This window comes from Papaver somniferum, chromosome 5 (genome assembly GCF_003573695.1).
Source record: "Papaver somniferum cultivar HN1 chromosome 5, ASM357369v1, whole genome shotgun sequence".
Taxonomy (NCBI): Eukaryota; Viridiplantae; Streptophyta; class Magnoliopsida; order Ranunculales; family Papaveraceae; genus Papaver; species Papaver somniferum.
The window spans coordinates 115,275,954-115,348,042 of record NC_039362.1 but is presented as its reverse complement, the minus strand read 5'-3'; the positions used below and the strand labels follow the sequence as shown (position 1 = coordinate 115,348,042).

At 35.9% G+C, this 72,089-nt stretch overlaps 1 protein-coding gene and 1 long non-coding RNA gene across 2 annotated transcripts; both read right to left on the bottom strand.

Moving 5' to 3' along the window:
* Positions 1 to 31,064: 31,064 nt before the first annotated feature.
* On the bottom strand, positions 31,065 to 32,653 carry LOC113277722. Its single transcript, XR_003325098.1, has 2 exons — positions 32,095 to 32,653; positions 31,065 to 31,317 (listed from the first exon to the last, which is right to left on the bottom strand). It is a non-coding gene; the product is annotated as an uncharacterized LOC113277722 (long non-coding RNA).
* Positions 32,654 to 42,872: 10,219 nt separating this feature from the next.
* Positions 42,873 to 68,757, bottom strand: LOC113279485 (protein IAL1-like). The gene is made up of 2 exons (XM_026528179.1): positions 68,675 to 68,757; positions 42,873 to 43,290 (listed from the first exon to the last, which is right to left on the bottom strand). The coding sequence occupies exons 1-2, from the start codon at positions 68,755 to 68,757 to the stop codon at positions 42,873 to 42,875; spliced, it is 501 nt and encodes a 166-aa protein (XP_026383964.1).
* Between the last annotated feature and the right edge of the window lie 3,332 nt (positions 68,758 to 72,089).

The window sequence follows — 72,089 nt, the reverse complement described above, 5'->3', positions numbered from 1 at the left end:
TTACATAATGACCTGTAAAACACGTAAATCATATGTATTTGTAGTGTGAACAACATATTTATTCTCCCCCTTTTTGTCAATAAAATTGGCAAAGGTACGAAAACGAGATCCTAATGAAATTTCCACGAAGACGCTTCAAGATCAAAGAAAAGTACATATCAACTTATTTAGATGCAATCATAAAGCCGAAGATAAATGCATTCATCAAGGAGTTTATAAAGATACAAGATAACCCGTAAATAATTCCACAGCCGCACTCCCCACAAAGATATGGAATTTAAGCGCAAGTTCAAAAGAACTCTCCCCCATTTGATGTCATTCCCGAGATAACAACAAGAGCGACCTTACTTTTACAAGAAAAGAAGGATTTTATTGGACATCAAAAACCATAATGAAATGATTTTCTATATCCAAAATTCTCAATTAAACTAACCACACGTAAACCCATGATCAATTTAATCGGAATACACAATCAAATTAAACACAAAAGTGATCAATTTAATTGAACATGCTCAACATAAGAGAACTTACGGAGCTACGACTATGTTAACCATAAAAGAATAATTAACTCAATCGTTTTATGCTCAACAAAAGAAAACCTTATGGAGCATTGCAGTATACACATAAGATATGGATCAGGGAAAGATCAATACTGCGGCATATACAAAGATTCATTCTATTTTCATCATTATTTGCATAACGACATATAATAGACATAATCTTTGCAAACAAAAGATTTTAACCTATCTTCCATCAAAAAATTGACATAATAAGCTTAACTTTTGTTTGTCAAAAGTTCATCGATCTTGTATCAATACTTGCATATCGACATATAAAAGAGATAACTTTTGACATCGTATGGGACAATAATAGTTTACAGACGCAAACACACATATCCCATAACATATTACAATATATAAAACCATAAATATTAAAATTGCAATCATCACCTTCCAAAACAACTTTAGAATTTAAATAAATAAATCTAAAACATGAAGATGAAAACGTTGGACATAGCTATGTGTACTCACCATAATGGCTATTCCGAAATCTAATTATTTTTCTAGACAAAACAAGAAAATAGAAGATTTACTAGACATTAACATCTTTGAAAAATTCCTTGTCGTCCCCAAACTACTTATCGTCAACAACCATTGGAACATATGGTTCATGGAGGAAGGAGTCAATACCAATAAACCTTCTTGGCTGATGATGTTGAACCAGGGCCTTATGAATTTCCAATGATCTTAAAACACAAGCCTTTATTTGTTGAATCTCTTTCCTTGCCAACTTCAACTCTTCAAGAACATCAGAAAACTTCTGAGAGTTTGAAGGAACATCTCTTGGCTTCCTCATATTCCTTCTTTTTCTTTTTAAAGTTGGAGGCAATTGAGATTTCTCTTTTTCCTTAGTGATTGATGGATTAAAAATCATATTGACATCTTTTCCATCAAAATACATGATGCTTGAAGTTTCCGTGAAAGTACGATTTTGTGAGAGCAATTCACAATCAAAACTCAACAAGCAGTCTTAAGATATAAAGAGTGTCAGAGAAGAAAAAGGAATGTAGGGGTTCGAAACCTTTAAATAGGTTCGTACACGTTCAACTCACAACCCTATAAAGAGTAGAATTGTCGATAATAACCCTCTTCTTTTGACAAACAGGTCCTTTCCAATATCAACAATGATATGAAGGAATTCCAAAAACCAAACAACACAAAGCTAGAAAACAAAAAAAAAAATTTAAATCCTGAGGTGTGCAAGATATTGTCTCTTTTGAACATGCACATGAGACAAGATGCACATTACAACACAATCAAGTTATGCTGTGGTGAACAACAATTTGTCCACCATGACCCTTTTGGTTGGAATTCATGGAACCCTGCCTTTCCGTATGTTTAGACTATGTTTTCTTCTCTAATGGCCTCGTTCTATCTTTGGAAACTAATCTCTTCGAGGAAGATAAGATCTTACATACCTCAGATGTTTTCTCCGCGAGTTTAAGCTTGGTGGCTAGACGATCTGCTCTTCGTTGAATCTTATTGACATATCTCATCTTGTGTTTGTACTTAAAACATTTCGAAAACTCATATCCCTTGAGAGAACAATAGGAGCATGTCAACGAAAAAGATGATTTAGGCGCCTTTGAAACGCAAGCTGCTAGGGATAAGGTAGATCCTGAAACATTAAACGAAGGATTTCCAACAGAGGGTTCAATTGATTCTTCCATATTGATTGGGATCTCTTCTAAAAGATTATCAAGATTGATGTATGTAATGCTACAATTATCAAAATCAATATATTCACATAGAAGAGAAGCACTTGATTTTTTGTCTTCATCAGAATCATAGTTGTCAGACATCTTATCAAGTGTCGCAGCAAGACCTTTGTTCCCAATGTATTTTCTACGATTTGGGCACTCGTTTGGAAAATGACCAAATCCTTTACACTTAAAGCACTGAGGCATATCCTCGTCATCAGTTTCATATGTGTCCCTGTTTTTAGGAGGAATACGATTATGAGGTTTGACTGATGCTTTAAGCTTACTTCTCTTCAATAGAAGATCTCTACACTGTCTTGTGATCATCGAGACCGATTTGTCAAGATATTCATCGGATGAATCTGTCTCAAAGTGATCATCTTCAGAGATATACACATTTTTACTTTTATCAAGTAATTTTGTGTCTTTTAGTGCTTTGAACGGAACATCCTTAGATTTGGATGAATGTTCGTGATCAAAGTTCTTAAGCTTCCCAACCAGCGTATTTTTGGAGAGATTATCAAGGTTATTTCCCTCAACGATGGCATGCTTCTTAGAATCGTATCTAGATGGCAGCGATCTGAGAATTTTCATCACAATGTCCTTTTCAGGAATAGTCTTACCCAATGCAAAAGATGCGTTAACAATTTCAGACACTTTGTGATTAAACTCATCAAATGAATCTTCATTTTCCATACGAAGGTTTTCCCAATCGGAATTAAGGTTTTGAAACCTAGCTTCCTTTTCACTGGTATTTCCTTCGAATACGGTTTCTAAGATATCCCACACATATTTAGACCTAGTGAAATTTGACACATGGTGCTGAAGATTTGGGGTAATGGCATGTATGATGACATTCAAACCGTCGGAGTTTTGCTTCGCAGCAAGTATCTCAGCAGCATCATATTCACCAATATTTTTTGGAACATTAACGTTACCTACTGCAACAACGGGAGCATCATAGCCATTAACAACATATACCTATGATTGAAAATCACGCGCTTGAAGAAAATTTCGCATAACAATTTTCTACCATAAGTAATTAGTGCCATCGAAGACTGGTGGTACGTTAATAGAGATAGCACCTATGTCGATAGAGTCAGATCGCTACAAACACAAACTTGTAAGGTCTTGAACGTGTTTTCCTGCTCTGATACCAATTGAAAAAGCGGGGGTCTAACAACCACACCCAATATTTTCGATTATCAATCTGTATGGACTAACTCCAATATACTTTCTAGAGAATCAACTAGACAGTCAGACTCAATCTAGATAAAAGTATATCGAGGAGTTAATATCTCTCTCTTGATTTGATTTTTACTCAAGCAAATAGAAATCTGCGAGTCTTTATCAAATACAAGGATAATAAACTTGGATGGTATCAAAGACCAATCAATTTCCAATCAACAACCAAAGGTTGGATTTCACAATTGATCGATACAAACGCACAACCTGTGATATTTCAATTATATAACAAAATATAATGCGGAATAGAAATAACACAGACACCAGAAATTTTGTTAATGAGGAAACCGCAAATGCAGAAAACCCCCGGGACCTAATCCAGATTGAACACCATACTGTATTAAGCCGCTACAGACACTAGCCTACTGTAGTTGCAGGAAATCCTACAACACACCCCTTGTATTATCATGACTATAATTTCTAGATCTAAGCTTATTTGATATGAAAATAAAGATAAAGATAATGAAAATAGAAAATAAGACACAAGATTTACGTGGTTCGATCAATTTGATCTACATCCACGGGGTTATGTTTCACTATGATCATTGAATTACATATGAATTACATTGAGACTCCATTAATGAGTATTTGGAGCTCTCTCTCTGGTTTTTGGGAAAGAATAAAAAGATAATAATAATACCAGTTATAAACCTCTTCTCTCTCTATGATTTTCCCTTTATATAGGTGTTTACATAGTGGATGACAACTCATATGTAGTGGAGTACAGCTCTTATTATCTGGCGCCCAAACTACATTCTCGCAAGCTTCGCTACCTTCTCGCAAACTCTCTCTATAACTTCGCAGGCTCTATCTATAATATTGCAAACTCTTACCGTTGTGCGATATTTTGATCCTACATCTTGCCTCTTTTTCCTTGAATATTGCTTGAAGAGCGATCTTTAAGGAAAAATCCATTTTGTTGTAGTTGTTGGAGAGAGATACGTGTCGTTGGAGTAGTCTTTGATCATTGTTGATGAAGGAATGAGCGAAAGAATACTGGACTTTAAAAGTACGTACTTGCCTCTATTATTTTTTGAAGTTCCGGAGGGTTGCGAAGTAAATAAGAAGTATCATCTCTTGAAGTATGTGAAGTATGAAGTATCCTTGAAGAAGTATAAGAAGTACTCAATCCTCGAAATATATAAGTTATATGAAATATGAAGTATCATTTGAGAAGTATAAGAAGTACTTAATCCTCGAAATATAAAAAGTATCCATCCTTGACTGTAAATAATAAGTATTGCCTCTATTCATGCGAAATTATTACTCCATTTTTGGTGATTCTTGCCGAGAAGATAAAGAACATAAAATGTTTTCTTGGTAATCCATAGTTGCCTCTGTTCTTTATCTATGAGGGAAGAATCCTTGAGAAAGTACGTACTTGCCTCTGTCTCATGTTTTGTGCTCATGCGATAGTATAATCTCTTCAAGTTGCTTATAATTGTGCGAAATAATTGAGCGAAATGATCATATCGTTCGAAATAATCAAATTCTGCGAAATAATCACATTCTGTAAAATTCTGACACATTTTGCGAAATTCTGACACATTCTGAATAATCCTGCGAAACTCTGAATAATCCTACGAAATTCTGAAACATTCTGCGAAATTCTGAATAATCCTGCGAAATTCTGAATAATCCAGCGAAATTCTGAATAATTCTCCGAAATTCTGAATAATTCTGCGAAATTCTGAATAATCCTGCGAAATTCTGAATAATCCTGAATAATTCTGCTAAATTCTGCGATATTATTGTGAAATTCTGCAATATTATTCCGTACAGTTTTGTAAAGTATTTATGCGAACATAATGCTTATGTGATGATTATGTTATGAAATGTGTATGCGATGTTTATGCCATGAAATGCTTATGCAATGCTTTTATGATGCGAGCATGATGCTTGTATGATGAGAATGCTTATCTATTGCAATGTATAGTTAAGGTTTGTGTTACTTAGCTCATTTTTCCGTCTAAAATTGATGTAGCTTTAAATTACTTCCATTCTTCATTTCTCTGGCTTTTTCTTTAGTGTATGCATTCATCTTCGTGTAGTTATTGTTCTTCACAAGTTCTTACTTGTGTTTCATCTTTCCTTTTTCCTTTTTCACTGCCTCAGTTTCATTTCCATGTACATATTCGCAAGCTTATTTGCTTACTCATTTTCTTATGTGGTCTTATTTGCCTTCCTAGTTAAAGGTCTTATTTTGCCACCTCTTGTCATTGCGAAAAATCGCAGGACGTCTTTGCACTTTCATGCAAAAACCCATTGATCTTGCCTTAACTTTTTCTTTTGTATTATTGCCTCTTCAGGATTGTTGCGACAATATGATAGGCCTAAATATTCTTGCAAAAATAAAGCCCCATGACATTGCCGTCTTGCGACGAAATCGCAGGACGTCTTCACACTTTCACGTAATGACCCATTGATCTCGTCTTATCTTTTTCTCTAGTATTATTGCCTCTTCAGGATTATTGCACAAATATGACAAGTCTTAATACCCTTGCGAGTAAAAAGCATCATGACATTTGCGTCTTAAGACACTTATCAGCTCCCTAATGGAGGGTGCCGCCCTTATCTTCCCCCTGGCTTCCCCTTCAAGGAGGCGTACTTCTACCATACAAGGTTAGCTCCTCCCATCCAGTCTTAACAACAACCAGTTGTTTTCGCAGCCTCTTATCCCTTTTACCTATAGGGCTTATGGTTACGAGACTGCACCCTAAGTGGGGTTTTCTTCAGGCCGAGTGCAGTATAAGCCAAGACTTGTCAAGAATGGCAAGTTACGATCTAAACGCCCTTGGCACTCTTGACTCAACCGTGTACCTCGGCGCCTTGATCAGATTCCGCACTCCTTGGGAGAGTCCTTATTACCTTAGTCGCCCAACCTAAGTCATAAGATTAAGATGAGAATCCAAGGTGCCTCTCCCGGATGAGCTTTATTGACCCCAAATCTCCATGACTCAGGTTCCGGGGGCGATGTAACCTTTCCCTGAGCCATGCAACATGTACCCCCTTATATGACGTACTTTAGGTCTTACATTTGCCTCTTGCAAAATTGTATTCGTGAACTAGGGTGTACCCATAAAGGTTTGCCCCTATCTGCGAAATTTTATTCGCGTTTCTGCGAAATGTTCACGTTTCTTTATTCTCTCATTCATCTTTTCATTTCTGTCATCTCTTTCATTCATTCTTTCATTTCATAATATCATATCATTTGAATCAAAATAAATATTCAAGAGAAATTCTAATACATGGTAACTCTGAAATCTTTGTAGTTGTGAATTTTTTGTAATTCTGTGATTCTATCGCGTTTTGTAAACCAAATAAAAAATCTTTTTATTTTCTGCAAAAGAAATATTCTAGAGAAACATATAAATTGAATTTTCTCAGTTTTCTGTAATTTTGAAATCTCGAAATCTCTGTAATTTTGAAGTCTTTGTAATCTTGAAAACTTAGTAATCTTTATAAACTTTGAAATCTTTGTAATCGTGCGACTGAATCTCTTTTTGTAAATTAAATCAAAAATATTTTTATTTGTTCCTAGTATAAAGTAAAATGTTCAAGGAAAGTGGTACTTAACTTTTATGTGATTCGCTGTTGTTGTCAATCTCGCGCGAAAAATACGTTGCATGAAGTATAAGTGTTGCTTAGCAAAAATAGATGCGAGAGGCAAGAATTGAACCCACGACCTGCTACTTGCATATTCTCACACCATACCAACTGTGCTAAGCCTCTTTTGCAAAATAATCAAAGTTCTTGCTAAGTAATCAAATTCCAACTGTTGCTTGCATTCATGCCTCGTGACCAATTGTGCAAGCTTATTCTTTGTGAAATTCGCGTTAATGCATTCCTCTTCTATGCGTTAAATTCGGGTGAACTGTCCACCATTCTTTTTCTTCTATGCGTCTTTTTCTTTGCTGCTCTGTCATTTGGTGTTTCTTTCTGTTATGCTATCATTGCCTTTATGTTGTTGGTATTCACTTGCCTTGTTATTTTACATTGTGTCTTGCATGCGAATACTAACGCATCTTTACAAAATTTATTTCCAGGCGAAGTTTAACGCATCCTTATTAAAATGTATTCTTTCCTTCTCATTGTTAATGGTGCTATTGTAGACTTCTTTATTCTCCCATTGAACTTCTCATTATATCTTTGATTTGTAAAGTCTGTTAGGCTCGATGTTTCCCTTCTTAAGATACTTTGAAGCTTTCGGTCTTTCATAACCTGTGCGACTTTGAAGCTTTATATCTTTCACATCGTCTGCGTCTTTATGCGATGATAAGTTGGTACTCTGGTATCCTTCTCGATTTGATTCTATACTTTTCTGATTCCTATGAGATGGTTATGAATTTCTCTAGCTGAGGTTGTCAAGTTGATGTTGTTGGAGCTGTTGAGTTTGTATACTGCAGCCTTATAATATGTCGTGCTTGCCCTGTTGAGTTGAGATTTCCTGTGACATGGTCGACCTTTTTTTTTTTTTTTTTTTTTTTGCTTGATATCATCGTCTTTGGCACTGTTGTTTGAGTTTTTAAGTTTTCGTCTTTTCCTTCATCTTCTGTTTGAATCGCAAGCAACCTGCAATGATGATATTTAGTTTTGGTTTTCTCCACTGAGTGTTGTCCTAAGCGAATTTTTGTAAGACGTAATGCTTTCATTGTCGTCTGATCAATAAATTGCTAATCTGGGTACTGTATGCTTTTGCGTGATAAGTAGAATGTGATTCTTTCGCATGACTCTAATTGTCTTGAGTTGCACGAAGTCTCCTTGGTCTCCCTCTTTGATAATTGATCTTCCAACGTATTCTTCTCCTGATTTGCTGATGGAACGTAACTTCGCAAACTTTTTCTTCACATGGAACTGTTATTTTATCTCCTAATGTGCTTCTCCTCCATTCATCTCATCTCTGAAGCTTTTCTTCATTAATGTTTGTTCTTTTGCTGCTGGTGATAGTGAGTTGCACGAATCCTCCTAACTTCTGATGCTGTAACCTTAAGATTGATTTCTTTCCTGCTCTTCTTCTTTGTATTGTTGAGCTGTAATGATTTTTCCTTCGTTTCTGACTTCACACATGAGAAGTTTCTTGACATGCTAATTGACAATGATTCCTTCGCGCCTTTGTAGTTTGCTCTTCCTCCCTTAGCTGTATCTTTGTTTGGTCTTCACTTTTCCTTCAAGTTCTCCCTTAGTTCTTGTGCGCAGGATCTATTAATTTCGCATGAACTATAAACTTGAGTTAATTAGTGTTTGGGTCGTAGATTTTGGTACCTTTTAGTGTTTGGGTTCTAAGTTTGTCCGTTATAGTGTTTGGGTCGTAGACCCGTTAGTCAAAACGGTCAAATGGTCAAACTGTTAATGTCTGTTAACTTTTCTTAGTTAACCAATTTATAGGTTTTCCATTTCAAATTCTCGTTTTAAAATTTGATTTTACAATCTAAGTCAGAGGCTATAACTTAATCATACAGTATTAAACTCAATTTGACGACAGAGATGACTGCACGTGTTAGTCTAATATTAAATATCATCTTTTAATCCCTTGCATCCATCTCTCAAATCAACTGTAACAGCTTCAATTTCAGTCCTACATAGCCGCTCAATCTCTTTCGTTCATCACTGAAATACATGGGAGCAAGTAAGGTTCTTCCTGTTTTCTTGGCAACAAAACACACCAAATTTATAATGTATATTTTAACCTATTGATTCTCTTCTAACCTGTTGACGACACCCACTGAACCATGACTCATGGTTGTACAAAGCTAATGCAGACTGGATGGGGACTTCTGTCGAACACTTGCTGGACAGGACCTAGTAATGGTGTTGTTCATTACCGAATCATCTTGTGCAAATGCCAATGGAAAATCCCTGCAAATTCATATAAAAAAAACCCAGACATTTCTAATCATTTATAAGTCTTAAAGAGATATCAATCTCCCACAATACATTCCCCCAAGGCCCCAAACCATCAAAATCTGCTTTAATGGTAGCTAGCTTGTTTATAATGGCAGTAAAACTCCCCTCTTATCTACTGATTTCTTGTTGTAACTATGTAAAATACCAATCCAACACAAACCCATCCCATACTTCTTGTGAAACTCTGAAATACTCGTTTCAGTTCATTTAGAATTTCAATGGCAGAAACATGACTTTACTCGGCCAAACTCTGTCTGAAACTCAACAGAACTCGACTACTCTCTCTTTGTCTCATGAACCAAAATCAAACCCATCTTTCCTCTTCCTACACAACTCTAATCCTTCCTCCATTTTCCACATTCACTTCACTTTTCGCATCGACTCTGATCTTCCCTAATAGGCTAACCATCGGCTAATTCAAAATTTTAAACGAAATTCATATTTAACTAACGGAAGTTAACGGCTGTTAACAGTTTGACTGTTTGACTAACAGGTCTACGACCCAAACACTATAACGGACAAATTTGGGACCCAAACACTAAAGGATACCAAAATTTACGACCCAAATACTAATTAACTCTATAAACTTCGCAGGCATTGGAATTTTTTCGAACTGATATCACCTCGAACTGAGCTGCATCTGTAAGCCTTTTTTCCGTTCTTTCATCTTTTCTTCTTTCTTCTCCACGTTATTTACTTCCTTGTAGTTAATTGATTTCGCTCCAATATTGTTTATTGTTTCACAATAACTTCCTTTTACAAGCTGCAAACAACAAATAAACACGGTCGTTAGGTAAAATAGCTCTTCGCACAACAATTTTTGATTATTTTGCCATATCTGACTATGTTGCCTTTGACTGTTGATTTGATATACTCTACTACGTGAATTGGCGGGTCTATCCAAGAGCATCCCCTTCATATTTGTAGATGTCCAATTCGTTTTGCTTTACTTCATCTTTCACCTTTCACTGAATTGTTGGGAATATGTCAACCTTCCTTCATCTTTTTCCTGGAGTACACGTCATGTGTTGTTGCTGCTGTTTAAAGTGCGTCCTTTTCGCAGGAACTATTAGCTTCGCAGGTAACTCATGCTTTCTGTCTTTTCTGCGAAGTCATCGCACCCAGTTAGTTCATCAATGGATATATATTTCAAGTAATCATCTCAATCTGTTTCATAGATGGTTTTTCACCTTCACTCCTACTACTGTTCCTGTTAGAGTAATTCCCATCATTCTCCCTTTAAACCTGTACGTCTTTGTTTTTCTTTGTCTTGTGCGTCTTTCAAGTTAATTTTGTCTTGTGCATCCCATCGGGTTGTCTGACTTCGTCCTGTGGATTGTGGTCTTCTCGTTTCTCGCCTTATTGTGGATTTCTTCGCATAGTTGTGTTGGCCTTTATGCTTGTAAGATAATTGATTCTGTCGCGTGGCTATATCGTCTTCACCTAAGTTGTTGATATCCATAAATTTGTAATATCTCTTTTCTTCTTCGCGTGATGTGACTGCATCTTATTCCCTGATGTGACTACATCTTATACCTTATTTCTTCGCTTTCTTCTTCTCGCAGATTAACCAGGTTCTTATTTTCCTTCGTTCACTGCAATCTAACAAATCAAACGGGTGAAATATATACAAGTTTAAACTAACTTTTCTACTGAAATTTTTGATACTCTATGATTTTGAAAGTAATCAAATGGGTTTGTAAAGCAGGTTTCGTTAGTTTTAAATCTCTAAAGAAAACTTGTTTTAGGTTGTATATTTGGGAGAAAATCAATGTTTTGATGAAAACAGGTTATGGATTTTTGAAAATTTTCTCAAAAATTTTGTTAAAAAACTCCCAGATCTGGATTTCTGAACATAAAAATTAAAGAAAGGAAAAGAGATTTTGTCCTCTTAGGAATGATCGGTGATGTAGCTTCGTTTAATGTCATCTTGTTGTTCCCCTGTATGGCAGATGACGATTGTTGATTGCTTTCGCCTAATCTTCCATATTTGACCTTGAAGCTTGTAGATCTCGTGAATCCAATTCCAACAATAGCTAATTTCTTTGAATCTTCTGTAGCAGGTAGTGTTTCTAGCGCCAAAATGTAGTTGCAGGAAATCCTACAACACACCCCTTGTATTATCATGTCTATAATTTCTAGATCTAAGCTTATTTGATATGAAAATAAAGATAAAGATAATGAAAATAGAAAATAAGACACAAGATTTACGTGGTTCGATCAATTTGATCTACATCCACGGGGTTAGGTTTCACTATGATCATTGAATTACATATGAATTACATTGAGACTCCATTAATGAGTATTTGGAGCTCTCTCTCTGGTTTTTGGGAAAGAATAAAAAGATAATAATAATACCAGTTCTAAACCTCTTCTCTCTCTCTGACTTTCCTTTTATATAGGTGTTTACATAGTGGATGACAGCTCATATGTAGTGGAGTACAGCTCATATTATCTCGCGCCCAAACTACATTCTCGCAAGCTTCGCTACCTTCTCGCAAACTCTCTCTATAACTTCGCAGGCTCTATCTATAATATCGCAAGCTCTTACCGTTGTGCGGTATTTGGATCCTACACCTACTACAAACTAACTTCGGTCTGGACTGTAGTTGAACCCTAATCAATATCACATTGATTCAAGGTACATTTGCGCTCCTTACGTCTCCGATCCCAGCAGGATACTGCGCACTTGACTCCCTTAGCTTGTCTCACCCACAACCAAGAGTTGATACGACCCAAAGTCGAAGACTTTAATAACCAAATTTGTATCCCACAGAAAAGTCTATGATAATAGTTAAATTAGTCTCCCACAGATAAACCTACAAGTTTTGTTCCGTCTTTTGATAAAATCAAGGTGAACATGAACCAATCGATAACCCGAACTTATATTCCCGAAGAACAACCTAGAATTATCAATCACCTCACAATAATCTAAACCGTATGGAAACTAGATATTTCAGAATCACAAACGATGAGACGAAGATGTTTGTGATTACTTTTTATCTTGCCTTATCGGAGATATAATCTCAAGCCAATCTTACAATTGAACTCGTATGATAGAAAATGGCAAGATCAGATCGCTCAACTACAAGAGAAGTAGTTTCGTCTGGCTTCACAATCCCAATGAAGTCTTTAAGTCGTTAACCGACAGGGTCTCGAGAAGAAACCTACGATTAAAGGATAATCGACTCTAGCAAAACCAACTAGTATCACATAGGAGGTGTGGGGATTAGTTTTTCCAGTTTCTAGACGTCTCCCTTATATAGTTTTCAAATCAGGGTTTGTAATCCAAGTTGCCTTGGTAACAAAGCATTCAATATTCACCGTTAGATGAAAACCTGATTTACCCAAGCTAATATCTTTCAACCGTTAGATCGAAACTTAGCTTGTCATACACACAAATGAAATGTATTCATTTAAGTTTGAGTGACCGTACATAAACGTGTACACTTAGTTGGTTCACAAATAGTTAACCAATGGTTAGCCATATGAGCACTTTCATATTAACCGTATTCATCTTTCTCATAACTAGTTCAAATGACTCATAAGAACTAGTTCAAGAGTTGTTCAATTTCTTAGATATTTATACATAGACACAATTGAAACAAAATCAGTTTGATTCACTTGAATCAATTCACGAATAATATAGCCACGGTTTGCAAAAATTGCATTCCTTATTGATTTATTGTTTAAGTTCATGAAACTACCGATTTGAGAAATATAACCATCTTAGGTACGCGTACGGGTACGTGTACCATAGCAACCGGACTTAAGTTTGAAAACTCAGCAGAAATTTTCAGTTTGAAAACTTCCGTGGGTATGCGTACGGGTACACATACCTAGGTGACTGGTTTTCAGTTTGCAAACTTTACAAACTACAACAGAAATTTTCGGTATGAAAACTTCCGCCAGTACGAGTACCTAACCTGTCTCCTTCACCAATACTGCATGCACACATATGCACGCACTTGGTTTCCGGCACATGGATTTATACACTAATGTGCGAACACACTATATATGCTTATATCCGTAGTTGGTTATGTAATCTCAACTCTACATTTCAATCATTGAAACATTCTTCTATAATGTTACAATAGTCGTTAGACATAAAGAATCGACTATCGTCATCAAAACTATTTTCAAGATTGAAACGTCATCATGACTTTCGTCACGGGTAAAGATGAAAATGGTTAAAGCAAAAGCTTACCAACACATATTTCGAGAAAAAGATAGGCGAGTAAACTCGGCTCGAAATAGCAAATGTGTATGTATGAAAACTATCATACTTATACGACTTTTGTCTCAAGAGTAGGAGATAGAGTAGATAGACTTTTACGTGACAGATGAGTTCAAGTCTCCACATACCTTTTGGTCGGATGAAGTTTCACTGGTTCCTTGAGTAGTTCTTCGTCTTCGTAAGATAATCTCCATGGAGTCTAGAGCTCAACTATTCCTAACTATTTTAGACCGAGACTTAGTCATAAGTATACTAGAAATCAAAAATATAGTTTTGATCACTAACATTAACAAACATGCTTGAGATAACAACGCCTGCGAGTTCGGCCGAGCAATGCTCTAACAATCCCCCCCTTTGTCAATTTTAGTGACAAAACTATCAATACATATGGATTAAAAAATAGATAAAACTTTGTAGCTTCTCGTCCACATGCTTGATCTCCTTGGTTCTTCAACATTACTCGAAAACTTCGTCTTTTCCAAGTACTCCCATGATTCCATAGATGTTCAATTCAGCATCATAGTTGTTGAAGTTCCGTAGCCATAACAATGAGAAAACAAAAGCTCTCGATCATTGTTATACAGTGTCATAGTATTATTACACAACATCAAAGTTCTTATATCACAACTTCGACAATAATACTATGGTGATATGTATCACTCCCCCTTAGTCAATACTTTCGTCTCAACATGAAAATCACTCCCCCTTACATAATGATCCGTAAAACACGTAAATCATATGTATTTGTAGTGTGAACTACATATTAATTCTCCCCCTTTTAGTCAATAAAATTGGCAAAGGTACGAAAACGGGATCCTAATGAATTTCCACGAAGACGCTTCAAGACCAAAGAAAAATACATATCAACTTATTTAGATGCAATCATAAAGCCGAAGCTAAATGCATTCATCAAGGAGTTTATAAAGATACAAGATAACCCCTAAATAATTCCACAGCTGCACTCCCCACAAAGATATGGAATTTAAGCGCAATTTCAAAAGAACTCTCCTCCATTTGATGTCATTCCCGAGAGAACAACAAGTGCGACCTAACTTTTACAAGAAAAGAAGGATTTTATTGGACATCAAAAACCATAATGAAATGATTTTCTATATCCAAAATTCTCAATTAAACTAACCACACATAAACCCATGATCAATTTAATCGGAATACACAATCAAATTAAACACAAAAGTGATCAATTTAATTGAACAAGCTCAACATAAGAGAACTTACGGAGCTACGACTATGTTAACCATAAAAGAATGATTAACTCAATCGTTTTATGCTCAACACAAGAAAACCTTATGGAGCATTGCAGTATACACATAAGATATGGATCAGGGAAAGATCAATATTGCGGCATATACAAAGATTCATTCGATTTTCATCATTATTTGCATAACGACATATAATAGACATAATCTTTGCAAACAAAAGATTTTAACCTATCTTCCATCAAAAAATTGACATAATAGGCTTAACTTTTTTTTGTCAAAAGTTCATCGATCTTGTATCAATACTTGCATATCGACATATAAAAGAGATAACTTTTGACATCGTATGCGACAATAATAGTTCACGGACGCAAACATACATATCCCATAACATATTGCAATATATAAAACCATAAAGATTAAAATTGCAATCATCACCTTCCAAAACAACTTTAGAATTTAAATAAATAAATCTAAAACATGAAGATGAAAACGTTGGACATAGCTATGTGTACTCACAATAATGGCTATTCCGAACTCTAGTTATTCTTCTAGACAAAACAAGAAAATAGAAGATTTACTAGACATTAAGATCTTTGAAAAATTCCTTGTCGTCCCAAAACTCCTTACCGTCAACAACCATTGGAACATATGGTTCATGGAGGAAGGAGTCAATACCAATAAACCTTCTTGGATGATGATGTCGAACCAGGGCCTTCTGAATTTCCAATGATCTTAAAACACAAGCCTTTATTTGTTGAATCTCTTTCCTTGCCATCTTCAACTCTTCAAAAACATCAGAAAACTTCTGAGAGTTTGAAGGAACAGCTCTTGGCTTCCTCACATTCCTTCTTTTTCTTTTTAAAGTTGGAGGCAATTGATATTTATCTTTTTCCTTAGTGATTGATGGCTTAACAATCATATTGACATCTTTTCCATCAAAAGACATGATGCTTGAAGTTTCCGTGAAAGTACGGTTTTGTGAGAGCAATTCGCAATCAAAACTCAACAAGCAGTCTTAAGATATAAAGAGTGTCAGAGAAGGAAAAAGGAATGTAGGGTTTCAAAACCTTTAAATAGGTTCGTACACGTTCAACTCACAACCCTATAAAGAGTAGAATTGTCGATAATAACCCTCTTCTTTTGACAAACAGGTCCTTTCCGATATCAACAGTGTTATGAAGGAATTCCAAAAACCAAACAACACAAAGCTAGAAAACAAAAAAAAAATTATTTTAAATCCTGAGGTGTGCAAGATCTTGTCTCTTTTGAACAGGCACATGAGACAAGATGCACATTATAACACAATCTAGTTGTGCTGTGGTGAACAACAATTTGTCCACCATGACCCTTTTGGTTGGAATTCATGGAACCCTGCCTTTCCGTATGTTTAGACCATGTTTTCTTCTCTAACGGCCTCGTTCTATTTTTGGAAACTAATCTCTTCGAGGAAGATAAGATCTTACATATCTCAGATGTTCTCTCCGCGAGTTTAAGCTTGGTGGCTAGACGATATGCTCTTCGTTGAAGCTTGTTGACATATCTCATCTTGTGTTTGTACTTAAAACACTTCGAAAACTCATGTCCCTTGAGAGAACAATAGGAGCATGTCAACGCAAAAGATGATTTAGGCGCCTTTGAAACACAAGCTGCTAGGCACAAGGTAGATCCTGAAACACTAAACGAAGGGTTTCCAACAAAGGGTTCAATTGATTCTTCCATATTGATTGGGCTCTCTTCTAAAAGATTATCAAGATTGATGTATGTAATGCTACAATTATCAAAATCAATATTTTTACATAGAAGAGCAACACTTGATTTTTTCTCTTCATCAGAATCATAGTTGTCAGACATCTCATCAAGTGTCGTAGCAAGACCTTTGTTCCCAATGTATTTTCTACGATTTGGGAACTCGTTTGCAAAATGACCAAATCCTTTACACTTAAAGCATTGAGGCATATTCTCGTCATCAGTTTCATCTGTGTCCCTGTTTTTAGGAGGAATACGATTATGAGGTTTGACTGATGCTTTAGGCTTACTTCTCTTCAATAGAAGATCTCTAAACTGTCTTGTGATCATCGAGACCGATTTGGCAAGATATTCATCTGATGAATCTGTCTCAAAGTGATCATCTTCGGAGATATACACATTTTTACTTTTATCAAGTAATTTTGTGTTTTTTAGTGCTTTTAACGCAACATCCTTAGATTTGGATGAATGTTCGTGATCAAAGATCTTAAGCTTCCCAACCAGCGTATTTTTAGAGAGATTATCAAGGTTATTTCCCTCAACGATGGCATGCTTCTTAGAATCGTATCTAGATGGCAGCGATCTGAGAATTTTCATCACAATGTCCTTTTCAGGAATAGTCTTTGTAGTTGCAGGAAATCCTACACTACACCCCTCATATGATTTCATTGTTGATCAGCTCATTTTTAGGTTTACACTCTTAATTTTATTGATTAAATTTTGAATGTTCTTACAAGAAAGATAAAGAAGTCATGAATGATCTCTACTCTGAATTTTCTCTCTCCTATTTACTTGTTTCTTACTCAAAAAGATCTCTCTCTCTCCTATACAACTCGAATGACTATTTATAAGGAAATACATAATGGATGACAGCTAATCTGTCCTTTATTTTCGGATATGGTTTGCGACATTCTCGCAACCTTACAAATGTTAACTTCGCAAGCTCTCTAATTTTCGCAAGACTATCACATCTTTCTCATGTTCCTTGCTGACGTCGTTTCTGAAATTATTTTGCGACGCTATTGTGCTGTACCATTGATAATTTCGCTGAGACATAATTGTTGCGAGATTCTGATCCTACATCTTGCCTCTTCTCATATCTTCTCTGCAAAGTAGAGAATGATGTGAGAAATTCCGCAACTGCTTATCTTTTCATATTCCACATTTATCACACGTACTCTCTCTTCCATTTATTTCTTGACACGTCTTCTGTAACCGCTACCTTTCAACCGCTCACGTATCTTCGTCTTAATGGTGTTTATTTATTCGAGAAGTAAATTTTCTTTATATACTCTTCTTCCCCCCTCTTTCCACTGTTCTTTTTTACTTTCTCTTCTATTTTTATTCTCTCATCTCTGCAACTCTGTCACTCTTCTGCAAATTCTGCTGCTGTAATTTTTTCTTCCTTCAATTCTTTTACTTTCTATACATTCCCATACTCTATATTCAAACATGGCTCCAAGTGGTCATAGATATGAGAAGAATCTACAAAATGTCCAAAAATATCTTGCTAATAAAGGTCTTACACTCTCCCCTATTCCTGGTGTGAATGCCAAATCAATTCTTTCTGTCAAGCTTTTCTCCAATCAAAATTGTGATGATCAATCAATCATAATTTCGCTAGGTCAATTCTCGCAGGTCTCCCTATTCCTCTTTATAACCCAGACATTCCTTTATTTTATGAAATTCTCGCTCATCCGGGATTTTCGCGAGCCATTTTCCAACTAAGTGGGGACTGCATCCGTCTGATGCTAGAGTTCGCTAATCGTGGTGCTGGTAGAGGATCTCTTTACTCCAAAGAACTTAGGGATCCAAAATTCGCAAACCTAGAGATAGTTGCTGAGAAATATACAGTGGCGAATTTCTTTGAAACTACGAACTTATCTCCATGAAGAAAGAGAATACTCGCTGGGGTATTCGATTAAGAAGAAAGATAACATTGATGAAGCCAAAATTCTTATGCAAGATATTGACTGGCATTCTGGTAAAACACAACTCCTCGCCAATCCAAAGATGAAATGGTGTGTTTTCCTTTAATGCTAAAGGGTCCTACATTGCTGGATCAAACGTTCTTCCTGCGAATCTCGCTGCATATCAACCTTGGGTTTTCCTGGCCCGAGAAGGAGAAAGAGGTTATTCTCCCTTTAACTCATTTTATATTTCTTTATTGATTTTTACTATTCTGTTCGCTAACTCTTGCGATATTCCGCAGATCCAAAAACTAAAGATAGTTATAACAGGACTGGGAAATCTAGTACTCTGTTAGCTCTTCGCTCATACACAGATGAGGTAAGAAATTTTCTTTATGACTTTAAATAGTACTGTTACTTCCATGCTTCCATTTCTTCTATCTGTGTGTGAAGATTATTGCTGAAGTAGAAGAATCTGTTGATGCTGCGAAGATTGGTGATAAAGGTAAAGGTGCTCTTCGCAGGAAAAATCAACTGGTCCTCCTCCAAAGAAAAGAAAAGTTCGTTCTCTTCTCCTTCAAATGTTCTCCTAACGAAATTCTGAAATGATAAGGGTGATGAGATAACGATGATCTTGCTGCAACTGAAGATTCTCCACCTGAATCTTCTATGGCTAAGCTTTCTGGCCTCTTTTCTGATTCTCTACAAGGAATGGGAGATAGCCAATTCGCAAATACCTGCAAAGCTCTCGCTACCCTTTGTGATGTCCCTTTACTGGATGGTGATAGCTCTCTTCGCGGAGTTTCTAGATCAGTGACTCCCGACTTCTTGCATTCTCTCAATAGTCTGGTATACTTTTATCTTTTATTTTCTTATTGTTATAACTCAAAATCTTTCTATATTAATATTTTTTATTTTTTTCGCAGGCTGGAAAAGCTTCTTTTGCTGTTGCCTCAGATCTAGAGAGAAGACGCGAAAATCTTGAAAAGAAGAATCTTCAATTTCGCAAAAGAATGAAGAATTGGAAGCTGAAGTTAAAGTCTTCGCGAGAAAAATAGACAATTAGAAATTGATTCTTCCTCGTATAAGAAAAAATTTCTAGTCTTCAACAAGCTAATAATCAGCTTTACGGTATGCTTTTCTCTTTTCTCTTTATTCATTCATCCTGTTGTTTTATCTTATTTAAATGATCCTTTTTGCAGACATTTATGGTCTTTCTGATGAAGCTACCCTTCTTCGCTCATTTCCTAATGCCTTGGATAATGATACCCTTCTTGAACGTCTTAACAATTCCTTAAATAGCTTCTCAAATGATAGAATTTCATCTCTTTCTCTAAATGAACTTAGATCGAAATTTCGCCTCTTAGAAATTGATCATAGATCCAGTTTAGGCTTAGCCAACAGATTTAAGCGTCTCCTTATTGATTCCAAAGAGAAAACCAATGATTAAGAACCAAAATTAGCGGTCTCATAGATGATAAGGATCGTATCTCTGATCAAGGTGCCAAGGCTTTGGCGAAATTCCAAGAGGCTCTCCTTGAAGTTCAACTTGAGAGATGAAGCTAACCGCAAGAATATTGAACTCTGCGAAAGGGAAAATCAAATTCGTTCTCGTCTTCTCATAAGTAGTGAGGATGAATTTGTCTGGGCTGCGAAAATTTTAGATGATGCTAGAAAAGATTTAGGCGTAAATGTTAGTCTCCAAGTTGAACACACACCTTGATTAGAGACATGATTTCTGACAGAGAAGGTTGCTAATTGCTCTTCTTTACTAATCTTTTGCTTCTTATGAATTTTCATCAAGTTAATAATTGGTTGCTTTTGTTCGCAGATTCTGAAAATAAATATCGTGAAAAGATTGAAGAACTTGAAGCAAAGAATCTTTCTTCTCGCAACGACAAGTATTCTAGATTGAAGAATCAAATCAAATCACTGTTGAGAATTTTAAGAATGACGCTATGCATTTTCGCAATCAAACCATCCAAATGGTTTGTGATGATCATAATATCCCACATTCTGATTATCCTTGTCTTTTAGAAGAAATCCCACAGAATACTCCCAGTTTGATTATCTCTGATAGCGAAGCTGACGATGAAGAATCTGATAGTGATGGAAGTTCTGATGGTGATAAGATTCTGACGCAGATGAAGAAGGAAACAAGTCTGTGAAGATAATGAGGATTAACCAAGAAATAGTCTTTACTTCTTTCTTTGATTCTTTGTAATACTTGTACATTTATTTCTTCTTTCTGTATATTTGTGTTTCTTTCATTTTGACCTGCATAATAAAACAATTCTTCTTTGCAATACATTAATCAATATAATCATTAATTCTTGAATTTTTGAGTAAATCTCTCATATGGAGAAATAACATTTTCTAATTTCATACATTCCCATACTTGCCTCTGTTATTTGAATCCAAATGAGAGATTTCATAAATTTTCTTATTGTATAATTTCGCCTTTTGCGAAGTGATTTTGTTTCTTTTCAAAATCTCATTCCTGTGTGGTCTTATTTTGCCTTCCTAATTAAAGGTCTTATTATGCCACCTCTTGTCATTGCGACAAAATCGCAGGACGTCCTTGCATTTTCATGCAAAAACCCATTGATCTTGCCTTAACTTTTTTTTTGTATTATGGCCTCTTCAGGAATGTTGCGACAATATGACAGGCCTAAATATTCTTGCGAAAATAAAGCCCCATGACATTGTCTTGCGCAGGACGTCTTCGCACTTTCATGCGAAAACCCATTGATCTCGTCTTATCTTTTTCTTTTGTATTATTGCCTCTTCAGGATTGTTGCACAAATATGACAAGCCTTAATATCCTTGCGAAAAAAAGCCTCATGACATTTGCGTCTTAAGACACTTATCAGCTCCCTAATGGAGGGTGCCGCCCTTATCTCCCCCTGGTTGCCCCTTCAAGGAGGCGTACTTCTACCATACAAGGTTAGCTCCTCCCATCCAGTCTTAACAACAACCAGTTGTTTTCGCAGCCTCTTATCCCTTTTACCTATAGGGCTTATGGTTACGAGACTGCACCCTAAGTGGGGTTTTCTTCAGGCCGAGTGCAGTATAAGCCAAGACTTGTCAAGAATGGCAAGGACGCTTCAAACGCCCCCGGCACTCTTGACTCAACCGTGTACCTCGGCGCCTTGATCAGATCTGCACTCCTTGGGAGAGTCCTTATTACCTTAGTCGCCCAACCTAAGTCATATGCTTAAGTTGAGAATCCAAGGTGCCTCTCCCGGATGGGCTTTGACCCCAAATCTCCATGACTCAGGTTCCGGTGGCGGTGTAGCCTTTCCCTGATCATGCAATAGGTACCCCCTTATATGACGTACTTTAGGTCTTACATTTGCCTCTTGCGAAATTGTATTCGCGAACTAGGGTGTACGCCATAAAGGTTCGCCTCTTTCTCTTTTGTCATTCTTTCTGATTATTTTCTGTAAAATTCATTATCTCTGCGAGAGTCTCGCAATTCATATATTGTATCTGAATTTCGCAATCTCAATTTTGTTGTTCAATCAAATGTTTTTGAGAATTTTACTTATTGCGAGATTATCGCAACAACTTAATCATTCATACATTTCTTGTTTTTATTATTTTCCTCCTCTGCTTCTTTTATTTTCTGCTACTGCTTCCTTGGTATGGTATGTTCATCTTTTTATCTGAGCTAGCATTAATTTGCAACATCTCTTCTCCTTTTTTCGATTGTATCCACCATCAACTCTCACTTCTTTGTACATCTTGATTTTGTGTCGCCAGTTTTCCTTCTTGTTTGCTCTTCCTTCGCAAGATTCTATCTCAGTTTCGTAACATTCTTTCCTTCAACCCAATCTCCCTTTATGATTCCTACACCATTGGGGTGAGGGAATTTGATGCATTGTGGAAAGTTGAAGCTACACCTAGAATCCCATGTAGCCAAGGTCGACCAATTAATGCATTGTAGGGTGATTCTACATCAACGACACAGAATGAGATTTCAGAAGATATTCCCTTCAATGGAATTTGCATAGTAACCTCCCCTTTAGGCTTGTTAGCAGTACCATTAAAACCATATATCTTATATGTTGATGGTATAAGATCATCATCTCTTCCACCCATGGTTTTATAAGTATGATAAAATAAGATGTTCACAGAGCTTCCAGTATCGACTAGATTCTATTGATTGCCCATGAATCTTCAGCTTCATCATCCTCATCTTTTTGGTTTTGGTTTAATTTCTAATTTTATTACCAATGGATTGTCATGCACCTCTTCTCCTTCGGGAATTTCTTCTGCGGTAAAAGAAATGATCTGTTTCTGCCATTCCTCTAGTCGCGAAATTTTCGCAATATTCATAATTCTCTTCCATTATTATCTCTTGCGAACACTCTACTTAAAACATTATCATGAAAATCTTCAATTGTCTTATATGAATGTACGATAGAGTGACAGAATAGATTTTTTGCTTTTGCACCAACTTCTATGAAGAATGTTTCTTTCTTTTTCATCGTATTCACTTTGTGATGTTCTGGCGGTGGTGGTAATGGTTGAGATTGCGGATGCCCTACCAGAAAGTCGTTTAGTTTTCCTTGATCTATCATTCTCAAAATAATTCTCTTTACATTTCTGCAATCGTTTGTGGTATGTCCATGAAAATGATGATAAGAACAAAATTCATGACTTCTGTGATTTGGGGGCGGTTCCGTTCCCATGTTCCATGGTGTTGGTATATTCTCCATCAAAATTATAGCTTCCCATATCTTCTACACTTGCCTTTAGAGGTGGCATCTTGATTTCTTCCCATATTACTTTGTGACCTCCTTGCCCTCTATTAAAGTTTGGTCTTTGACCTCCATAAGTTTCTTGCGGTTGATCGAGTCTTTGAATCTTGTTATTTCCTCCACGACTGTAGAAATTTCTTTCTCTTTCATACTCTTCTTGATCTCGGCTCCCCATAGCTACCAATTTCTGCTGATTGTTACTTGTCTCCTTTTCTTGTTGTACTTGCGAAGTATTCGCCACTGTGTTTATTAGCTTGGGTAATAAGCTTGCATTCGCTGTTTGTGAGCTGGTGTTCGCAACTGGATATGATTCCATTTCATTTTGTTTTCCTCTAAAGCAATGTATTCTTCTTGAAGTTCTCGCAATTCAGTCATTGTAATCGTATTCTTGACTCTGAAAATTTGAACATACAACAGGTTTGTTGCAAACATAGCATTGATAAATGATAATATGAGATATCTCTCATCTACACGGCCAGCCATTTCGCTACACATAGTTCTCCATCTTTTAGTCAAGTGTTTCAAACTTTCGCCAATCCTTTGTTTTAATCCAAACACATCTTCTATACCAGGTCGTGAGGAATTATTACTTATATATGCTCCCAAAAATGTGGTCTGCAAATGATTGAAGGAGGTTATTGTATTCTTTGGTAAACCTTCAAACCATTTTAACGCTTCTCCTGTTAAGCTGGATGCGAAATATTTGCACAATACCGCATCATGATTTTCCCATTGTAACATGCACCTCACATAAGCTTTAATGTGTTGAATTGCACAAGTTGTTCCATCGAAAATGCTGGTTAATGCGGGCAAATTGCATTTCGGTGGTATTCCTCCTAATTGTACTTCCCTTGTAAATGGAGTTTCCGCAGCTTCTTTTATTGCGTCATCCAATTGTCTTCTACCTACTTCTCCTCTGTTATTTAGCATTCCTCTCATTTCTTCTAATTCTTTCAAGATTTGTTTATTTACACCTGAATCTTGGCCCATTGGTCTCTTTAATTTTGCTTCTCTTCTTCTGCGTTCACGTCTATCTTCTCTTGCGAAATTTCGTATCTCTTCTTCATTATCCTCATCTCGTCTTCTTCTGCGATTCTCTTCCTCATCCCTATCTTGAATTTGCAAATGATGATGTCGTTCATTTTCCCCTCCATAATTTTGTTCATTTCTTATCAACTCAATTCGCTGTCTTTCAGCCATTCTCTTCACTCTATCATACTCCTCATTGAGATTATCATTATTCCGGTTTTGTATACGCCTTGTTTCTCGATTGTCATGATTGTTCTGGCGAATTGTCTCCTGAAGCTCTTGCTCTTCCATTTCCGCTCTCAACCTTTCACGTTCGCAGATTAAACGTGCTTGTTCAGCATTATGTCTTTCAATTTCTTCTTCGATTGTCTGTTGATTTCTTTGATTTTCTCTCACATGTAAAATTCTTCTTCCCTCCTCTTGATTTCCTTCGCCATCTTGGTTATTTTGTCTCTGAATTTTCCCGTTCTCTTGATTTCCTCCAATTTGCCCATCATCAAAAGTTTCATTTTGTGGAATGTAACGATCATCAGTTCTTTCTCTATTTTCGCGATATTCTTCATTAGGATTTGATATTTCTTCTTGAATATTGTTTCCAGTATTGATCGTGGGTGAATTTTGCCTCATTTCTCTTCTAGTCGATCTGGAATATGATTTTGTAATACTTCTCGATCTTCTATTCTGTAATGTGATATTCTCCATCCTTAATTCGTGATTTTTCCTTGTCAAATTCGCACGTTCTTCTGCCTCGGCTCTTCTTTCTTCATGTATTCTTCGTCTCAATGATTCTAACGCTCCAATTTCCTCATTTCCATGAATTATTCCTTCATCTACTTCTTGATTTCTCTCTTCCTGTCTATAATTTCTATTTTGTTGCTCTTCTTCAATTTCCTCTGCTGAATTTGATCGCCAAGTGTGTACGCTCACTCTGTCATAATCTGTACTCCTCTCTTGAACTAACGTTTGTTGAATTGGCGATTGAATTAGATTTTCTCTGTTATTTCTCATTCTAGTAGATTCTCCCATTTCACTTCTTTCTCTTCCAGCAATTCTCTTGCTTCTTCTAATAGTAGTCGGTTGTTTAGATGTATTTCTTCTTCTAGCCATTTCTTCAATGCTAACAGTATTGCAAGAAATTATGAAAAATTCTTAATCAATCACTTTAAATTTTCACAAATCTCAATATAAATCTTTAGCTTTCTCTAGAATAATCTTCAACTCGTCCCTGTTTCTAGCGCCATTATGTAGTTGCAGGAAATCCTACACTACACCCCTCATATGATTTCATTGTTGATCAGCTCATTTTTAGGTTTACACTCTTAATTTTATTGATTAATTTTTGAACGTTCTTACAAGAAAGATAAAGAAGTCAAGAATGATCTCTACTCTGAATTTTCTCTCTCCTATTTACTTGTTTCTTACTCAAAAAGATCTCTCTCTCTTTCCTATACAACTCGAATGACTATTTATAAGGAAATACATAATGGATGACAGATAATCTGTCCTTTATTTTCGGATATGGTTAGCGACATTCTCGCAACCTTACAAATGTTAACTTCGCAAGCTCTCTAATTTTCGCAAGACTATCACATCTTTCTCATGTTCCTTGCTGACGTCGTTTCTGAAATTATTCTGCGACGCTATTGTGTTGTACCATTGATAATTTCGCTGAGACATAATTGTTGCGAGATTCTGATCCTACAGTCTTAACCAATGCAAAAGATGCATTAACAATTTCAGACACTTTGTGATTAAACTCAACAAATGAATTCATCTGCGATACGAAGGTTTTCCCAATCGGAATTAAGGTTTTGAAACCTAGCTTCCTTTTCACTGGTATTTCCTTCAAATACGGTTTCTAAGATATCCCAAGCATCTTTAGACCTAGTGCAATTTGACACATGGTCCTGAAGATTTGGGGTAATGGCATGTATGATGGCATTCAACCCGTCGGAGTTTTGCTTCGCAGCAAGTTTCTCAGCAACATCGTATTCGCCAATATTTTTTGGATCATTAACGTTACCTACTGCAACAACGGGAGCATCATAGCCATTAACAACATATACCCATGATTCAAAATCACGCGCTTGAAGAAAAATTCGCATAACAATTTTCCACCATAAGTAATTAGAGCCATCGAAGACTGGTGGTACGTTAATAAAGATAGCACCTCTATCCATAGAGTCAGATCGCTACAAATACAGACTTGTAAGGTCTTGAACGTGTTTGCCTGCTCTGATACCAATTGAAAAAGCGGGGGTCTAACAACCACACCCAATATTTTCGATTAGCAATCTGTATGGACTAACTCCAATATACTTTCTAGAGAATCAACTAGACAGTCAGACTCAATCTAGATAAAAGTATATCGAGGAGTTAATATCTCTCTCTCGATTTGATTTTTACTCAAGCAAATATAAATCTTCTAGTCTTTATCAAATACAAGGATAATAAACTTGGATGGTATCAAAGACCAATATCCAAGGATCAATCAATTTCCAATCAACAACCAAAGGTTGGATTTCACAATTGATCGATACAAACGCACAACCTGTGATATTTCAATTATATAACAAAATATAATGCGGAATAGAAATAACACAGACACCAGAAATTTTGTTAATGAGGAAACCGCAAATGCAGAAAAACCCCGGGACCTACTCCAGATTGAACACCACACTGTATTAATCCGTTACAGACACTAGCCTACTACAAACTAACTTCGGTATACACCGTAGTTGAACCTTAATCAATATCACACTGATTCAAGGTACAGTTGCGCTCCTTACGTCTTTGATCCCAGCAGGATACTGCGCACTTGACTCCCTTAGCTGATCTCACCCACAACCAAGAGTTGCTACGACCCAAAGTCGAAGACTTTAATAAAAAAATCTGTATCCCACAGAAAAGTCTACGATAATAGATAAATTTGTCTCCCAAAGATAAACATACAAGTTTTGTTCCGTCTTTTGATAAAATAAAGGTGAACATGAACCAATTGATAACCCGAACTTATATTCCCGAAGAACAACCTAGAATTATCAATCACCTCACAATAATCTAAATCGTATGGTAGCGAAACTAGATATTTCGGAATCACAAACAATGGGACGAAGATGTTTGTGATTACTTTTTATCTTGCCCTATCGGAGATATAATCTCAAGCCAATCTTACAATTGAACTCGTACGATAGAAAATGGCAAGATCAGATCGCTCAACTACAAGAGAAGTAGTTTCGTCTGGCTTCACAATCCCAATGAAGTCTTTAATTCGTTCACCGACAGGGTCTCGAGAAAAAATCCTACGGTTAAAGGAGAATGGACTCTAGCAAAACCAACTAGTATCACACAGGAGGTGTGGGGATTAGTTTTTCCAGTTGCTAGACGTCTCCCTTATATAGTTTTCAAATCAGGGTTTGTAATCCAAGTTACCTTGGTAATAAAGCATTAAATATTCACCGTTAGATGAAAAACCTGATTTATCCAAGCTAATATCTTTCAACCGTTAGATCGAAACTTAGCTTGTCATACACAAAAATGAAATGTATTCATTTAGGTTTGAGTGACCGTACCTAAACGTGTACACTTAGTTGGTTCACAAATAGTTAACCAATGGTTATCCATATGAGCACTTTCATATTAACCGTATTCATCTTTCTCATAACTAGTTCAAATGACTCATAAGAACTAGTTCAAGAGTTGTTCAATTTCTTAGATCTTTATACATAGACACAATTGAAACAAAATCGGTTTGATTAACTTTAATCAATTCACGAACAATATAGCCACGGTTTGCAAAAATTGCATTCCTTATTGATTTATTGTTTAAGTTCATTAAACTACCGATTTGAGAAATATAACCAGCTTAGGTACGCGTACGGGTACTGTACCATAACAACCAGACTTGAGTTTGAAAACTCAGCAGAAATTTTCGGTTTGAAAACTTCTGTGGGTACGCGTACGGGTACGCATACCTAGGTGTCTGGTTTCAGTTTGCAAACTTTACAATCTACAGCAGAAATTTTCGGTGTGAAAACTTCCCCCAGTACGCGTACGGGTACGTGTACCTAACCTGTCTCCTTCACCAATACCGCATGCACACATATGCACGCACTTGGTTTCTGGCACATGGATTTATACACTAATGTGCGAACACACTATATATGGTTATATCCGTAGTTGGTTACGTAATCTCAACTCTACATTTCAATCATTGAAACATTCTTCTATAATGTTATAATAGTCGTTAGACATAAAGAATCGACTATCGTCATCAAATCTATTTTCAAGATTGAAACGTCATCATGACTTTCGTCACGGGTAAAGATGAAAATGGTTAAAGCAAAAGCTTACCAACACATATTTCGAGAAAATGATAGGCGAGTAAACTCGCTCGAAATAGCAAATGTGTATGTATGCAAACTATCATACTTATACGACTTTTGTCTCAAGAGTAGGAGATAGAGTAGATAGACTTTTGAGTGACAGATGAGTTCAAGTCTCCACATACCTTTTGGTCGGATGAAGTTCCACTGGTTCCTTGAGTAGTTCTTCGTCTTCGTAAGATAATCGCCATGGAGTCTGGAGCTCAACTGTTCCTAACTATCTTAGACCGAGACTTAGTCATAAGTATACTAGAAATCAAGACATATAGTTTTGATCACTAACATCGACAAACATGCTTGAGATAGCAACGCATGCGAGTTCGACCGATCAATGCTCTAACAATATGTATTTCATTTCTAGCATTAACCACAGGTTGAGTATCCAAAACAATAAAATCCACCGGATAATAAAACTTATCGATTTGACCCAGCACATCCTCAACTACCCCTCTCGGTACTTTAACTGATCTGTCCGCAAGTTGTATAGTGACTGAGGTGGGTTTTAATTCACCTAAGCCCAATTTCCCATACACCGAGAACAGTAGGAGGTTTACACTAGCTCCCAAATCCATAAGTGTTGGTCTTATCATGGAATCCCCTATTATACAAGAAATAGTAGGGCTTCCAGGATCTTTATATTTGGGAGGAGTGTTGTTTTTAAGAATAACACTTACCTGTTCCGTGAGGAATGCCTTTTTCTGCACATTATGTTTCCTTTTGACGGTGCAAAGATTCTTTATGAACTTGGCGTAAGCTGGGATCTGCTTAATCACACTCAAGAGAGGAATGCTCACTTTTACCTGCTACATCAAGAATATCCTTATTATCAGCCAATGGTTTAGTAGACACCAAACGATGAGGAAATGGAGCATGCGTTTTCTTATCAACATCAAAATTTTCACCTTGAATATCACTGTGACAGTCACTACCCTTAGGTTTTAGAGACTTCTCAAGTTCATTTACCTTCATTGGAGTCTCAATCACCTTACCATTTCTAAGTGTTGTAACAACCTTAGCTTGTTCAATATTAACATTACTAGATTCATACTGGCCTTTCGGGTTAGGTTGAGTTTGAGAAGGAAATGTTCCTTTCTCCCTATCATTAAGACGTGATTCAATACGTCCTATGCTAGTTTTCAGCTCATCCAAAGTCTGCAAGGTATTCAGATTTATTTGAGTCTGTCCCTGCATAAAAGTTTGTAAAGTATCCTCAAGAGTCTTCTTATGAGGTGGCACATAAGAGTTACAAGATGAAGACCCTTGAGGAACATTAACGTCATTCATAGTAGGACCATTCCTCCAACTGAAATTATGATGGTTTCACCAATTTGGATTGTATGTTTCCGAATAAGGTGAGCTAAAAGGTCTTTTGTATGTATTCATGGCATTTGCTTGGTCATGTAACACTTCTTGAAATGCTGGGATCGTAGGCAATTCTTAGTGTAGTGTTCCAGAATTTCGCAAATACCACAAGCATGTTCTACCGAATCATCTACCTTAACTATATTTGGTCTCTGAATAGCATCAAATTTCCTACGCAAACAAGCAATTTTAGCATTGAAATCATCTTCCTCACTCATCACATACATTCCAGGCCTAGAGCTAGTCAAGGGTTTGGACTTATTTCTATCCGCTGTGCCTGAAGTATCCCAATTTGGGTATTTTCTGCTAGCGAATCGAAGTAAGTCCTAGCATCATCAGGTGACTTATTCAGAAATTGCCCATTACACATCATTTCAACAAACTGACGCGTACCTGAATTTAAACCATCATAGAAAATATTAACAACTCTCCATATCTCATAACCGTGGTGAGGGCAGCTAGAAAGCAAGTCTCTAAATCTCTCTCAACACTCGAAAAACGACTCATGTTCCTTTTGAGAAAAATTCATAATATTTTTTCGAAGAGTGATGGTTTTGTGAACCGGAAAAAACTTTTTCAGAAACTCTCTGTCATTTCATTCCATGTCCTAATAGTATGTCACAAAGAATGCAACCAAGTCTTAGCTTTCTCTTTTAGACAAAATGGAAACAATTTCAGTTTTACGACATCTTGAGTCGCAGCTACAAAAGGCATAGTAGTACAGACCTCATCAAATTCTTTCAAATGTATGTATGGACTCTTGGAGTCCAATCCATGAAACTTAGGCAGTGATTGTATCTGCCCATGCTTTATAGACACATTACCAGCATTAGCCAACATAACTATACAGGATGGTGTTGAAGTCCTTTCCGGCTGTAAATAATCTCTAAGGGTTCTAGGTCCATTAGCATTGGCTGCGGCTTCAGCAGCTATTCTAGCAGCTTCACCTGCCATTGGATGATTAGGGTGATTTTCTAATACCCTATTAGAAAAACGATTATTGTTATGTAATCGATTAAAATGATCAGACCTAGAATATTGCATACACTTGTAAAGCAACCCAGCAACTAATCAAAACAAAATGCGACAGGAAAACAAAGCAGCAACTAAAAGAGGAACAAGAAACAGGTACAATGTTATCAAACCGCTGCGATTTAGGCTAAATTTCAGCCTACCCACAACAAAAACAATTGGCACCTGTCTCCTGCAACCGTAGCCAGCTCCTAACTGTCGCCTTTAAACCTATCTTACTCCTGTAATAAAACAAAAGAAATCAGCAAATACTAAAACAAAACTAAAAATAATCCTAAGAAAAACTGAATTCTAAAGAACACTAAACAATCCCCGGCCCAACGACGCCAAAATTTGATCACTCTATTCAGAGTATCAAAGTAAAAGAAGTGTAATATAGTCGGAACGAGTTTGAACCACATAGATTGCAGGTGTTCAAGAGAATTATTAATACAAGCAATAATGTAAAGTTGATTTGTAATTGAGAAAACAGAGAACAATATTTGTAAAGAAATGAATAATTGTTGTATCTACCAAGACCTTAAGGTTCCACCTAATGGGTTCAAGTACTTTTATGATCAAAGATCATTCAAATAGAGACAGATAGTAATATGCTCTACCCGGAAAATATAACGAATGTACCCGTAGTAACTAAACTGACATCATTCGCTAGCTTGATTATAAGAACATACAAAACCAATTAAGATGTGTTACAGGGATTCCTAAGCATTCAGTGTATCTGGAAATCATAATGAATCAAAGAAGTATATCAACAATCTTAACACAAATATAAATCAGACAGTAAGGAAATGAAATGGACAAAAATAATTTCTATTAATGATCAAACTATGTCAACTGAACACATTAGGCTTTCCCTTTTGTCTTGGCAGAGAAAGGGTTTAGCTTCTCATGGTGGTGTTGAATTCCATCAGAGGTATTGAATTAAATCCCTAATACAAAAGCTAAAAGAGAACCAAATGAAGAAATTCGAGTAAAGAGAATTCAGAAATCAGGCGTACCCTCTTGGTTTCTTCTTCTTCTCCTTTTATACAGCAACAACTTGACTTCTTCTCTAACTTCTAGTCCATCTCCACAAATCAGTCCTAACTTCATGCCTAAAACAACTGAACCAACCCTTATCTACCTCTTCATTCAGTACAACAAAACCCCATCCTTTATTCTCGTCAAAATCTGTTGTTGATTTGAAAAATAATCTCTCCAAAGTGTTGTATATTCTTCCTCGTTTTACTGCATAAGACCCACTGAAATCAGGCCACATCCACTCCCTGATTTAGTGCAAATAGAATCGGAAAACAATATTTGAAACAATCCCTAACTGATTTGTGAATTCATTTCTCTAATAAGGTGTCGACAAAACCGAAATCCTCAATTGAATGAGAATCTTAGTAGCACCTGGATTGTTAAGCTTTGCTTCCTCGTGATGTGTATATTTTCTCCTAGAATTACTGCCCAAAAACGAACTTTAACTCCTCAAATTTCTGCCAAGAACAAACCATAGCTATCCCCTTTTTCGCGATCTGATTTTGATGAAACATCCGTCGAGTTCAATCTATTTTGTGTCCCTCTGTGCTGAAGTGGAATTACTAAAAATCCCTTCGGGGTATAGATAGGGCTGCACATGGGCGGGTATGGGCGGGTATAAGCTAAAACCAACCTCGCACCCACAGACTGCGGGTTTTTTTTTTCATAACCAACCCCGCACCCATAAACAGCGGGCGGGTTTTGTTACCCGCCCGCTACGGGTTGGGCGGGTATGGGTTTAAACGGGTTTAAACCCGCTTTATATTCAAGTATTTAGAGTAACTTCTATTCTCCTTGATTAAGTGAGAAAAAAAAAACCAAAACCCCAAAATATTCATATCTAGGAAGTTCACAGATGAAGATTAAGTGTTGAATCTGTTGATTTTTCGATTGTTGTCGATTTCTGGTGAAGATTTCTGGTAATTGTCGTTCGTAGGTGAAGAAGAAGAACTGAGGAGGAAGAAGAGAAGAGGCCGAACAGAGAGAAGAGTGTAGAAAGTGAATGAGGGTTATCAGTTATCCTATCTACTAGTATTAGGGTTTCATAATGGACGAATAGGATTAGTTTTATCTAATGATATATAATCTGCGGGTTTTTTGGACGGGTATGGGCGGGTATTAGCTTAAACCAACCTCGCACCCACAGACAGCGGGTTTTTTTTTTCATAACCAACCCCGCACCCACAACGGGCGGGTATGGATTAAAAACCCACGGATTTAGCGGGTACGGGTGGGTTTGGGTATCGTGGGCGGGTCTTGTGCAGCCCTAGGTATAGAGAACATAATCCCAGCCACACGCTTGTTCCGCACAAAATTCTCAATATATTGGACCTGCCCACCATACTCCTCTCGCCATATAACGAACTCAACCCCCACCAACTATGAGCACCTTTTTACCATCCAAAACATCCAAAGTTGGATTATTGTAGCACTTTGCTTACCATACCATGTGTGTAGAGTATTTTCCCTAGGCACAGAATTAGCATGCAGATATAGCTTACAACCAACATAATCACGATAGTTTGTGTCATAAAATGAGCACAAACAGATCTCATGATTTATCAGTTTCCACCTAAAAATTCTCGTATTCCGTTTTGAACTAATCCACTGACTTGATTGAGACAAACCTCTAGCACTTTTTTGTACCCAAAAGCGGGGGAGGAGCTAGGTTTTAAGGAAAGAGTGCAAAGAATTTTTTCCCCTTAGGGAATGCAAAAGGCTTGGAAGGCCAATTTATACCAGAAAAGACAAGTACTTGTTACTTGGCTTGAGAGCTAGCTGGGCTAGGTGTACAACTGAACATCCATGCACTAAGCTGGTTCCTCCCCTGCCCATAAATATCAGTTTAATGTGATACGTTATAACTTCCTTAATGTTGTACTCTATAAGGTAACATTCTAGCTAAAATAATAAAAATTTACGGTCCCAACTGGGGTTTTTAGTGCTAAAATAACAAATACACTAATATCATAATACATACGCTAATATCATAATATAACTTATATGTCAGAGAATTTCTTTAGACATCAGTAGATACAAATATTATATAAAATAATAGTTATGTATATTAGAAAAATAAAATAAAAAGATAAATTTTGTATACATCTAATTTTCTCATAATATGGTTCAAATTTGATTTGTTTATAATCAAGATGCATTTTATCGTTAAAAGTTCGTAATGCACTCAACTGGCCCGTAATCGCATTATTATATTACAATAAATTAGTCAATAATTAAACATTTTAACTACATTCTATTAAACTCCAATCATCCAGAGAGAAACTATTTTCTAAACTAGGAATGAGTTGATTTAACTGAAATAGAATAAAGCTATTACATTATTAATAAAAAAACATGTCTCCAAAATAATAAGAATAGGTGATCCTTAACCTCAGGGTCAGCGTGCCAAAGTTGTCGAAGTTCAACTTTAGGAAGCAATCCCAAAAGGGGCATAAAAATTGATTAGTTATAACAAAATGCTTTTACAAGTCCAAATATATCCTTTCAAGAGAGCTAAGGTACATCAAGTTTTTCTACTGCTAACTTGTGGCTGCACTATTTTTTTTTTCTTTAATGCAGTATTAGTAATGATGAAGCCGTGAGAGTATGAAAATTTACACGACAGTTAGGCGTTAACAAACATGTCAAAAACCTAACATATAGAAGAGGGACATAAAATTCAAAAACACTGAATTTTACATGAGAATCTGTGAGTCTACTTTTACAGAACTGCTAATAAAAATGAAAAAATTATATGAACAAAGAAAAACTAGAAAATATCATAAGCACATTGCATACAACATGAAAAGTACTTGAAACCTTATGATATAATTCTTCATGACAAGGTTAGTGCAGCGACTTGGGGTTCCTTCAAATAACTCCAATATAATTCATTTGCATGTTATAATGAAAGTTTAAGAGCATCAATATTTTTATTTACGTGGACCATTATGATTATGTCTTAATCAATCAGTTCATTGTAATGCTAGGAATACGTTTATAATATAGAAATACATATAGGGCATCATTTTGGGTTTGGACTTTGAGGCATCAAATTTCCAGGGTCGGTCCTGCTTAACCTATTATATTATAGATTTTATTATATATCCATTAATCAATATTTGTTGTATCCTTAGATTTATTTCCAATTAATTTGTAACGGAATCAGATGATCCCTTGAAAGATAGCTAGCCACACATGTGCACGATAAGTTAAGCTTAATAAGCCTTTAATTTGGCTGGTGAATTTCCATGCACATATACAACCTCTGGTTAAAGATTTCAGATTCATCAAAAGATTTTGCTTGATTAAATCGACTACTCTAATACCATGATGTTGTAAGGTAAAAACCGATTTTGCTGAAAATGGTAAAATGGGGTAGGTTGATGAGAAACAGTAGACGTTCAAAATGAGATACCTTCTAGTCGTTTGAATAATGAAATCCCAGTAGGTCACTTAGGTAAATATGATACTGTGGGTATATTGATCCCAGCTTCCCGTGATCCATATATAGTGGTTTCCTGAATGTTGATATGAATGTTAAACAACTTGATATTGGCCAGCTGACTTGTAATGATGATTTTGAAGTGATCTCAGCTTGTTTAGCCAATTTGAAGACTCGGATGACCCCATCTTATTGACATTGTCAATGCATTTTGCGATCTCTAATGACTAATAAAGTAGACTCGACCACATAAGTTATTTCCTCGGACATATAACCAGATTTAGGGTATACGATTGGTGTTGAAATATTTATACGAACTTTATATATTATCCATGAAATGATTTATTTTGTGTGAGCGTAAATGATTGGGAAGGTTGGAATTTTGTTCCTTACTACTGCAGAGTTGTATTGAATTTGTTTAGTTTCTCTGGGTGCTAATCGTTATTGTTGCAGGTTCATATTTGCAGCTGACCTGATTTGTTGGATTGATCCCTAATTTTTCAGATTTTATATATATGCTTGGCAGCTTACTTGGGTATATCATCACCTTGTTTGATATTCTTTGTATGCGCAAGTAAGAATACAAAGATTATGTTTTATGGGAGTTGTTTGAGGCTAAAAGTTGATACTGGTGAAAATGGTAAAATGGGGTAGGTTGATGAGAAGTGATTCTAAACCCTAAATAAATATATTGCAAATGAGTACTTTGGATTCAAGCGATCAATCTACACAACTCTGTCCTAAACCAAGAAATGATCGTTCCAGTCTTGCTTCAGTCACAAAAGAAGAAGAAGCGTTGGTCTTAGCGAGGGTAGCATAAGAAGTATTGTGATCAGAGAGTGATAATGTGTGATATGTGGTTGCGTATGACTGTGAATCAGAAGATAGAACTTGATTGTAGATGGTAAGCGGTGTATCCTCTGTGTTTTCTGGATACTTATGATCGTCATTCCTTGTTGAATAGATTGAAAAACTTATTCTTATAAAGTCATAATTGCATCCCTGATATCGTAAGAAGTGGATGTTTTGAAGTAGTGAGGAGGTGGAGATCATGCGAAAGTGATGAAACTGTGTCCCTATTGTTTAGCGAAGACTGAACGGTTGCACATCCACTGCTCCTCTACGCTTTTTAACTGTCCGCTCTTCCTAACACTTTCTCGTAATGAGTGTGTTGCACATCGCATACCATAGACCACCAGAATAATACCCTAGTGAACATCCCCCATTCTGACATTGTTGATGTCTCGAGTGTTTTAGTAGAAAATACCAATTTGATGTGAAGTCAGAGGTTGCATGCATGACTCTTCACACCTAAATGGTGAGGTTGACAAGTTGTGAGAGTATGTAATGTCACAGTTTTAATGTAGAACGTGGTTCTTGAGTGAGTCCAACACCTCTCCTTGACACCATGACATGTGAAGAGCGATCATGAGGAGTGGAGAAGAGGATGTGTGGTTATCCAAGCAACCAAGTGTGTGCAGTAGGACGTGCATGTGACGCCTACATGGAAATATATATTTCGACTAATCACGTGCGAGCTATGCTACTGGTGGGTCATGAATGGCAAGTAAAGTTTCATGAAAATATGACTTGCCGCGTGAAGTGGTCCAAACCGATGCATTGTGCTCTTAAATAAGTATAATTAAACAAGTCATGTGAAGAGAACTGTTGAAGTCAATCACACGATGATTCGATATTTATAAAGAGTCACAGATATCTTCATGAGTCGCGGATCCAATTTATAATGATCGCGACGGTTAAAAAACGTTGTCTCGTTATAAGCTTGAGCCACACAACATTTTTTTAAAACACTTAGGTGTTACAAAGAAGAAGCTTTGAACATTGTAACGTTTATAAACGTTACATATATTTTTCAGGGAAAATATATATTTTTCCATGCGCGACTTACATGGTTTTTAGGTAGCTTGGTCGGCCATTAGGAGCTAGTCAAGCATGCTCTGAGCAAATTGACTGGTCGGAATAAAAGATGGGTATCAGATAGTCACTGTAAATGATTGGTCAGTCACGGGAGGCGCATGGCCTGCCAGATTGGCCGGAATGGCGTGCCCGGAGCCAATCCTTGACTGCCTAGGTCAGTCACAGTTAACCCTAATTTATTCATTCCTCGACCAAAATTAGAGTTTTATTGCAACTAATCATGGGAGGTCTTCACTCCATGCTTGGACACGTTAGCCTTCGACCAATATGAGTCCAGATACTATGCTTCACGCCAAATTGACCAAATATAGAGAAATTGATGTCGTCATATAAATTGACATCTTCATATGAATTTGAGTCTTCTCATGAATTTGAGTGATATAATCAAGCTTTGTGTGTTGACATAAAATGAGAAAAAAACCCAAATTTGTGTGCTTGCACGTAGTTGGGTGAAATAAGCAAATTTTATGTGTTGAAACAAAATTAAATAAATTGAACAAAATTTGTTTGTTGACACGAATTCATTAAATTTTATTATTCTCGTGTCTAGCATGATAACTACCTGGTCTTGTTTACATAGTTGTGATGCTCTTGATCAGGTACCCTCTTGCATAGCTTGATCAGACACTTCATTGAATCCATGTTGTTCAGCTGAGAGTGAACATGGAAGTTAAGCTTTAGGAGTTCAGATGGGGAACATAGCACTAAAACATTTTTACAACCAAGTGTGGAGGGAGAAATCCCAAAATGATCATTTTGCCCTTTTCACTCTACTTTATAAAATGACCATTTTTCCACTAGTTTAAAATTGATGAATGTGATTTTCCGCATTAAATTATTAAACGACCGTTTTGTCTGTAGTATAAATTAATATTTTATCCTTGATATGAGAACTCACCAAAAATGAATGTTTTACCTTTAGTCTAGAATCTACCCTCAACACACACATGGTTAACAAAAACTACTTAAAAAAGAAAACTTCTGGAGAAAATCAATTACATTTTCTCATGATGGTGGATACTATGGACTCTATGGATGCAGAGTCTTCTTCGGATGACCCTGTAAGTTCAACATTTCCTTAAAATCCTTTTATTCATTTTATAAAATTTAGTTTATTTTTGCTTTTTTAAGTATTTTCTTTTCTCATTCTATCATGAAGTTTATTTATTGGAATATGAATGGATGTTGTTCTGATAAAAAAATGGCTACATATGTTAAATTTGTATAGAAAACATAGACCACATGTTGTTTGTCTTATGGAAACTATGGTTGATAATGATACGGTTAAAAAATTCAGTCACCATTTTCCATATGATTCATGGTTTGTAGTTTCGGCAATTAGAAAATCTGGCGGATTAGCTTTAGGTTATTTTTCTAAGTCAAATATAGAAATTATAAGTAGTTTCCTTAATATGATTCATATATTATGTGATATTACACCTACTATCAAGAACTGCATGGTTTCTTTTGTTTATGGATCTTTAAATATTTCATGTGAATGAAGATGATAATAGACCTTGGTTACTGCTCGGGGACTTTAACTTTATTCTTCATAATTCTGAAAACCAAGGTGGTAATCCAGATTCTTCTTTGGCCCCTGAATTTATCAGAAATAAGATTGTAGAGATGAGACTGAATGAAGTTTTTGCTTATGGTAATCCTTATACTTGGTGTAATAGACGATTTAAAAATCCTTCGAGTTTAATCTTTGAGAAATTAGATAGAGGTTTTATGAATGATGATTGGGTTTCTGTTCTCCCTGATACTCGTATTACTAATCTAGCAAGAGTATTTTCAGATCACTGTCCAATTTTGCTCAAGTGTTTTCATCATCAACAAAATCTTTATATTCCTTATAAATTCTTCAAGTGTTGGCAGTTAAGTCCGGATTACAAAGATGTTCTTAAAAATTCTTGGAATAAGAGAGTCAATGGGTCTCCTAGTTTTGTTGTTGCTGGAAAGCTTAAAAATCTTATATCTGATATAAGTAAATGGAATATTGAATCGTTTGGTCATGTTAAAAACTATCAATAATCTAAATGTTGAGATTGAGAAATTGCAAATGTTGCCTTATTCCCCTGATGTTGGAGGCTACATCTTGAATTACTCAAAACAATTAGATTATTGGTATGAAATAGAAAACTCTTTTTACAAACAAAGATCTAGGATTGAGTACTTTACTCATTATGATAAGAATACTCAATTCTTTCATAATACTGTGAAGCTTAGAAATATGTACAACACTATTCAAACTATTAAAGATGATCAAGGAAACTGGCTGGAAAATAGAGATCAAGTTGTTTCTCTTCTCTCTAGTCACTTCAAGAATATTTATACTTCTTCAAATCCCAATACAATTGATATTGAGGAAGCTATTAAAAATGTTAAACCTATTATAAATGATGACATGAATTCTATGTTGGTGGCTGTTCCAACTGTCGAAGAAATTCATGCTACTGTTATTGATATGGCTCCTTGGAAATCACCAGGACCCGATGGTTTCCCTGCTGGATTCTTTAGGGAAAATTGGGATGAAATTTCCACAGAAGTTATTGATCATGTTCAGAATTTCTTCATAACTAAATTTCTTCTGAGGCAGCTTAATCATTCTTTTATAGCTCTAATTCCTAAGGTAAATAACCCTTCCTCACCCCATGATTTTAGGCCTATAAGATTATCGAATACTGTCTACAAAATTATTTCAAAAATTTTAACCAACCGCTTAAAACCTTTGTTAGATACTCTTATTTCGCCCTTTCAGTCGACTTTTATTGTCAATAGACAAATTCATGATAATATTGTTATTAGTCATGAAATTCTGCACTCCTTTAAAAGAAAAAAGAAAACTGCTAAAAATGGTGTCATGGCTATCAAGCTTGACCTTTCCAAAGATTTTGATAGGCTGGAATAGACTTTTATTCTCTTTGTTTTTAAGAAACTTGGATTCTCTGATGATTGGTGTCAGATTATTCATCAATGTGTTAGTACCATGTCTTATTCTGTTTTGGTTAATGGTTCGCCAAGTGAATTGTTTTTTCCTTGTAGGGGTATTAGGCAAGGTGGTTGTATTTCACCTTACATTTTTATAATCTGTATGGAAGTCTTATCTCAGCTTCTTCTGAAAGGAGAAGAGGATAATTTGATTCAAGGTTTTAAACTCAGAAAAGACATCCCATCTATCTCGCATTTATTTTCGCTGATGACTGCATGTTATTTTCAAAGGCTTCTCTGTTGTATGCTAGAAATCTGATGAAAATAATAAATGTGTTTGCTAAAGCTTCTGGGCAGGCTATTAATTTTGAAAATCGTGTTTTTTCTCTAGTTCGAAAATGCACCATAAACATAAGAAACTTCTTTCTAAAACCCTTGGAATTAAATTTATGAGTTCTTCTGAGAAGTACTTAGGTACTCCTCTATTTGTTAATAGAGATAAGACTAAATCTTTTCAATTTTTGATAGTTAAATTTTATTCTAGATTAGGAAATACAAAAAAGACTAGTCTTAATGGTGCTGGCAGAACTGTGGTTACAAAACATGTGCTTTCTAATCTTGCAGTATATCATATGTCATGTTTTCCATTTCCTAAGAAGATTACGTCCAAAATTGATGCTATTCAGAGAGCTTTCTGGTGGTCTAAAAAAGACCCAAGACATGCTGCTTACTTTCGTTCTTGGGGAGATATTAGCAAGGATAAAAGTTGTGGTGGGCTTGGTATTAGGAATACTTATGATACTAATAGAGTTTTTATAGCAAAACTTGGTTGGAGAATTCTTCAAAACCCTGATCTTCTGATTTCTAAGTTTTTAAAAGATAAGTACTTCACTAATCAAAATTTGTTGGAAATTGATAAAGCGGCTGACTCTGCTTCTTGGATTTGGAAGGGTATTGTCAAGAGTTTAGTTTCATAAGGTCTAATATATTTTTTAAGATAAATGATGGTAATTCTACAAGAATATGGGAATCTGTTTGGTTGCCTGGTCTCTCTTTGCCTCCTACTTCTATAGATTCAAATTGTAGTGATTATACTTTCGTTAATGAGCTTATAGATATGAATACGGGTTCTTGGAATGTGGTACTTCTAAACTCTCTATTTTCCCCTGAGGATATTGTGAGAATAAAAAGTATTAAGGTCAATCTTCTTTATAAAGATCAAGTTAAATGGGCTCATACTAGGGATGGATCTTATACTATTAAATCAGCTTATAGAGTTTATAGGAATGAATTCAGTAATAGGGAAGAGGCTTTATTTTGGAAAAAAGTTTGGTCTTTGAATTGTTTTCCTAAAATTAAGTTTTTCATGTGGAAGATTTTTGCGCAGATGCTACCAATCAATACTTTACTTCAATTCAATAACCCTGTTGTTGATGTTTCCTATCCTCTTTATAAGAATGATATTGAAACGGTTACGCACTTATTCTTTTATTGTCCGGTTGCTGCACATGTTTGGTTTGGTTTGTCGCTTCAACACTTAGTTAATTTTTATCTGGATTGTGTGGAAGATGTTTTCTTAGAATGGTTTGATGATAGATTAGGTCAGTCCCCTTTTGTGGTTAACTGGAAAAGCATAGGTGCAATCGTTATGTGGAGTATTTGGAAACATAGATGTGATGTGGTATTCAGTAGAGTTACTATCAATCTGGATAACATTATACTTGATTCGAAAAGAATATTAAATACATATATGACTCCTCCTTTGAATGTTCAGAAGAATAATATGCAACTTAAAATTCCTATTGCACTGGTGGATCATTGTCTTTTTGTTGATGGCTATTACAAGAGTTTTAACATGGGTATTGGCATGATATTGTGTAATAATGCAGGAATAATAGTTCAATCGAGGTCGGACTTTGGTCTGATTTCTGAGGCAGTTGGTGCTGAAGCAACTTCTCTCTTTTTGGTTATCTCCTGGGCTCTGGAGATAAATCTATCCAAAGTGGTTTTCATCAGCGGCTGTCTTCAAGTAGTTGATTTTGTAAATAAAGGCAGCGGCAGTATCGAGTGGAGATGCATGGATATCTTGGTGGAATGCAGAGCTCTTCTCTTAAGTAGGAATAGCTTTAAGGTTGTGTATATTAATCGTTCTAAAAACAAACTAGGTGATCGACTTGCACGTCGAGCTAGGAAGTATTGTATTAAGGATGTTTGGGTCTCTTTTCCTTATTTTTTGGACAATCTAGTGAAGAGACAACCCCTGTCGAATGTTGTACTTCTTTTCTAAGTTGATATAGTTAGGGTGTTTTCTTAGCAAATATATATATATATATATATAGAACTTCCACCACCTTTTGGCAATATATATATATATATATATAGAGAGGTAATCTTGGAATTAAGATGTTTCATTGTTTTTCCAATTCATCAGTTATTTGCAGTTCAGAAATTTTCACCATTCATGTTTCCTGAAAATTTGACTATTTCTGGCCATGGAGGAGGGAGAGATGGTAATTCCGAACCACATGAAGATCGACCATCAATGAAATGACTAGTAGACCCTTCTTCTTCAATACTTACTATCCTTCTATTAAACTCCACTGACGAAGATGTTGACAAAGCATAACCCGAGGTACTAATACCGTTGCAAGCGAGACGTATAAGATTGGCATTGGCAACATCAAGTTCTTCGCGAAGACTACGAACTTGGTTTTGTAAGATAGATATAACTCCAATGCAGCCGTAGACAGGATCATTAATCCGAGCTTCAGCTTCGTAAGCCAAAGAATTCACTGCGTCTTCCCTTTGATGTATTGAGATCTCATTCAACAACTTGGTAATGTTACTTGCACCGAAAATCCTGTTGGGAAAATTACTAATAATGTAACTGAGAAGAAGATACTTAGCTCAAACCGAAGTTGCTGGAGATGCACAGAAAATGTAGAGGCACGTATACGATACGCTGTCCTAAAGGCAATATCGCCTGCCACTCCTCTGAGATGCTACATCAGTTGGCGAGTCACCTCCAGGATACAACTACAGTTAGTACCCCTCAATGTAGCATATAATGAGGGTACCCTTAGAGCTTGGCAGAACTTAAAACAGTAGAAGAGATGTTTACAGAAAAACAGAGGGAGAGTAGAAGAGATGTTTCTCTGTGGTGTGTGTTTTCTGAGCTTACAACTACTCTCTTATATAGTGTTTGTGTAGTTACAAACAAGAAAGAAAACCCATGCTTATGACAGAAATACTGGTAATGTTGGGTTAAAGATAGTGCAAGAAAAGTTGTTTTGTCAGGCATGGAGCAGTGTGTTGCTGCCAAGCCAAATACGTACAGACAAGGGATCCAGGACAAAACACGTACAGACAGAGAAGCCAATACAAGCACGTTCAGACAAAGAAGCCATGACAAGCACGTCCAGACAAAGAAGTCAGGACAAAATACGTACAGAAAAAGAAAAGATTCTTCTACTTGTGTGGAAAACACGTACCAAAAATTTCAGCAAAAAGATAGGATCTAATGAACCCACACCCACACCCGAACCCGAGCCCGACCCGACCGACCGGACGGACGGCGGCGGCGTGCGTGCTTCTGTGCGAAGCACCGCGCGTACGGGAAAGGCAACCTTGCCCTAGTCTAGGCCTTCCCTCCAAGCACAAAAGTCTAATGACCCAAGGGCCATGCCCTTATAGCCAATTCTATGGTATTTAAGTCTAAAACTCTTTAGATTTTAGTCAATGTGGGACTATTGTTTTATCTATTCAAATGAAAAAACAATTAATGGGCAATAGCTCTAGGGATCAAAACATAGTCCATGGAAAAATTGGTATTTTTAAAGCGTTTTTTCTAACAATCCCCCACATGAATGATAAAACATATCGACGAAATACGAGAAAACATAATACATCAATATTAGGCTAAGGTGTCCCAGAGATTGAACCTTAACTTAGTGAGAGGTTACCGGAACTGCTTGTTGTTACGGTGAACACAATGTCTTGAACCGTCAACAGTGAGTGCAATTCAGAAATAACAACCACGCTTTGATGTCTCAAAGAAAGCTGCCAAGCTCTTTCCGTTGTGCCCGTTTTGGTCGTGGGCTAAATCCCGGACTTAATGAATGTCTCTAAAGAAAAAGCTCAAATTCTCATAGGAAGCGGCCCCACTTCCAACATCCACATAGGTGAGTCCATTAAGAGTGTCCTGCCACACTCCGCTTTAAGAAAAGCCATGGAACTCATTAAGATCTTGACAGATCATCCTAAAACATGCAGGCAGCACTATCATACGGTTACACCATAGGGAGGGAAAAAGATAGTGCTCTCTCTCGACATCACCAAAAATTAGTTATCTCATTGAACCTTGATCTTGGAGCTCCATTCACAAGGTTGAGTGTCCTTCATGGCGATTTATTCTATGAGCTTGAGTCCCATCCCCTTCGATGTTGATCTAACTACCTCTCTAGATAACCCTTTCGTCAAAGGATCTGCAATATTCTCTTTAGACCTTACAAAGTCTATAAAGATGATGCCAGTAGAGAGTAGTTGTTTCACTGTCTTGTGTCTTCTTTGAAGATGTATAGACTTTCCGTTGTATACACTATTCTTTGCGCATCCAATAGCAGCTTGACTGTCACAGTGGATTGCGATCGAAGACACAGGCTTGGGACAGAGTGGAATTCCACCCAGGAAACCTCGTATCCATTCAGCTTCCTCTCCAGCTTTCTCCAAGGCTATAAACTCAAACTCCATGGTGGATCGGGCTATACATGTCTGTTTGGTAGACTTCCATGACACAGACGCACCACCAAGTGTGAAGATGTACCCACTAGTGGATTTGCACTCATCTGAGTCTGATATCCAGTTAGCATCACAATACCCTTCTAGCACAGCAGGATACTTCCCAAAACTTAAGCAATAGTTTGAAGTTCCTCTCAGGTACCGTAGAACTCTGTAGAGAGCATTCCAGTGATCCTGCCCAGGGTTGCAAGTGTACATGCTTAATCTACTCACAGTATAGGCAATATCAGGTCTTGTACAGTTCATTAAATACATAAGACTGCCAATAACACGAGAATACTCAAGTTGATAAATACCCTCACCCTTGTTCTTTTTCAATTTACAATTGGGATCATAAGGAGTAGTTGCAGGTTTAGCATTTTCATGATTAAATCTCTTAAGCACAGTTTCAACTTAATGAGATTGACTAAGACTATATCCATCAGACATCTTTCTGATTTTCATCCCTAAGATTACATTAGCAGGGCCTAAGTCTTTCATGTCAAAGTTTTCGTTAAGCATGCTTTTAGTGGTATTAATACTATCAAGGTTACTACCTAATATGAGAATATCATCAACATATAGGCACACAATAACATGAGAATCATCCACAGTTTTAATGTAAACACATTTATCAGATTCATTAACCTTGAAGCCATTAGATATCATTACATGATTAAATTTTTCATGCCACTGTTTAGGTGCTTGTTTTAAACCATACAAAGATTTTTTCAGTTTGCATACTTTATCTTCATAACCTTTCACAACAAAACCTTCAGGTTGGTCCATATAAATTTCTTCATTCAATTCACCATATAAAAAAGCAGTTTTAACATCCATCTGATGTATATGCAAATCATAAATAGAAGCAATAACAATCAACATCCGGATATAATTGATTCTAGTGACCGGTGAATAGGTATCAAAGAAATCTAATCGTTCCTGTTGTCTATACCCCTTAGCTACCAACCTAGCTTTGTGTTTTTCTATAGTTCCATCTGTTCTAAGTTTCCTTTTGAAGACCCACTTGCAACCTATGGTTTTACTACCAGGAGGTAAGTCTACAAGCTCCCAAGTTTCATTTTGTTGAATGGAATCCCACTCATTATTTGAAGCTTCTTCCCAGAAGGGAGCTTCCGGAGAAGTCATAGCTTCCTTATAGGTTTGGGGTTCAGACTCTACCGTAAGAGTCACAAAATCTGGACCGAAACCTTTCTCGGTTCTGACCCTCTTACTTATTCTAGGTTCGATTTCAGCATCTAGAGACGGGGGTTGACTAGTCGAAGGAACATCTGAGAGATCATCGCGGACCCTTTTATGAGGTCCAGACCCTAAAGGGAAAATGTGTTCGAAAAACACTGCATCTTTGGATTCCATTATGGTGTTCTCACCAATTACCATGAACCTATAAGCACTAGTGTGCTCAGGATATCCTAGGAAAACACAATCTACAGTTTTAGGTCCTATTTTGGTTTTCTTGGAACGAGGAGTGGCCACCTTGGCCAAACACCCCCACACTTTAAAGTATGCATAGGACGGTTGTCTTCCTTTCCATAACTCATATGGAGTTTTGTCGGATTTCTTAAATGGAACTCGGTTCAAGATATAGCAAGCAGAGAGAATTGCTTCCCCTCACAGGTTCGAAGGTAGCCCTGAACTAGCTAACATAGCGTTCACCATATCTATGAGTGTTCGGTTTTTCCTTTCAGCTACTCCATTCGACTCAGGTGAATAAGGTGCAGTAGTTTCATGAATGATGCCATTAAGTTTGCAGAATTCTCCTATAGGTATCACATACTCACCGCCTCGGTCCGACCTAAGAGTTTTAATAGTAACACCTCTTTGGTTTTCTACTTCAAGTTTATATAATTTGAAAGCGTTTAAGGCTTCATCTTTACTTCTAAGAAGATAAACCTGACAGTATCTTGAGTGATCATCTATAAAAGTGATGTACCATTTTTTTACCTCCTCTAGTTGGTGTTGATTTCAAATCTCCCAAATCCGAGTGGATTAATTCTAGGGGAGTTGTACTACGTTCAACCCTTTTGTTGAAGGGTTTTCTTGCATATTTAGATTCAACACAAATTTCACATTTATGACCTCTTTCAAAGTTTATTTTAGGAATGCATCCTAATTTAGCAAGTCTTTCAATGGATTTGAAATTAACATGTCCTAGTCTATCATGCCAAACATGTGAGGAGTCACAAACATAAGCAGAAGAAGATGCATTGTCATTCAAGTTCAAAGAAAGTACACTAAGCTTAATCATGTTTTCAGTGACATATCCTTTTCCTACGAAGTCACCACCTTTAGAGATTACAACTTTGTTAGACTCAGCTACAAATTTAAAACCTTTCCCAAGTAAGATGGTTTCTGAGATAAGATTCTTGCATATGTCCGGGACGTGATACATGTCATTCAATGCGAGAGTTTTTCCTGAAGTGAGCTTCATTTCAACCTTGCCTTTTCCTACCACTTAAGAGGTAGAAGAGTTTCCCATAAACAATTTCTCATCGTCTCCTACTTTGTTATAGGAGGAGAAAGCATTTCTGAACTTACAGACATGCCTGATGGCTCCAGAATCAAGCCACCAGTCTCTCACATTGGTCACATTAGAGATAAGGTTGACTTCAGACACCATGCCAGTAAAATATCCAGAATAATCTACTACGTTTGCCTTATTTTTCTGTTTAGGATCATTTTTGGTCTTTTTAGGAGCCCTACAGTCTTTTCCACTAAACTTTGGGGGTTTGTCTATAGTACTCTTTCCCATGTTGTTACAAAATATAGTAAAGAGGATATTGCCTTTAGATTGTTGGGAAAATTACTAATAATGTAACTGAGAAGAAGATACTTAGCTCAAACCGATGTTGCTGGAGATGCACGGAAAATGTAGAGGCACGTATACGATACGCTGTCCTAAAGGCAATATCGCCTGCCACTCCTCTGAGATGCTACAACAGTTGGAGAGTCACCTCCAGGATACAACTACAGTTAGTACCCCTCAATGTAGCATACAATGAGGGTACCCTTAGAGCTTGGCAGAACTTAAAACATTAGAAGAGATGTTTACAGAAAAACAGAGGGAGATTAGAAGAGATGTTTCTCTGTGGTGTGTGTTTTCTGAGCTTACAACTACTCTCTTATATAGTGTTTGTGTAGTTAGAAACAAGAAAGAAAACCCATGCTTATGACAGAAATACTGGTAATGTTGGGTTAAAAATAGTGCAAGAAAAGTTGTTTTGTCAGGCATGGAGCAGTGTGTTGCTGCCAAGCCAAATACGTACACACAAGGGATCCAGGACAAAACACGTACAGACAGAGAATCCAAGACAAGCACGTTCAGACAAAGAAGCCAAAACAAGCACGTTCAGACAAAGAAGTCAGGACAAAACACGTACAGACAAAGAAAAGATTCTTCTACTTGTGTGGAAAACACGTACCAAAAATTTCAGCAAAAAGATAGGATCTAATGAACCCACACCCGAACCCGAGCCCGACCCGACCGACCGGACGGACGGCGGCGGCGTGCGTGTTTCTGTGCGAAGCACCGCGCGTACGGGAAAGGCAACCTTGCCCTAGTCTAGGCCTTCCCTCCAAGCACAAAAGTCTAATGACCCAAGGGCCATGCCCTTATAGCCAATTCTATGGTATTTAAGTCTAAAACTCTTTAGATTTTAGTCAATGTGGGACTATTGTTTTATCTATTCAAATGAAAAAACAATTAATGGGCAATAGCTCTAGGGATCAAAACATAGTCCATGGAAAAATTGGTATTTTTAAAGCGTTTTTTCTAACAATCCCCCACATGAATGATAAAACATATCGACGAAATACGAGAAAACATAATACATCAATATTAGGCTAAGGTGTCCCAGAGATTGAACCTTAACTTAGTGAGAGGTTACCGGAACTGCTTGTTGTTACGGTGAACACAATGTCTTGAACTGTCAACAGTGAGTGCAATTCAGAAATAACAACCACGCTTTGATGTCTCAAAGAAAGATGCCAAGCTCTTTCCGTTGTGCCCGTTTTGGCCGTGGGCTAAATCCCGGACTTAATGAATGTCTCTAGAGAAAAAGCTCAAATTCTCATAGGAAGCTGCCCCACTTCCAACATCCACATAGGTGAGTCCATTAAGAGTGTCCTGCCACACTCCGCTCTAAGCAAAGCCATGGAACTCATTAAGATCTTGACAGATCATCCTAAAACATGCAGGCAGCACTATCATACGGTTACACCATAGGGAGGGACAAAGATAGTGCTCTCTCTCGACATCACCAAAAATTAGTTATCTCATTGAACCTTGATCTTGGAGCTCCATTCACAAGGTTGAGTGTCCTTCATGGCGATTTATTCTATGAGCTTGAGTCCCATCCCCTTCGATGTGGATCTAACTACCTCTCTAGATAACCCTTTCGTCAAAGGATCTGCAATATTCTCTTTAGACCTTACAAAGTCTATAGAGATGATGCCAGTAGAGAGTAGTTGTTTCACTGTCTTGTGTCTTCTTTGAAGATGTATATACTTTCCGTTGTATACACTATTCTTTGCGCATCCAATAGCAGCTTGACTGTCACAGTGAATTGCGATCGAAGACACAGGCTTGGGCCAGAGTGGAATTCCACCCAGGAAACCTCGTATCCATTCAGCTTCCTCTCCAGCTTTCTCCCTATAAACTCAGACTCCATGGTGGATCGGGCTATACATGTCTGTTTGGTAGACTTCCATGACACAGACGCACCACCAAGTGTGAAGATGTACCCACTAGTGGATTTGCACTCATCTGAGTCTGATATCCAGTTAGCATCACAATACCCTTCTAGCACAGCAGGATACTTCCCAAAACTTAAGAAATAGTTTGAAGTTCCTCTCAGGTACCGTAGAACTCTGTAGAGAGCATTCCAGTGATCCTGCCCAGGGTTGCAAGTGTACCTGCTTAATCTACTCACAGTATAGGAAATATCAGGTCTTGTACAGTTCATTAAATACATAAGACTGCCAATAACACGAGAATACTCAAGTTGATAAATACCCTCACCCTTGTTCTTTTTCAATTTACAATTGGGATCATAAGGATTAGTTGCAGGTTTAGCATTTTCATGATTAAATCTCTTAAGCACAGTTTCAGCATAATGAGATTGACTAAGACTATATCCATCAGACATCTTTCTAATTTTCATCCCTAAGATTACATCAGCAGGGCCTAAGTCTTTCATGTCAAAGTTTTCGTTAAGCATGCTTTTAGTGGTATTAATACTATCAAGGTTACTACCTAATATGAGCATATCATCAACATATAGGCACATAATAACATGAGAATCATCCACAGATTTAATGTAAACACATTTATCAGATTCATTAACCTTGAAGCCATTAGATATAATTACATTGAGAGAACATTGCAGGTTCTTATTGCTTGCCCTTTCCTAAAGGAAGTTAAGATGGAAAGTCCTGGAGGAAGCAAAGATATTCTAAACAACCATTATTTTGCATCTACACTTTTTGAAGAATAATTGGTTCAAGACAAGATCTCTGATCAGCAGGGACAATGGGTTAGCATGACTTTTGTTGTTACCTGGTGTATATGAAAAGTGAGATGTGAAGTTGTTTTTCAGAACGTCTCCATTGATTAAAAAAATCTGCTAGAAAGGATGTAAAAATTAACTGCATGAAGCAAAGATATTTTAAACAACCATAATTTTGTAGCTACACTTTTTGAAGAATGAATGGTTTAAGAAAATATCTCTAATCATCAGGAACAGTGGGTTAGCGTGACTCTTGTTGTTACCGGTGCATATGAAGGGATAGATGTGAAGTTTTTTTCAGACTATCTCTCTTCATCAAAAAAATCTGCTAGAAGTGATGTAATTTTTTTTTTATACTTAGAACAAATTGCTAAAACTTCTGAGCTAAGTCGCATCAAGATAACTATAACCTATTAGCCCACACCACCACACTAAAAACCTCCTATATTTTCTTTTCTTACTCTTAACTGTGATGCACTTATGTCAATTGAGTAAATGGCGTTAGGATTTTACGTGATTTTGTAGGTACACTCAGTAGTGCAAAAAAACTCGAAGCATTCTAAACCCAGAAAAAGCAACCTGGCATTCTTAAAAGCGGTCAAATGATGCAAGGTGATGCATATTGTAAGAATCAGTATTGAGTCAAATCTCAAAGGAATTGCAATCTATATTAATAATTCGTGGCCAACAATTTCTTGGGAAAATAAAGCCATTTTGTCAGATGTCGTGGTTTTGTTAAAAACTGTTCATAATTGGAAGTTGCAACACTATTCCTAGACTATGTAAATAAAAAACTGATAGGCTATCTAAATATAATACAAGGTTTAATGTTTCAAAGGTTTGATATGACAAACCTCCTAATATCATATAATTCATTTATTGATAGACAATATTAGCATTGTATGATAATGATGATTAACCTTGCTAATTTGAGGCCTAGCACTAAAAGCTAAAATAAGAAGTAAAGATATCCTCATCCAACTATTTTCGTTAATAACTAACGTACTCCTGATTAATTAGTGTTAATTAATCATTTTAGTTGTTAAGTAATTATGGAACCGGTGAAATTAATTAGTGTTAATAAATCATTAAAACATGATTTTTTTTTTGAAAATTTTGATATTTTTTTAAAACATCTAATTAATGCATCCATACTTTTAAGAAATATAACGCATTTCAAAATAATCGGCCGTTGTAGGTAAACATAAGGCTGATTGTATCAAATCAATCAATAGATTTTTCATAAGAAAAATTCAATTCATTCACTTAGGAAATTTTATTCTTTCCAAAAAAATCTAACTCAACTTCGTAGGCATCATGGTTATACTTTCATGATAACATCATGGTTAAAATTTCATTATTTTAACCTCTAGGAGACCCTAGTGGACGAGCATACTTTGGACCTTTGGACATCGTGAATTCATAGCTTTCATCAAATACGAATTATATTTATTTATTTTTATCAAAGTAGTCCATTTTTGCGATTCCCTCCTACCAAAAAAAAATAAGATAAAAAAATCCTCGAAAAACTTTGTTAGTGTTGTTTAATTAGAAGATCAAACAATTTAGTTTATGTATAAGAAACTCGAAAAATAATTATAAATTATTGGATCAACAAGTCTAAGTGGCTATAGAAAAAAACCCTCTGAAGAATAATTATATAATCAACTATCCCATGGTGGATAAGTTTGTTACCTATCGTGTTTTTGTTTGCAGAGATTTTCGTTTTATCTTTCCATAATCTCGCACATATTGGAAATACATCCTTGCACAAAAGGTTTCGGATGCAACTCATTCATTTGAGATATCTTCACGTCGGGTTTCATTATACAATGTTTTGATTATGGCCAAATCTTCAGCTGAGTCAAATGATGCTATACTTATAGGTATGATGTTAAATAGATAGAGTAGATGATGAAATAATTTTTTTTGTGTTATTTGAGTAGTGGATGAAGTATGTGTGTATAAAAATGCAAGTTTGGGGCAAATTAGTGATGTAGTTTTTACAGGTGGTAAGAAAAGGGGTTTCGTTGCTCGAACTTGTAGAGATTTGGTTTTAAGACTTGATAAACCAAAATAAAAAAAAAAAAAAAATTATATAAAATGTGGTAACATGATGAAGAAAGATAGGTCTGGGGTTTTGGATTCCACAATTTCTAATGTTTGTAAACTCAATAATAACAATTTTGACATAATACTCCAAATTACTCTAGGAAATTTTGGACCCAATATCATGCCTTGGATGATAAAACGTTGCAAACAATATCAGTAGCTTAAAACTACCCAAAACAATTATTGTGAAGCTTATAAAGAAAAGAAAATTATGAAACAATTATTAGCACAAAAAGGGAGTAAATATGTCAAAAAAATTAATTACTAAAAATTACTCATTAAAAGTAGCTTCTTCAAACCCTAGAAAGTAAGTTTAACAACTCATGAATCGAAAACTGGAGAAAAATTGATTAATCATTGTATTCAAAAAGATATAAATTGCTTACAACAATTTTTAGTCGCTAAAGGTATTCATCGACCAAGAAAGCATTGTCAATAAAAATCTTTCTCTACTGAACAGACAAAACGACTGCTATGGAAGGCCTAATGTTCTTCGTGTTCTTGATCAAGAGCAGCAACAGTAGAATTCTTGCAACTCTTGATTTCATCGATTATCGCTCTTCTATCTCTCCCAAACTCTTTGTGTGCTTCTCTCATTCCCCAACAACCTTTATATACTAGATAGGGACTTCAAATCTCTGTAACAACTCCCGGAAATTCTCTTTCCCTTCTTTTCAGTTTACGAGCAATAATCTCCAAATTTAACTCCTTCACGTGTTTATCAACAGCTGGCACACTCCCAATTGGTTGAAGCACGTCCCAGAAGAAGTTTAACACGATGTAATCTCGTGCAAAGCTTCCAAAAATAACAGAAAGTCTGAGAATAACTACTCCCTTAGATACTTGCCCTGTTTTTCAAAAGCCAATTCTAATCCAGTCCAGCACCCATATCAACGTTGTATAGCCTAATCAAGCATACCCAATTAATTTCAGCACTTTAGTCTCTTCATAACACCTTTAAAATTCAAACCCTAGTTCTTTTCATATTGTGCACATTTTCCCGCCAAAACCAGATTCAAACGGGAAAGAAGATGAGTGCCCATATCGGATTTGAGTGTCCCTTTAGCAATTTGGGTGCCCCTTAGTAAATTTTGGGGTGCCTTTATCAAATTCCTTGGGTGTTTTTAACAAGTTTTCTAGAGTATTTTTTACATATTTCTGGGGGTGCCCTTATCCAAAGTTAGGGTACCTTTAGTACATTTTTCGCGTGCCTTTAGTAAATTTTTTTTGAGCTGATTTCTCCAAAAACATTTCTTTTCCTAAAAGACCTACACACATAAAATACAATAATAAGTACAAAATCAAGCAATGAGAATATATAGAATTGAGGCAAAGGTCTGGGAAAAAGACCCACCGACTAGTTTTTTCGGGGAAAAAAATCAAAAGATGGGTGAAATAATTAGGTACAATGAACGCTCCTGGATGTCCACAACGACCGATTGTTCCTTGACAAAATTTTGAAAAAATTGGCTGCTTAGAATCGTCCGATATAAATTTCTACGTCGACCGGTTTCAAAAAAAAAATTAAAAAAAAAAATGAAACTTGAACTTTTCTTACTTACACAATCGGGTTCATATAGAATATCCACATCTACCAGTTGTGCAACACTTTCATAGATAAAAATTTCATTCACAGATTTTAACTAGTGCATTCATCATTATGTATTCTCCGTACGCTACAAAATCGTTCGACCTGAAACTAAACAATTTGCATGTTAGTATGCAAAAATAAAACAATGAGAAGAGGATAAACATGTTGAATTACCCACTTTTTCTCTAGGGGTAGCTTTGGGATGATGGTCTCTCCATTTTCGGTTATTTGGGATTGTTGATGTGCTCATAATAGTATTCTTCAATTCTCTTCTAAAACATTGAATAAAGTTTATCCGAAAGTTCGTGGAAGATGGGAACGATTTCACGAGCTCCATATCTGCTTCCGATTCCCATGTCATTTTCCAAGCTCTATTGAGTAGTGGATGAAGTGGGAGTGAATAAAATATGCGCCTTTGAGGAAAAATGAGTTTGGGAAAAATCTCCTTCTTATATAGAGGAAGACCCAACAACTAGTATTTAAAATATGTTGAAGTAAATTGACATAATCGCTGGATGAGAATGCTTGCATTGACTAATAAATAAATTGTTGAAATAATTGGTTTCTTAGAATAGGTCGATCCAAATGTTTACACCGACCCGATTGTTACATAAAAAACCAGTTGGAATCTTGAATTTTTTATACTTACATAATTGGTCGATGTGAATGTCCATGTCAAATGGACTTGCAAGCTTGCCAAAATTATGGAATAAAATCCGCAAAATCGGTCAATATAGATATCGATATCAACTGATTATGCAAGCCTGATAAAATTAAAAAATGAAATCTCCTGAATCCGTTAATAAGGATGAATCACTAGGCCAATTGTGAACCTTATAAGTTTTGCCAAAAACTAGAATTGGTAGTTATTCATGTACCTATTGACCAATATAATTGTAGCTAAAAAAACTGATAAAATACTTGCATTTTTGTCCAAATTGTAGTTATTTGGCGCGTTTAGCCTAGCAAGATGTTTTTAAAACCCAACTAAGTTATTCTTTCAAACTAACAAACCTAACATGTTTTAATTCGAATAACAATCATATGTTAAATACATGAATCTCCATAATTATCCATAGTTAAAGACATACATTTGGAAAACAGGATTCAATTCATCCTCTTCATCACCATCAACACCACGGCCACCACAATGACGACCACAACCCCCGGTGACCACCTCGGCCTCGTTTAACAGGTCGTTCTTCGCAACATCATTATTTTCACTATCATGCTAGTCATCTTTGTTATGTTCGGCGCTTGATTCACCCCGATAGATTTTTCTTGTCCTAGTTTTCCTCTTTCGAACTATCTCCACCTCTTTCCTAAAACATGCACCAGCATTTTCATCTTCAATATGTTCAATTCTGCAATCCTCATTTTATTCTCCTCAACATTTTATCTTTTCTGTACACATGTTTTTGCACTATTTATCCAAACACGATTCTCCTTCACTGTCTTCTCTTCGAAAAACAAACATTTAATCAATCATGTCGAAACCCTTATAAACCATGAGATACTAGAAATACGCACCATAACATCGAGAGTTTTGTCTTGGCCCCTGATGAAGGAACTCTCGTCTCATCGCATTACACGAGTATGCGATGCGTTGTTGTACCAATCCATGTAAACTTGAGATACCTCGTCATATATGATCGGAGACCTAACCATACCGTAAAGGTATTCTCTCGCAGCATCCCAATCCAAAGAATTTCGGCAAAAGATCGTGAGCAACTACAATTTCGTTATCAAGAGATTTATAAGCATCCACATTCAATTTACACTTGTCGTTAGAATAAGTTTTATTGGGAATTTTTGATATACCATCACATTGTCAAGTAACTCTGGACGGGATGAATACTACATATCCATCGGGGTGAAACATAGGTCCAAAGTAACATTACTCCTAGCACCCATCCATGATTTCATCCTTTCATTGTTTCTTATAAGGGCTAAAGACAACATCTCATGTCGTTAAGTTGTCTAATTGTTGTATCAAATCTATAAATTCATTCTTCAAACTCTTCGAGTCTCAAAAACAAGCAATGTTCCACTGTTAATTCTTATGAGCCTTTTTAGTAATCTTTTTAGAAGCACAAATATATCCACAACTTTCTCAACATAAGATTATAGGTGGTAAAAACCAACGAATAAGATAAACAAAATACAATAACTACACAACTTGAATTACATACATAAGAGCCACATCTCCTCCGATTTGGTTCATACCTGCCCTAGTACACTTTGTCATCTCATTCAACTAGTATGCAAGGCACCCACTGCCCCAAGAGTAGTCGCGAACCTTCTTTAATGTTTCCACTAGCTGTTTTTAGTTACCGTTCACACGAGAATTGCAAATGTCGGGGAAGATAACATATCCAAATATGTAGAGAATATATGCGGTGGCTATAACATTTATAGGTTCCCACACAACTCTCATTTTTCACGAAGATCCTTTATTCTCGAGAATTGGTCCTCAAGCTCTTGGGATCGTATATTATGTTCTTTTATTTACCTACTTTCATCCCTGACATCGTCTTCGTATCATCTCAACCGAAAACCCGCTTGGTAACGTCGTAAATATTCGTCTAATTAAGACTATTCACCTAATCGACCCCCCTCACGGCTTTCCCTGTTATGCTTGGACCAGAAATCAACTACACATCATTTGGAGTAATTAACTAATTATTTTCATTTTGCCAACTAGAAGAGAAAAAAAAGTATTTGTTCCGCGTGATTTCTCTTGCAGAAGGCAAAAACAAGAAGATCCAACCTTGCAGAATTCTTGACCACAACCAAAAACCCCATAATATCTATGAGATGTCTCATTTCATCTGTTTCTTATAGAGTGGCCATTTGATCATTCTGCCAGCTGACGATCCAACCTTAAGAAGAGACACGATATCAATGTGATCCTAAAAAATATTTTAGTATACAATAATCAAAACTCTAAACAGATAATAGGTGATAACTTAAATTAAAGTTCGATAAATAACATAAGGTTAAGAAGATTACTATGTTTGCAAAGACTACAGAATCCCAACGTTGTTCATATCCCCATAATACCAATCCTCCATTACCGGATAACCCATAAATAGGATGACCGGGTCGCGAGGTAACATCATCCCCAGATTGAGCATCTAATTTCCTTTTTTTAGGTGGTCAGTTTGGAGCTTTTATTTTACCTCATTATTTTTCTTTACCTCCTTGTTTTCATTTGTCATCACCTTCACTTTGATTGTCATTTCCTTCATCATCATCACTTTCGTTGTCATTTCCTTTGTCCTCATCACTTTGTTCTTCATCAACTTCTTTGTCACTTTGTGTATCAGGTTCAAATTCTTCTTGTGTTGGTTGTTCCCCTTGAGTTGTTCATTGATGGAGAGCACTTAATTTTACCCCAACACCCTCTACGGTATTTAGCAGCCATATTTTGACTGTCTTTTTGAAGAGGTTCCTAACTCGGTGGAGAAGCAAGACCATGTTTGGTCTTAGATCTCTTTTCTGTTTTTTTATATTTCCCTTATTATCCTTGAAAATATGACAATATATGATAAAAAATAATCAAATTCAAGTAAATATAGGAATTCAAATTCTACAATCGGCCATCACAATACATCCACATCCGCTAATTCCTAAAAAAATTCCACTACAGAATTGGTCGGTAAGGTACGCATATTACCAAAATCTAGGCTACTAAATCCTCAGAAAACTTGGGCATTTTCTCCACATACAATTGTTCAATACGACCAACGATTATTATCTTGACAATTGAGAAATCACATACTAAAAACTAATTCTATGAAGAAAAAAAACAAAAACACATCAATTTCTTTCAAACCAGAATCAGACGATGTTTATTCGCGTATCAATCGATTCTTGTTTGGTGTTCATCAACCACAAAATACATCATGCATAATCGGTTAATGTCCTCATGAACAACGACCGTTTTATAAAGGAATTGGTCGACGTGAACATGAACATCGGCCTATTCCATGATTAGCACATGAAGCTTAGATTTCAAAATTTTGATTCGAGTGTACGCATGTTGGTAAAACTAATTAATAGGATTGGGGTGATTGGAAAGGACATGTTCTAGCCATTTTTGTTGTTTGTTTTGCGCTCATAGATTCGTCTTCCATTACCGTTTCCTTGTTCGACGGTTTAGTGATAAAGTGTAATTTAGTGATTTCACCCTATTTAAACACCTCTTATACACCATCTAGTTGGGCGAAAAATTTGGGTAGGCCTTGAATTAGAATCCAACCTTTAAAAGAAAAAAGAAAAGAATAGGCGGCAAATTAATCAGTATAGTACCCCTGATCTCGAAAAGGGAAAATACAAAAAATCATACTAACAAGTTGATAACAAATTACTCCCTCCGTTCCTTTTTAATAGGCTGATTTTGTTTTTTGAGAAATTTAAGGAAATTAAGAGAACTAATCATTGAAAGTGGTCCTCATGACACTTGTCAATAAAAGAAGTGAAGTGAAGTGAAATGTCCCCATGACACTTGTCAGCAAAAGAAGTAAAGTGAAATGGTCCATATGACACTTATCATCAAAAGAAATTAAGAGAAAAGTGGTCCCAGAAAATTAAAGTAACATTTGACTTTCTCAATTAGGAAACCAACCTATTTTTTTTGAAACATTTATTTATAGAAACCAGCCTATTAAAAAGGAACGGAGGGAGGGAGTAGTTAACAACTTTCGGGTGAGATTGGCTCCTCCACTTACTGGATTTTAATAACATTTAATCATTGATCTGGTACAACTTTACTTTTCTTGATTAACATTGGCCTGATTAGTGGAGGATCATTAGATTAATTATGGATGTGACTCTTCATCATTTCTTTTCTTTCTTTTTTAGTAAAAAATCTTCACCATTTCTGTCCATATTCTTTTATATCTTAATGCAAATTATTTTCGATATGTTGTAAATATATGATATATATATTCGAGATCTATACTATTTGGTAAAGAATCATATAATGTCATGGTGATCGAAGATAACTGGAGAATGCACAAGCACAAGCTCATCATAAGCCCCACCACCAAATCCTTTCGTTAATTTGTTTTTCTTTTTTCTTTTCTTTTTTTGCCTTATTTTTCTTTGTTTTTTCCTGTTAGGCTAAAACCGGATCCAGCCCCTAACCAAATCCAGTCAGTTGGATTGGTCATATTGTCAGACCCAACTCCGTCAAATCCGTCTATACAGCTTATTAATTCAAATACTCTTAAATTCCTCTTTACTGAAGTTAATGGGATATCACTGAGCCTACTTTAGTTTTCGTATTTTCCCAATGCGTCTATGTGGTTTAAAATCTACAAAAATGCATTTTTTTCATAAAAATAGTGTGTTACATGTTATAAACTATTGTTTATATACTAAAATACCCTTTTTTCTAACATTAGGTGTAGTTGCAGGAAATCCTACAACACACCCCTTGTAATAATTTGTAGATCTAAACATAAAAATGATGATAAGAATGCTAAAATTGTAAAGAGACACAAGGTTTACGTGGTTCGATCAATTTGATCTACATCCATGGGGTTAGGTTTTACTATGATTATTTGTAATTACATCTTGATTACATGGAGACTCCATTAATGAGTATTTGGAGCTCTCTCTCTCTCTCTCTGGTTTTTGGGGAAGAATAAGAAGATAATAATACAAGTTACTTTTCTCTCTCCTCCCTTTCTCTTTATATAGATATTTACATAGTGGATGACAGCTCATATGTGGTGGGATACAGCTAACATTTCCCCTAATTTCGGAATCACCGTGCGATGTTCTCGCAGGCTCACGTTGGATCTTAATTTGCACACATGACACGTTCTCTTGCAAGCTTCCCTAAATTCTCGCGAGATCTTATTATTGTGCGATATTTGGATCCTACATCTTTCCTTTATGTAGTTGCAGGAAATCCTACAACACACCCCTTCTAATAATTTGTAGATCTAAACATAAAAATGATGATAACAATGCTAAAATTGTAAAGAGACACAAGGTTTACGTGGTTCTATCAATTTGATCTACATCCACGGGGTTAGGTTTTACTATGATTATTTGTAATTACATCTTGATTACATGGAGACTCCATTAATGAGTATTTGGAGCTTTCTCTCTCTCTGGTTTTTGGGGAAGAATAAGAAGATAATAATACAAGTTACTTTTCTCTCTCCTCCCTTTCTCTTTATATAGATATTTACATAGTGGATGACAGCTCATATGTGGTGGGATACAACTAACATTTCCCCTAATTTCGGAATCACCGTGCGATGTTCTCGCAGGCTCACGTTGGATCTTAATTTGCACACATGCTACGTTCTCTCGTAAGCTTTCCTTCATTCTCGCGATATCTTATTATTGTGCGATATTTGGATCCTACATCTTGCCTCTTTTTTCTTGAATATTGCTTGAAGAGCAATCTTTAAGGAAAAATCCGTCTTGTTGAAGTTGTTGGAGTAGTCTTTAATCTTTATTGATGAAGGAACGAGCGAAAGAATACTGAACTTGAAAAGTACGTACTTGCCTCTATTCTTTTGTGAAGTTCTGGAACGTTGCGAAGTAAATAAGAAGTATCATCTCTTGAAGTATGCGAAGTATGAAGTATCCTTGAAGAAGTATAAGAAGCATGAAGTATCCTCTATGAAGTATAAGAAATATTCAATTCTCGAAATATAAGAAGTATCCGTCCTTAAATGAGAATAATAAGTATTGCCTCTATTCATGCGAAATTATTACTCCATTTTTGGTGATTCTTGCAGAGAAGATAAAGAACATAAAATGTTTTCTTGGTAATCCATAGTTTCCTCTGTTCTTTATCTATGAGGGTAGAATCTTTGAGAAAATGTTGAATGTGCGAATTGTTTCCTCATTCTTATCTTGCCTTTTTCTCATGTATTGTGCTCATGCGATAGTATAATCTCTTCAAGTTGCTTATAATTGTGTGAAATAATTGAGCGAAATAATCATATCGTTCGGAATAATCACATTCTGCAAAATTCTGACACATTTGAAGAAATTTTGAATCATTCTGCGAAATTCTAAATCATTTTGCGAAATTCGGAATAATCCTGCGAAATTCTGAACAATTCTGCGAAATTCTGAATAATTCTGCGAAATTCTGAATAACTCTGTGAAATTCTGAACAATTCTGCGAAATTCTGAATAATTCTGCGAAATTCTGAATAATTCTGCGAAATTCTGAATAACTCTGTGAAATTCTGAATAACTCTGCGAAATTCTGAATAATTTTGCGAATCTAATGCTTTTGTGATGATTATGTTATGAAATGTGTATGCGATGTTTATGCCATGAAATGCTTGTGCAATTCTTTTATGAAGCGAGTATGATGCTTGTATGATGAGAATGCTTATCTATTGCAATGTATAGTTAATGTTTGTGTTACTTAGCTCATTTTTCCGTCTAAAATTGATGTAGCTTTAAATTGCTTCCGTTCTTCATTTCTCTGGATTTTTCTTTAGTATATGCATTCCTCTTCGTGTAGTTATTGTTCCTCACAAGTTCTTACTTGTGTTTCATCTTTCCTCTTTCTTGCACTATTAGTATCTCACAACAGTATGATCATAATATCAAGTCTGCGGCATTTTCACTGCCTCAGTTTCATTTCCATGTACATATTCGCAAGCTTGTTTGCTTACATATAATCATTCTCGCAAGCTTACTTGTTTACTCGTTTTCTTATGTGGTCTTATTTTGCCTTCCTAGTTAAAGGTCTTATTTTGCCACCTCTTGTCATTGCGACAAAATCGCAGGGCGTCTTTTCACTTTCATGCAAAAACCCATTGATCTTGCCTTAACTTTTTCTTTTGTATTATTGCCTCTTCAGGATTGTTGCGACAATATGACAGGCCTAAATATTCTTGCGAAAATAAAGCCCCATGACATTGCCGTCTTGCGACGAAATCGCAGGACGTCTTCACACTTTCATGTAATGACCCATTGATCTCGTCTTATCTTTTTCTCTAGTATTATTGCCTCTTCAAGATTATTGCACAAATATGACAAGCCTTAATACCCTTGCGAGTAAAAATACTCATGACATTTGCGTCTTAAGACACTTATCAGCTCCCTAATGGAGGGTGCCGCCCTTATCTCCCCCTGGTTGCCCCTTCAAGGAGGCGTACTTCTACCATACAAGGTTAGCTCCTCCTATCCGGTCTTAACAACAACCAGTTATTTTCGCATCCTCTTATCCCTTTTACCTATAGGGCTTATGGTTATGAGACTGTACCCTAAGTGGGGTTTTCTTCGGGCCGAGTGCAGTATAAGCCAAGACTTGTCAAGAATGGTAAGGACGCTTCAAATGCCCCCGGAACTCTTGACTCAACCGTGTACCTCGGCGGCTTGATCAGATTCTGCACTCCTTGGGAGAGTCCTTATTACCTTACTCGCCCAACCTAAGTCATATGCTTAAGCTGAGAATCCAAGGTGCCTCTCCCGGATGGGCTTTATTGACCCCAAATCTCCATGACTCGGGTTCCGGGGGCGGTGTAACCTTTCCCCGAGCCATGCAACAGGTACCCCCTTATATGACGTACTTTAGGTCTTACATTTGCCTCTTGCGAAATTTTATTCGCGAACTAGGGTGTACGCTATAAAGGTTCTCCCCTATCTGCGAAATTTTATTCACGTTTCTGCGAAATTTTCGCGTCTCTTTGTTTCTGCAAAATGTTCGCGTTTCTTTATTCTCTCATTCATCTTTTCATTTTTGTCATCTCTTTCATTTCTGTCATCTCATTCATTCATTCTTTCATTCTCATAATATCATATCATTTGAATCAAAATAAGTATTCAAGAGAAATTCTAATACATGGTAACTCTGAAATCTTTGTAGTTGTGAAATCTTTGTAATTCTGCGATTCTATCGCGTTTTGTAAATCAAATCAAAAATCTTTTTATTCTCAGCAAAAGAAATATTCTAGAGAAATACTAAAATTCAATTTTCTCAGTTTTCTGTAATTTTGAAATCTCGCAATCTTTGTAATTTTGAAATCTTTGTAATCTTGAAATCTTAGTAATCTTTATAATCTTTGAAATCTTTGTAAATCAAATCAAAAATCTTTTATTTTCTGTAAAATAAATATTCTAGAAATATATATAAATGGAATTTTTTTTTTAAATCTTGAAATCTTAGTAATTTTTGTAATTTTTGAAATCTTGAATTTTTTGTCATCGTGCGATTGAATCGCTTTTTGTAAATAAAATCAAAAATCTTTTTATTCATTCTTAGTATAAAGTAAAATGTTCAAGGAAATGGTACTTATCTTTCATGTGAGTCGCTGTTGTTATCAGAGAAGTGAATAAATGCCTTGAAATGTATGAATTTCGCGCAGCAAAAAGAAATGTGATAACACACAATGCTGTACTTTATTCCATTCTTCGCCTTTAGGATTTCAAAAATGTGCGAAAAATTAAGCTTGATGAGGGATTCGAACTCGAGTCTTACAACTCATTCTAGCGAAGCTTGACCAACTGTGCTACCTCTTGTTTGCGAACTAATGAAACAATATTGCGAAATTATTCATTTTTTCGCTATCTATAAAAAAGAAGAAAACTATGCTCGCAGGGAAGTTCAAACTTGCGACCACGAACGTACATATTGTTCTCTTGACCAACTGTTCAAGAATCTCTTTGCGAAATAAATGCACAATGTTTTTCTCTTATTCTTTTATTCTCCCATGCAAATGAGAAGAAAATGAAAAATATGTGTCTCTGCGAAATTCGAACCAGTGACCTATCGCTTACTCGCTCCAGCTCAAACCATCTGTGCGAATTTCTATTTGTGATAGAAATTGCAGCATCTGCCTCTTATCTTTTCTTCGTCCTTCCTTAATTTCTTTCACATTTGCCTTCTTCTCCTGAACATGAAAATCTTCCACTGAAACTTCCATTTTCTCCTTAAATTTCACCACAACAACTAATTTTTTTCTCTCACTTTTTTCATGTCTTTGAATTGTTGATGATGTTTACTCCCTGAAAGTGTGATTTCTTCCATAAAATTTCCATTTTTGAACCTAAATTTTGTAGATCTAGAAAAATATGAACAGTAGCTAATCTTCATGAAAATTTCTTGAATCAACAAGTTACAGGAAGGATAAATTCTTTACTCGTCCCTGTTTCTAGCGCCATTATGCAGTTGCAGGAAATCCTACAACACACCCCTTGTAATAATTTGTAGATCTAAACATAAAAATGATGATAAGAATGCTAAAATTGTAAAGAGACACAAGGTTTACGTGGTTCGATCAATTTGATCTACATCCACGGGGTTAGGTTTTGCTATGATTATTTGTAATTACATCTTGATTACATGGAGACTCCATTAATGAGTATTTGGAGCTTTCTCTCTCTCTCTGGTTTTTGGGGAAGAATAAGAAGATAATAATACAAGTTACTTTTCTCTCTTCTCCCTTTCTCTTTATATAGATATTTACATAATGGATGGCAGCTCATATGTGGTGGGATACAGCTAACATTTTCCCTAATTCCGGAATCACCGTGCGATGTTCTCGCACGCTCATGTTGGATCTTAATTTGCACACATGCTACGTTCTCTCGCAAGCTTCCCTACATTCTCGCGAGATCTTATTATTGTGCAATATTTGGATCCTACATTAGGGTTTCTTCTAAGTAGAAGAGACCTAATCTTTTGTATTACACACATATACTCCCTCCGTTACTTTTTAATATGCCAGTTTCTTTTTTTTGAGAAAATTAAGGAAATTAAGAGAACTAATTATTGAAAGTGGTCCTCTAGACACTTGTCAATAAAAGAAGTGAAGTGAAATGGTCCCCATGGCACTTGTCAGCCAAAGAAATAAGTGAAATGGTCCACATAACACTTGTCATCAAAAGAAATTAAAAGAAAAGTGGTCCCAGAAAATTAAAGTAACATTTGACTTTCCCAATTAGGAAACCGACCTATTTTTTTGAAATATTTATTTATAGAAACTGGCCTATTAAAAAGTAACGGAGGAAGTAGTAATAAGATTTTTCTCTTCTTTTTCCCCTCTATTTTGTGTCTCTTGTTCTCGGTCTTCTATTTTACAAAATTGCCTTTGTTTTTCCATACCCAAATCTCCAACTAGTTATGCATAATAGAGGAAGCGATACATTCATCGCAGTTAAATCCCGCAATTACTCACGATTGGCAATCCAACGGCCCAAGGAAACGTTCTCAATATTGGGATTATCAATGGGTGAAAGTGGAGCCTATGGGTTATTACACGGGGATTTTCGTCGGGAGGGAATATAGTAAACATATCATTTCCGTGCATAATACGTATGTTGCCGATATTTTAAATCTTCTTGGAATAATCTTTGTTTCATGCTATATTATTCTTTATTATTATTATGATTGAGCATTAATGGATGAATCCGGCCAATACATATATTTCACTTTCTGGAGCTTCACAAATGTTAATTAATTAAGTAGAGAAATCCTGTTATTTCTCCTCTTCTTTATATATACTAGTAAAATCGCACGTGCTACGCACCTGCCACAAACATAACGTCTAACGATCAGAAAATCTAGTTTTATTTTGTTTTTTTTCTTTTAATTACAACAAAAACAAATGCATAATGTGCTTCTTCCTCGCAATTTTACCTAAATAATGTGGATCCGTGGCTCCATTGAGATTTTGATATCTTGCAAAATGTAGATCACCTAAATGTCTAGATTTTCTTTTCATAATTAAGAATAGTAAAAGTGAATGTGTTATTATCAGGTGATGTATATGTTTTTCCTGTCCGCTTCTCTGAAATGTCATCGCCTCACTAAATCTATACCTTTTTTTTTTTCTTTTTTTTCTTTTTTCCTTTCTAGTAGCTACGGGATTGCATTGTGGTTAGTATACACGTGGAAGAGACAAGTGGCCTATAGGAAAAGGTCTAGACTCCATAGCAAATTAAATATAGCTAGCGTAATTTTCAATTACCACCACCTCCACGGCTCCACCCACCGTCTGCAGTTACAACACAACCATTAACGATTTAGAAAGATTTTTTTCGTGTGTCTTCGTCTTGTTATAGTTGGATGTCCGTTTCACTGAAATGTAACCAACAGATTTTTATAGAAGATCCAAAACGTGAATCTAATCCAGATTCAGGATTTGTTTCCATAATTTGTTGATTTTCTATACCCTATATAGTTTGGATTATATATCAATTAATTGACTGTGCACCATAATTCTTCCTCTTTGAGTAATTGGATTTGGGTTTTTATTTTGTTGACTAATTTGAATCTGTGATTCAATCATCTTACTATTAATATTACTCACATATTACTCATTGTGAAGATATTTCCAGTGTAGTTAAATTGATAGAGGGTAACTGTAGTCTCTAGAACGGTAGAGGGTAACCACCATTTTCGGCGACATCGACGATGGTGGCGGCGGTAGTTTTGATGAGGAAGACGGAAGGCAACGTCGGTCTGTTTGGGTTGATGTTGAAATTATCTCCTCAAACAGAGGGTAGTTAAGTAAAAAAGGGGAGCCACGGTTGAAAAGTCCCATTTTCTTTATTACAGTAAGATATTGAATAAACCATGATTCATGAATCTAAACTTTTGATGTTTAGTTGTAGATTGGAAAGTTTATGTTAGTTTTTTTTTTGTTTGTTATATATCTGCTATCGAATACCTACCATTAAGTTGTCCTTTTAATCATTAGTACGATTATTCTTCGTTAATTATTCTCTTTATTTGATTGATATTGATATAAGTATATATAGGCGATTAGGCCTATCATGCCTGGAGAAATTGTTGATAAACATACAACGTCGACCAGATTTTTATTAAATAACGAAAGATGGATTAGTTCTCTGCCTCAAATGATCAAGTGCTTTAAGGATTTTTTTAATTGTGAATATGGATGGTTTTATATATATGGATCTTCTTTTCCGGATAAGAAAAATTACATTAAAAGCTAGCCAGAAGATTTTTTTTTTTTTTTTTTTTTGATGAACAATCAGATCACATTTGATTCAATCCAAAAAGGTGAATACATGATTGTTTACAAGAGAAAGAACATCAAAATACAAAAAAATTAAAACCCAAATACAAATAAAGATACCAATTACATGTAATTCGCGAAGAGAAAGAGCAAAATACCGCAAAGGTACCCAATTTTTGTATGAAAAATAGAGAGAAAAGATGGTATATAATCCGGAATCAATTCCGACCATTTTGAATGTTTGTCTGCTATAACATGAGATGCTCCAAAAAGAAAGGAGTGCTTAGCCCTTAATCTTGTATATATGAACGAAAAACCCGGATGCCCTAAATCCCTTTTGTTGAAGATGAACTCAAAGCGATGCCATGTTGAATCGTCGATGTTATCAAATCTAGAATAACAAGTCATGAAACAACCAACAAAGAGTGAACAAATCACCATCAAAGTGAAGAAATAATCACTCTCAAAGCGAAGAAAAAAATCGCCCAAAAAGCGAAGATAAAATCACCAAATGGTGAAGAAATGTGCGAAAAGACACCAAAAATTAAAAACCAACATCTTATTCTATTAGAAAATCTACTAAAACTAAAAAAAAACAATAATCCTTACTCAGATCTGGTCCAAAAGAACCAGATCTAAGATGATATTGTAGTTGTTAAGGTCTCAAAAAGAGAGTTTTTGGAGAGAGAAAAGAGAGAAGCGTTTTTTCGAGAGGAGAAAAGCTAGCCAGAAGTGGTAGTCTCAAATGCTTCTTTAAAGTCTAGACGGGGAGAAAGCTCATTGATTACCCTTTTTAGTTTACCTAGAGTTTAAATTATTTGGGCGAAAAACAATGTGTGTTTTGAGGTTCGAGATATCAAAATCGTACAACACGAGCATAAATTAAAAACTGTCATTCATGTTTTGATTAGGTCACAAAGGTGGAGAAAATGAGTTGGTCTTACGGGAGGAAGTAGAAAATGTAGAGAAATCATTATGTCATGAATTTTGTTGTGTGAAGTTGTTGAACTATGATGAAAGCTAGATATATGATTGTAAATCTGATTGTCTCCGAGATGTCTCCCTTTTGAATAGATAAAGTCATCTATTTATAATTGATGTGAATACTCTGATTTCTTTTAAGTTGTGGAAGTTGTGAGGAGATGGAGAAGTGACGATTATGGGGGTTGCGGTGAAGTCGTGTCCGCTATGTCAGAAAAATTGTATGACCACAACTACCTCATCCTCTCAACTGCTCTTAACAGTCCCACTATTTATTACCTTCTTGTCATGAATGTGTTTCCACATCGCACGTTGTTGTAAACTGCCAGAACAATATCCAATGAGAATCCCCTATGTGACATATTTGATGTCTCGTAAAAAATAGTAAAGTCATGCACTACTACTATTTTAGTTAAGTCACGGTAATGACTTGTTGAAACCAAATGCTCAACTTAGCATTTAATTATGTAGACTGATCAGTATGAAGTCCAATGGAAATAGTAAGTCAGTGATGACTTCAACTTTTTAGTATGTGAATTTTGTAAGTCTAGAAGTTGACTGTATTGTCATGACTTGAGCGTTGAGCTCGGATGATGATGATGTGAGCATATGAACAAGCTGATAATCAACAACGAAGAGAATGCAATTAAGTAACCAGAATTAAGAGGCTCTTGTAGAATATTCACGACACATGGCATCAAGGAGGTAACTCAGGCTTGAGACACGCTTAAAGTGCTTGGTGTTGAGCCAAGAGCAGTACTGGTCATTACTGTGAAAGAGAGGTTGTTAGAGCTAAGTACAGACAAACTCTCGTAAGGATAGATGATGCTAACACTAGGTCAACACTGAAAAGACTGGGGTACCAACATACACCATCAACTTTTTCGTTGACAACCTGTATGGACTAAACTCAAATACAACTCCAAGAGTTACAACTTAATGAATCTCAATCAGGAATTATATGAAGAGTTTATATCTCTTTCTCTCACAATCAATATGTAAACGGAAACAAGTCTGTGAACCTGATTATACCGTGAGAGTACTTGGACGATACCAAATCTCAACATCCAAGATCAATCAAGTCGTATTCAATAATTAAGATGGATGTATCTATTTTGATTGATTTTACGTGCAACCTGTGATATTTCAATTATCTAAATAAACAACATATATAATGCTGAAAAAAAATAGAATGTTATTATTAGGAGGGAAGAAATGGATAGGCAGAGGGAAGGAATTCTATTTTTCTAAGTCAAATTCGGGTCAACCATTAATTATACCAAATCATACCATAAATATCATTTTTTATGTTAATACCTATCCTACCCTCACCTTCATGAACCCTAATCAACTACTGGACGGAAACTTGAAGGGAAATAAAATGTAGGAATTACCTATAGGTACTATTATAGTGGTACTAGTTAGTGGCAGGTCCACCCATTAAAGCCCAGTAACCGGAGGTCCATAGTTTTAGAGAAGAAAAAAATTGGACCCAAAATTTTATTCCCAGGTCCTAGACACGTGCGATACTATTGGTGTACATATTTATAATACCCAAATTAACCTTTAGTGCAATAAATATATAAACAAGGGATTGATTATTTTTTCCAGATTTGTTTTTTCTTTTCTCTTTCCTCTCACTGCTGTTACTGGATTTTGATGAAATCCAATTCATTTTCTTCATCCTCTCTCGTTTGTGTATCATGAAAAGTTCTGGTGATGAATATTTTTATAAGGTCTTGATCGATTCACGAATCCAAGATCGTTTCTGTTTATATGGAGCTTCTAGTAAGTTGATTTAATCATTAATTAGTTGATGTTTGATTATGTTTTCCGGTCTTCGTGCTTAATTAGATCTGATTTTGTTGGTCTTTGATTTGTTTTTAGTTTGATTTTGTATATTAATCATCAGTACGTATATGATGTACTGGTGGTTTTTGATGAAAATAGTTCAGATCTAGTTATAAAATCATGTTTTATGTTCATTTCGTTACTAAATCTGATATTTTTAGTTTTGTTTTTGTTGGCTTTTGGTTTAGTTTCAGTTTGCTTTTGTGTATTAACCATCAGTACGTGTATGACGTACTATTTTTCTGTGTTTACTATGCATCTATAGGTTTGGTTTCAGTTTTGGTTGTGTATTAACCATCAGTTCGTATATGACGTACTGTTTTATGAATCTTGATCGTAATTATTCGATCTTTTTGGGTTAGATTATGATTTTTTTTAGCTTATTTGAACCTTCAATTTGATTATCTTGTTATTTTTGTTTCTTTATTTTCTCAAAATCATGTTTGTTTGTTGTTTCACGGGTATTATCCGGCAGTACATATGTTGCATACTAATTTGAACTTCTTTTGATTTTGTTTTATTCTTAGTTTTATCACTTGTTGTGGTTTGATCCATAAGTACATATCTTTCATACTAAAATAAGACTCTCGATTATGTTTTTTTGATAGATTCATTACATGCGGTTTGTTTTTTAGTTCATGAATCAGCAGTACATATGTGTCATACTGATACGAACTGCTTTTGATTATGTTTTATTCTTAGTTATATCATTTGTTGTTGTTTCATCCATAGTACATATATGTGATACTGAAATAAGACTCTCTCGATTCTGTTATTTTTCTCCATGGAGCTGTTTTAGATAGTGAATTAGCAGTATATATATTGAATACTGAAAAACTGCTTTTTGAATCAGTTTTATACATATATTTTAGTCAGTTAATTCTTATGATTTTGGCAGTACATATATGGAATACCGAAATAAAACTGATTCATGAGTACGTATACAAATTACTGAAATATGTTCTTTGATTATGTTATATTCATGGATCATAGGTGTACCTTAGGAATTAGGAAATACTAATGATGAATATTTGGGAAGTTTCTTCGGTGGTCTCTCGTGTTTTACAACTATGAATTCCAACACTTACGGGCACATCAACGTATACTTGTACATAACTATGTTTTAAATAGAGTTTTAGTGCTTCAAAATGTCTAAGTTGTACGGAACTGTGTAGAGTCTGACGCTTAAACAGATTGATGTCGGGATGTATAAATTTACAAAATCAGTGGATGAGATGTTCGTCTCAATGGATTTATGAAGATGGTAGTGCTGTTTAAACAGGGAATAAGAACAAGTCTGTGTTGCAGCTGAATTGAAATGACAATGGTGTTGATGTAGCTGTTGCAGTTGTGGTTTAAGCTAAGAAGATTGTGATGCAGCAAGATAGAAGATTATTGAGAAGATGGAGCTGAAGGCAGTGGTGAATGATTGACTGCAGAGGTGCTGGTACTGCAATAAAGTAAAGTGAATTGAGGAGTACTCAGATTCCTAAGTAGTGTAGCAGATATGTACTCATATTTGTAAGCAGTGTGGCAAATATGTACTCAAATTTGTAAACAATGTAGCAGATATGTACTCAAATCTATGGTCATTTATATGTTTTAATTAAATTTGGGCCTCCAGATAAATAAAATCCCGATTTGGTAGAAGTATGTTATTTCACACATACTTAAACAGTGGGGTATATTAGTCATTTCCATGTTTTCAAATAACTTTGGACCTTAGAATAAGAATAAAATTTAGTTGGACCCTGCTATAAATAACCTTATGGGCTTAGGACCAAACAAGAAATTTTCCAAATAAAATTCCAAACGGTTTTGGTTTGGATTCGGTTGTTAAAAA

Coding starts and splice junctions, on each gene's coding strand:
- LOC113279485 (XM_026528179.1), bottom strand. CDS start 68,757: ATGTCACATAGGGGATTCTCATTGGATATTGTTCTGGCAGTTTACAAC. Junction 43,291..68,674: donor AACACATTCATGACAAGAAG/GTAATAAATAGT, acceptor TTTTCCCAACAG/GATTTTCGGTGCAAGTAACA.